General features: G+C 46.3%; 1 protein-coding gene and 1 long non-coding RNA gene across 5 annotated transcripts; one reads left to right on the top strand and one right to left on the bottom strand.

Moving 5' to 3' along the window:
- Positions 1-1,415: 1,415 nt before the first annotated feature.
- On the top strand, positions 1,416-39,575 carry LOC123376589 (coagulation factor XIII B chain-like). Of its 4 annotated transcripts, none has more exons than XM_045028710.1 (10): positions 1,416-1,597; positions 1,730-1,942; positions 23,233-23,409; positions 28,387-28,569; positions 29,739-29,939; positions 31,627-31,809; positions 32,978-33,178; positions 34,866-35,048; positions 36,217-36,405; positions 38,702-39,575. In XM_045028710.1, exons 1-10 carry the CDS (start codon positions 1,534-1,536, stop codon positions 38,713-38,715), a joined length of 1,608 nt encoding a protein of 535 aa, XP_044884645.1. In that variant the 5' UTR covers positions 1,416-1,533; the 3' UTR covers positions 38,716-39,575. The 4 variants fall into 4 exon arrangements, with proteins under 4 accessions (XP_044884645.1, XP_044884644.1, XP_044884643.1 ...); XM_045028709.1 differs by having other exon boundaries at positions 36,217-36,417; XM_045028708.1 differs by having other exon boundaries at positions 36,217-36,417; positions 38,681-39,575.
- A 10,963-nt stretch (positions 39,576-50,538) lies between these two features.
- LOC123375521 lies at positions 50,539-60,120 on the bottom strand. Its single transcript, XR_006581499.1, has 3 exons — positions 59,960-60,120; positions 52,147-52,300; positions 50,539-50,709 (listed from the first exon to the last, which is right to left on the bottom strand). It is a non-coding gene; the product is annotated as an uncharacterized LOC123375521 (long non-coding RNA).
- Between the last annotated feature and the right edge of the window lie 1,787 nt (positions 60,121-61,907).

Raw genomic sequence — 61,907 nt, 5'->3', positions numbered from 1 at the left:
GTGAAAAGATGGCATATCTTATACTAACGTGCCAATTTTCATAAATTCAAGGTTAGATCTGTGGGAAGAACGTTCCCTACAGAAGAGACTGACACAATAAGAACAGAGATCCTTTGTTCAATTTGCAACTTTGCATACGACACAATTATTTAGTTCTTAGCTCCAACGCCTGGCAATTTGCTGACCAGGCCTATTTTAGCAAAACAAGATTATCTGTTTACCCAGCTTTCTCTTAGCTAATCACTATTTGCTAGGCCTCTGGTCTCTTGACCAAACTCTGGACTTTGGGTCTGAAAAAAAGCTGGCACAATCCATATATCAGATTGTTATATAAAATGCACATGGATTTTAACCCTTCAATTTGATTTCTTGTGTGCAGTCAAGTAGGTGCATGTAGTGTTCTGGACTGTGACACCTGCCCTTTCCATTAGACATAATCACTCATGAGGCACTGCACCACCCTCTGTAGGCATCACTTACATGATGGCATTATGTATTTTCCACAGGGCTCCTGCCTCATTCAGGGTGAATTAATTGCTGTTCAGAGGGCCAGCACAAGGTAGGGCATAAATGGTGTATAGACCTTGTGCTGCTCTTCTGTGCAGGGATGAATTTCTCCTTCAGTAAGCAGATTAGATGGTAAATGAGAAGGTTTTTTGACAGCATGCGCTGCCATTTGCCCACTTACCCATCTCCCTGGGTCTGCTTCTATCAACTGAAAACACCGTGCAGCTTCACATTTAGCATCACTTGTTTGGGATGGCCTTCCTCCTGCCTTTGGCATTTGTGAGTAATGTGGCCAATAAGGCAATGGGCTGTACGTAGAAAGATGAGGATGAAAAGTAATATTGAATAGTTATCTCATTCAGTGAGCACTGGCCAGCCTGTGCACTGAATGAGGCAGAGGTCCTGCAGGAAAAATAGGGTGTGATCAGGTGACTAAAGACTTCAGTGTAATCCATATGCATATTTTGAATGCTTCACTTTGCAATCTTAATAATCTTTTAACATAGATTTTGATGGTGTTTTGTATGTAATACAAATATATATAATCGAGAGTGTGAAAGAGAAAGCTACATACAAAATACAAGATATACAATTAAATACATTGCTTGTAAAAATTAGTATCTGAATTAAGTGAATAAAACCCAAGAAATTCAGAGCCCCATCCTCAGCTGGTGTAAACTGACATAGCCCCATTGTGTTCAGGCGAAGTAACACTAATCTACACCAGCTGAGGATGAGGCCCGTAGTATTTTGGTCATTGTGCCTACCTCAGCCACATGAGGTTTTTACAAGTGGTTTCCCTAACATTGGACAAGGAGCCATTTTACACGTGCAGTATGAAAGCCAAAAAATTACATCATAACCATTTTTGCATAAGATTATTATAATTGTCATTTTTTCCCTTTAGAAACAGGAAAAAACTGTAGCCGTCCACCTACTATTGAGAATGGAGACATAACTACTTTCTTGGAAAAAGGATACACATCTGGCTCCTTTGTAGAATTCAAATGCCAACAATTTTATGCAATGGAAGGACAGAACAGATCTTTTTGTGACAATGGGAATTGGACAAAAGCACCACTTTGTTTAGGTAAAAAAAAATACTGCTTTCTTAGGCTTTGAGGTTTATGTAGAAATTCACTGAATCAGACTCATCACTTGTGTAAGCATAAGTGGTTACTTGGGGGGTTACCAAGACAACCACACCTTTTTCTTGTTTTAGAACCATGTGCTATCTCAGTGGAAGAAATGGAAAACCAGATGGTAGAGCTGAATGGGAGACCAAATGAGAACATATCGCAATGGGTGTACCTAAAACGTGGTGATTTTCTTGAGCTTTGCTGCAAACCAGGATATGTACTTGCAACTAATTTATCTCAATCTACTTTTATGGTGCAATGCAATGGAAATCCAATTGTCTATCCGAAATGCAAAGGTAGGTGAAGATGGGCTCTAGTGGGTATCTCAAATATCCTGCTTTCTGTAGAGGGCACTCTGCAATGATAGGAATAAGTGAACGGGAAAGAGCTGCTTCTTTGATCTTATCACTACAGTGCAGCGGGGAAAGCCTTCCAGACTGGACTTGTGTTAAGCTAATTACTTTTCAGGGGCTAATAGACACCGTGAGGCAGATTCTCCCTGGTCCACTCTGGCCCCTCAAGTTAATTTAATAACCAAGTGGCATTTATTTGTCATACAACCATTGTAAAAATGTAAATGAATTACTGTCTGTTACTAGGCGTATCTAAGGCTATTTCAGAAGTTACTGAATCTATTCACGGAGTATTTAATGGCGGTACTCAGAGGCCTTCTCAGAAACACAGTGTTGGGAGCAGCTCAGCCTTCTTTTGATAACAGAACTGAGGTCCATAATGGGAAAACTGAGTTTGTGCCTGGAGCTTGGTTTGTCACTATCGGGTATGAAAGTGCTGGGAGTGGGAGCAGTATACAGATGGTTTGCAGTGGGCCAATGGGGCCCATGCCCAGGGGCCCTGGCCAATTGGGGGGCCCTGGAAAAATGGGCACCCCTGTAGCCCATCCCGCTCTGTCCACCCAGCGCTCCTGCCTGAGGGGGGATCCCCCATGCTCCACCCCTGGTCCCTGGCAGGAGCACTGGATGGGCAGAGCTGGGCAAGCCCCTGCGTCCTGACCTTGCTCCCCGGCAGGAGCACCTGGTTGGATGGGGGTGACTGCAGGTGGAAGGGGTAGGGCCCACTTGCTCTGGCCCAGGGCTCCACAAAAGGATAATCTGCCTCTGATGCTATGGTCAACTGCTGGGTGTAACAGTTTGTAACTACAGGATAACACAATGTCCTTTAAATTTGTAAGCTACCAGCCCTGAGACAGCATATTTACCAGAGCTGGATTGAAAAATGGAGAAACAATTTTGTGAAAAGTGTTGACATCTGATGGTTTTACCATTTTGCAAGGTTTGAAATAGAGCAATTTTCATTTTAATGTTTTCCCCACAAAATATATACATTTTAACTTTAGTATATTTAATGTTATTTTTTCCCATCAATCCTCCCCATTTTTTTTGCATTTTACTGTAAATAAATGAATAATGTCCAGGGTTCTTCTTCGAGTGATTGCTCATGTGTATTCCACAGTAGGTGTGCGTGCTCACCACGTGCACCGATGTTGGAAGTTTTTCCCTTAGCAGTACCCGTGCCGGGGGAGCAACGCTGCGACCCCTGGAGTGGCGCCTCTATATTGCGCTATAAGGGGAGCTGCTCAGTTCCTTCTTGCTGCCAGTGAAGGTAGTCAGAACTTCTGCTCCAGCTTTGCTGCAGCCTTTCTAGTTGACCCTAGTGGTACCATTAGTTTAGTTTTGTTAATAGTTTCAGTTGTTAAAGTGGGATCAGAGCATTCCCCATGCCCCAGGTTTCAAGTCCTGCGACTTCTGTCGCCGTTCTATGCCAAGAAGTGATCCGCATGCTGAGTGTCTCCACTGTTTGGGAGAGACTCACATGAGTGAATGCTGCAAGATCTGCAGGTCATTCAAGCCACGGACTAAGAAGGAGAGGGACATCAGGCTTCACGCTCTCCTGATGGAATCGGCGCTGGTCCCAACTCCGGCACGCTGACCGGACTCGGGGCGCCCGGCACCACGTCCCTCAGTGCGTAGCGAGGTCCTCTCCACTAGCTGGCACCGCTCCCCTTCCAAGAAGCAGGGGAAGACATCCACGTCGCAGTCGCACCGAGAGAAAGAGAGGGGTGAGGCTGGTCCCATGCTGGGCAGCCCTCGATTTCCCCAAGCCCCTTCCCCCCCGGGCCCAAGGTCACTGGCTCGTGTTGAGTGGAGCAGCCTGGTACCGTCCGCGTGTGCCTCTCCTGCCATCAGGATGCCGTCGAAGCCAGAGGCCCTGCAGGCCACGTGAGACATCATGAGCTTACTGGTACCTGGGGTGCCTCAATGATGAGGTTAACTGTAAAGAAATAAGAAGTGATGGAATGGATAAGAAAGAGTCTGTCTGGGCAAAAATCACATTGGAAAAGAAAGCTACTAGAGCCTCCCCTGAGATAGTGTTTGGGGTGTGCTACAGACCGCCGGGATCTGATTTGGATATGGATAGAGACCTCTTTAATGTTTTTAATGAAGTAAACACTAATGGGAATTGTGTGATTATGGGAGACTTTAACTTCCCAGATATAGACTGGAGGACAAGTGCTAGTAATAATAATAAGGCTCAGATTTTTCTGGATGCTATAGCTGATGGATTTCTTCACCAAGTAGTTGAAGAACCAACAAGAGGGGATGCCATTTTAGATTTGATTTTGGTGAGTAGTGAGGACCTCACAGAAGAAATTATTGTAGGGGACAACCTTGGTTTGAGTGATCATGAGCTAATTCAGTTCAAATTAGATGAAAGGATAAACAAAAATAGATCTGGAACTAGGGTTTTTGATTTCTAAAGGGCTAACTTTAAAGAATTAAGGAAATTAGTTAGGGAAGTGGATTGGACTGAAGAACTTGTGGATCTAAAGGCGGAGGAGGCCTGGAATTACTTCAAGTCAAAGCTGCAGAAACTATCAGAAGCCTGCGTCCCAAGAAAGGGGAAAAAATCATAGGCAGAAGTTGTAGACTAAGCTGGATGAGTGAGCATCTCAGAGAGGTGATTAAGAAAAAGGAGAAAGCCTACAAGGAGTGGAAGATGGGAGGGATTAGCAAGTAAAGCTACCTTATTGAGGTCAGAACATGTAGGGATAATGTGAGAAAGGCCAAAAGCCATGTAGAGAGATGGACCTTGCAAAGGGAATTAAAACTAATAGAAAAAGGTTCTATAGCCATATAAATTAGTAGAAAACAAAGAAAGAAGAAGGGGGACCGCTAAACACTGAGGATGGAATGGAGGTTAAGGATAATCTAGGCATGGCCCAATATCTAAACAAATACTTTGCCTCAGTCTTTAATGAGGCTAATGAGGTGCTTAGGGATAATGGTAGGATGACAAATGGGAAAGAGGATATGGAGGTAGATATTACCACATCTGAGTAGAAGCCAAACTCGAACAGCTTACTGGGACTAAATCGAAGGGCCCAGATAATCTTCATCCAAGAATATTAAAGGAACTGGCACATGAAATTGGAAGCCCATTAGCAAGAACTTTTAATGAATCAGTAAACTCAGGGGTTGTACCGTATGACTGGAGAATTGCTAACATAGTTCCTATTTTTAAGAAAGGGAAAAAAGGTGATCCGAGTAACTGTAGGCCTGTTAGTTTGACATCTGTAGTATGTAAGGTCTTGGAAAATTTTTTGAAGGAGAAAGTAGTTAAGGACATTGAGGTCAATGGTAATTGGGACAAAATACAACATGGTTTTACAAAAGGTAGATCATGCCAAACCAACCTGATCTCCTTCTTTGAGAAGGTAACAGATTTTTTAGACAAAGGAAACGTAGTGGATCTAATTTACCTTGATTTCAGTAAGGCATTTGATACGGTTCCACATGGAGAATTATTAGTTAAATTGGAAAAGATGGGGATCAATATGAAAATTGAAAGGTGGATAAGGAACTGGTTAAAGGGGAGACTACAACGGGTCATACTGAAAGGTAAACTGTCAGGCTGGAAGGAGGTTACTAGTGGAGTTCCTCAGGGATCAGTTTTGGGACCAATCTTATTTAATCTTTTTACTACTGACCTTGGGACAAAAAGTAGGAATGTGCTAATAAAGTTTGTGGATGACACAAAGCTGGGAGGTATTGCTAACACAGAGAAGGACCGGGATATCCTATAGGAAGATCTGGATGACCTTGTAAACTGGAATAATAGTAATAGGATGAAATTTAATAGTGAAAAGTGCAAGGTCATGCATTTAGGGATTAATAACAAGAATTTTCGTTATAAATTGGGGACACATCAGTTGGAAGTAACAGAGGAGGAGAAGGACCTTGGAGTATTGGTTGATCACAGGATGACTATGAGCTGCCAATGTGATATGGCTGTTAAAAAAGCTAATGTGGTTTTAGGATGCATCAGGCGAGGTATTTCCAGCAAAGATAAGGAGGTGTTAGTACCGTTATACAAGGCACTGTATAATTAATCCCCATCTGGAATACTGTGTGCAGTTCTGGTCTCCCATGTTTAAGAAGGATTAATTCAAACAGGAACAGGTACAAAGAAGGGCTACTAGGATGATCCAAGGAATGGAAAATCTATCTTATGAAAGGAGACTCAAAGAGCTTGGCTTGTTTAGCCTAACCAAAAGAAGGCTGAGGGGAGATATGATTGCTCTTTATAAATATATCAGAGGGATAAATATTAGGGAGGGAAAGGAATTATTTAAGCTTAGTACCAATGTGGACACAAGAACAAATGGATATAAACTGGACACTAGGAAGTTTAGACTTGAAATTAGACAAAAATTTCTAACCATTAGAGGAGTGAAGTTCTGGAACAGCCTTCCAAGGGGAGTAGTGGGGGCAAAAGACATATCTGGCTTTAAGACTAAGCTTGATAAGTTTATGGAGGGGATGGTATGATGGGATAGCCTAATTTTGGCAATTAATTTGGCAATTGATCTTTGATTATCAGCAGGTAAGTATGCCCCGTGGTCTGTGATGGGATGTTAGATGGGGTGGGATCTGAGTTACTACAGAGAATTCTTTCCTGGGTGCTGGCTGGTGAGTCTTGTCCACAGGGCTCAGGGTTTAACTGATTGACATATTTGGGGTTGGGAAGGAATTTTCCTCCAGGGAAGACTGGCAGAGGCCCTGGAGGTTTTTCTCCTTCCTCTGCAGCATGGGGCACAGGTTAATTGCTGGAGGATTCTCTGCAGCTTGAGGTCTTCAAACCACAATTTGAGGACTTCAATAACTCAGACATAGGTTAGGAGTTTGTTACAGGAGTGGGTGGGTGAGATTCTGTGGTCTGCATTGTGCAGGAGGTCAGACTAGATGATCATAATGGTCCCTTCTGACCTTAAAGTCTATGAGTCCCGCGACAAGCCATCGCTGGGTGCTCATCAGGCATCCCCGGAACAGCACAGCCCTCACTCTGAGACCTGCTCCTTGCCTCGTTTGGTGCGGTCATCTCACAGCTTGCATCAACCGTCCACACCTTCAGGCCAACAGGCTCGCCACCAGAACGGGAGTCTCGAAGCCCCTCCATGCCACGTAGTGATGGGCACAGGCATTGGGATAGGCGCCGTAGTTGCTCCTCTTCACGTTGCAGCTACTGCAGCTGGTCCCGCCATCATTGACGTCGATGCTCACGTTCCAGTTCCTGCTCGGCCGGACGTTGCACGTGGGGCTCCCCTCGCCATTCACCGGCACCAGATCGCCATAGCTGCAGACAGCGGGCCGAGTACCAGAGCAGCAAGTCTGCAGGGTACTTCTCCTCGACGTCAAGCAGCCACCATCGTTCTCTCTACTCCTATGGGACCGTGGCTAGACGGTGACCTCAGCATCGGCAACCAGCCGCCCAACTCTGGGTTGTGCAGCTCAGCCAAAATAGCTGCTGCCACAAGGCCCCCAACTTGGTCAGTGGTAAGGAGCACTGTGGCAGGGACAGTGGTGTCAATGGGCACAGTGGCCACAGATGCCCGCCCAGACGGGATCCCGTTCAGTGGTCGGGGAATCTCAGGCTCTGTCGGCTTTCCCTTCCCAACAGAGGGACAGGTCAGCAGGCCCTGGGTCGGCAGCTCCGTGCCCAGACTGTGACCTGGGACTTGACCCCCAGGTACCGCCCGAGGCCTTGGCTCCATGCCGGCCCTTTCCCCAGTACCAGACGACACCATAGCGGCACCACAGCCCGCTATTCCACAGGAAGATTTCAAGGTGAATCAAGACCTCCTGAAAAGAGTGGCATCCAACCTCCAACTCCAAGCTGAGGAGATGGAAGGTCCGTATGACTCACTTTTTAATGTGCTGTCATCCTTGGCACTGGGCTGCCTGGCCCTATCCTTGCACCAGGGAGTGGCCAACATCTCTAATACCTTGTGGCAGACTCCTGCTTCCTTGGCGCCTATTTCCAAAAAGGTGGAGAGGAGGTACTTTGTGCCGGCTAAGGACCATGAGTACCTATATTCCCACCTGGCACCTAACTCACTTGTGGTGAAATCTGTAAACCATTGGGAGGATACGGATGCCAGGAGACTAGACGCATTTGGAAGGAAGGTTTATTCTTTGGCAAGCTTCCAGCTCAGGGTGGCCAACCATCAGTCCCCGCTGAGCCAGTATGATTTTCACTTATGGGGGTCCCTACCCAAGTTTGAACCTCTCCTCCCAGAGTGGGACAAAAAGGACTTCAAGGCTCTGGTAGAGGAAGGGGTGGCGATGGTGAAAATGACCCTTCAGGCAGCATTGGACGCTGCAGATACAGCAGCCCATTCGATGGCTTCCATGATTTCCATGCGCAGAGCGTTGTGGCTCCTCCTGTCCGGGCTGTCGGCGAAGGTCCAGTCCCTTATGCGGGACCTGCTCTTTGATGGGAAAGCGCTGTTTGCCATCCAGATGGATGTCCATCTGCACGGGATGAAGGATTCCCATACCTCCCTGCAAACCTTGGGCCTCTATGTTCCTCTGGCTATGGAATAGCCCAGGCCGCAAGCATTGGCTCCGCCTGCGCGAAGCACATACGAGCCCCCATCTAAGAGACCGAGAGACCAGAGGCATCAGCCTCACTATCAGTCCCGCAGCCCGGACCCTCCAAGGGCAAGAGGCAGGGAAAGAGGCGGTGTTGATTATCTGCAGGGGGGCACCAGCCCTGTTGCCAGGAAGACCCCCCGATTAATAAAGTTTGTGTTCTGCAACTGATTGTCTACCTTCCGAGTGGCATGGTCCCAGGTCACGTTGGACCAATGGGTCCTCAACACCGTTTCAAAGGGCTACATGTTGCAGTTCAGTTCATTCCCACCTCCCCATCCCAGATGGTCCCGGGGGACCTGGAGCAGGCCCACCTCCTAGGGCAGGAGGTGGCGCATCTGATGCACCTGGGGGCGGTCGAAAGAATACCAGTAGAACTCCAGGGCAGAGGCTTCTACTCCAGATATTTTCTGATCCCCAAGGCGAAGGGCAATCTCAGGCCCATCCTGGACCTGTGGGCCCTCAACAGGTTTCTGGTCCGCTCCAAGTTCCGCATGGTGTCACGAGCCTCTATTATTCCCTCTCTGGACCTGCGGGATTGGTACGTAGCCTTGGACCTCCAAGATGCGTATTTCCACATCCATATATTTGAGGGGCACAGATGCTTCCTCCGATTCCTGGTGGGGTTGGACCACTACCAGTTTACGGTCCTCTCATTTGGCCTGTCCACAGTGCCGAAGCTCTTTGCCAAATGTATGGCGATTGTAGCGGCCTATCTCCGATGGGAAGGTGTGCAGATCTTCCCATACCTGGACAATTGGCTTCTCAAGGGCAATTCTCGGTCCCAGGTACAGGCCTATGTGGAACTGCTCCTGTCTGCATGTGCAGATCTCGGCCTAGTGGTAAACGAAAACAAATCAATGTTAGTTCCAGTGCAGCACATAGAATTCATTGGGGCACTGCTGGACTCCCTAAGGGCCACAGCCTCCCTCCCTCTGGGCAGGTCTCAGCGCCTTGGTCACAGCTGTCCCGGTGACAACAGCAAGAGCATGCCTTCAGATCCTGGGGCATGTATGTGGTCTGCCATGCCAGGCTCCGAATGAGGCCCCTCCAGCTCTGGCTAACCTCCCAGTTCTCCTAGGCCTGGGACGGGCTGGACAAAGTCCTCACAGTACCGTCCCCAGTAGTTGCCTCCCTACAATTGTGGTCACACCCGAACAACATGCTGTGAGGGGTCCCCTTCCAGGAGGTGTCCCCGTCATTAGATCTGGTGTTTAATGCATCGGACTTGAGCTGGGGAGCCCAGATAGGGAACATGCAAACCCAGGGAAGATGGTCGGTCTCAGATTTGTCCCTCCACATAAAGGTCAGAGAGCTCAGGGTGATATGCTTGGTGTGCATAGTTTTCTGCACGCACCTTCGCGGGAAGGTGGTCGGAGTCCTCACGGACAACACTGCCACGATGTACTATATCAACAGGCAAGGCGGGACTTGTTCCTTCGTCCTCTGCCTGGAAGCCCTGAGCCTATGGAAGTTCTGTATAACCCAAGAGATCTCCCTTTGGGCTTTTCACCTGCCCAGTGTCCGCAATGTGTGAGCCGATCACCTCAGCAGGATTTTCTTCCACCAGTACAAGTGGTCGCTCCACTCGGAGGTCACTCTCCAGCTCTTCCAAGGCTGCGGAGTTCCCCATGTCAACCTCTTTGCAACCCGTCAGAACTGGTGTTGTCCCATAGTCGTACCTGTCGAGGTGGTACATGCACTTTTGCTGCACATTCATGCTTGTAGCTAAGGGCATAATTGGGCAGAGCTGCAATAACCCTCTCAGTTCCTCCTTGCCACCCATAGATGGACAGTTTGAGCATCTCACACCTTTCCCATCAGAAATCTTTTTAGCATTCTTTTATTGTAAATGGTTTAGTATAGCTGTAATTTAGATAGTGGTACTCATTTTCAAATATTTTCTTGTTTTTATCTTGTTCTTCTTCAAGTTTTATTTTCAATACCAGGGCATGTCTTAATCCTTGGGATTTAAGTGCTGTTTGACTGTAGCAAATCTATGACGGTCACCAAGTCTCACTCCTACTACTTGAAGTGGGAAGGACACATTAGGCATAAATACCCTATTTGTAGGAGGTTTAAAACCAGATCAAAGAAGCTGAAGGCAGTTTTACTTTGAGATGTCCCGGTGGAAACAGCTTTGTGTCCCCATTTGGAACGCAGCCACTTGGCCATACAGGGATTCAGATTCGAATCTCTAAGCATACTGCCAGACTTTGTGGCCTCCCCATGTCAAAAAGAGCCAGGACGAAGACATCATTCTTTGTCATGCAATCAGCAGAAGTCATCCAGCACCTCAGCCTCTTCAACCAGAAAAAGTCGTTGTTATATCCTGGGGGCAGCCGGTTTAGGAAGAAATCACTTGAGGCCAGACAGCAGACAGCTAACAAAACCACCATTTTATTTACAGACTCAGAGAACTCACCCAGCCGGCTGAAGCTGGCTGAGCTATCCCCTAGTAATCTAACTCAGTTACCATAGGAACCAAAAACCATGACAACCAAATACACAACATATTCCTCCCCCGCCCAATAAGAACATCCCCTAAATAAAACACACACTAGACTAGAGAAGGAGGGTAGACTGCCTCCATTCCCGGCTAAACCCTGGGGATTATTTTGCCCCATAACCATGGGTTCGCCCTAGCTAAAGATCCAGCCGATGAGGAGGCCTTCTGTCTCTAGGTGGATTACGGCGAACTTCTGGTGTTGTTGCACCCGAAAGTACCATGGGCTCAGGGTCCGCAGCACGAACGGGTGAGGAGGTGGTATCAGCTCGTGCTGGGCAAAGGGGCATCTCAGCCGCCGGCAGTAATGGAGGAGGACAGTCTGGAATAGGTGATTCGTGATTCGGTGTCTCACCAGAAGAGGTGAAGTCAGACCCCTCAATTGCAGATGTGTCCTGAGGACTGGCATGACCTGGCAACAGCTGATCTACATGTTGCCGCCAGGTAAGATTCTCTGCAGTCCGGACTGTGTAGGAAATAGGTCCTGTTTGAGTGATGACTGTGGCCGGGACCCATTTAGCTCTGGAAGTATAATTCCGAGCCAAAACTGGCTGTCCCGGGCTAAAGGTTCGGTCTTTTGCTCTGGGTGCCCGTCTGATGTCTTGATATTGCTGCTGATGTTGCACAGTTTGTCGGGGTTCAGAAGGTTTCAGCAGATCAAAGCAAGTGCGCAGCTGTCGTCCCAACATTAGAAAGGCTGGGGATGCCTGGGTCATAGCATGAGGTGTGTTTCGGTAGGAAAGTAAGAAGGTATCCAGACGCTTTTGAATGGAGTGTTGTCCCCTTGCTGATTTCAAAGCGTTTTTCATTCTTTGCACAAATCTTTCAGCTAATCCATTGGTGGATGGGTGATATGGTGCTGACGTGATGTGGTGTATCCCATTTGCCTTCATAAAATTTTGAAACTCCTGAGAGACAAACTGCGGTCCGTTGTCGCTCACAAGTTGTTCTGGCAGACCAAAATGACTAAAGAGTCCTCGTAGTTTTTGAATAGTACTCTCTGCAGTAGTGGACTGCATTATAGAGACTTCTGGCCATTTAGAATGGGCATCTATTGCCACCAAGAACATGCTTCCTTCAAGGGGGCCAGCAAAGTCAACATGAATACGTTGCCACGGGTTTTCAGGCCAGTCCCATGGGTGTAGGGGTGCCCACTGGGGTGCATTCTTCACACCCTGGCATGACATACAAGCTTTTGCCTTCTCTTCAATAGCACTGTCCAATCCAGGCCACCAAAAATAGCTTCGTGCAATTTCCTTCATGCGCACTATTCCACAGTGACCAGAATGTAGCTGTTCTAACAGCTGTGATCTCAGTGGTGGTGGTGGAATAATGACACGTCTCCCCCACAACAAACAACCAGATTGGACCGATAACTCCGTCCTTCTGGACATGTAGGGAAGAAGGTCAGATGAGACCGGAGAGGTTTGTCGAGATTTTCCATGCATCACCAGGTCCATAACTTGGGACAATACTGGGTCAACGCGGGTTGCCTTCTTTATCTGAGTAGCAGTGATGGGTGTATTCTCTACCTGTTCAAAGTAGAAGATTTCCTTTTGGGCACTATCTTGATGTTTGACCGGCAAAGGCAACCTTGAGAGGCCATCTGCATTGCCGTGCAGAGTGGATTTCCGATATTTGATTTCATATGTGTGTGCTGAAAGTAACAATGCCCAACGTTGCATACGACTAGCAGCTAATGGGGTAATGCCTGTGTAGGGTCCAAAAATTGACATCAGAGGTCGATGGTCTGTGAGAAGAGTAAACTTTTGCCCAAACAGGTACTGATGAAACTTCCGAATTCCAAAAACAATTCCTAATGCCTCACGTTCGATTTGGGCGTAGTTAGTTTCTGCTTTGCTTAGAGTGCGTGAAGCAAAAGCAATAGGTCTCTCTTCTCCCGAAGGCATAATGTGTGACACGACTGCTCCCACTCCATAAGGGGAGGCATCGCAGGCCAATTGTAGGGGTAAGGATGGATCAAAGTGCGTTAGAACTTCAGAATTTAGCAATGCATCCTTAGCTTTGTTAAATGCAACATCACAGGGTTCAGTCGACTTCCAGGCCTTGTTCTGCCCAAGAAGCTCATGAAGTGGTTTTAGCAGTGTGGCTAACTGTGAGATGAACTTTCCATAGTAGTTCAGTAGTCCTAGAAACGAGCGCAGCTGGCTTACATTTCGAGGTGGGGGAGCCTCCACAATAGCTTTACCTTTTTCAGGGGCCTTATGAAGACCTGTAGAATCAATGATGTGTCCCAAATATTCAACAGAGGGCTTGAAGAATTCACACTTGTCTTTGCGAACTCGTAGGCCATACTCTTCCAGTCTTTGTAGGGTAGCCTCTAAATTCTTTAAGTGATCTTCTTCATTTCTTCCAGTGACCAGGATATCATCCTGATAGCACTGAACTCCTGACAAGCCACACAAGATCTGGTCCATAGTCCTCTGGAACAGGGCGGGAGCAGATGTTATTCCGAAGGGTAGGCGGCAGTATCGATAAAGCCCCTTATGAGTCACAATAGTCAACAGCTCTTGGGACTTTTCATCGACGTGCATCTGTAAATATGCTTGACTCAGATCAATCTTACTGAACTTTTGTCCCCCAGCCAGGCCTGCGAAGAGGTCATAGATGCGGGGAAGCGGGTATTGCTCTGCACACAACACTGGGTTGACAGTGACTTTAAAATCACCGCAAATCCGGAGAGAGCCATCTTTCTTTTGGTCTCTTTTGTGGAACCTATATCTTTCAGCAATTACCAGTGGTTTTGGGGAGAAATGGGACCCCAGGATTTCCACAATGTGTCTGTAAGATTTAGTCTCAGGCTTAACAGGGTTTAGTAAGCTGCGTAGCAGGGAGTAGGTTTTAGCCCCTACAACACTTAAGAATATTGGCACCTTCTTTGTTTCTGTAATGTCATTTGCAATACCAAAAAGCTCAAAACGCTCAGTATACACATGCCACTGCTCTATATTCTCATCAAAAGGCTCCAGTGGCCTGGTCAGAGTAGCCATGATTTTAGTTTCACTTTCACAGTCAGTGCAAACAAGTAGTATTTTTATTTGTTTGTTTTTGTACCTTGACTTCTACTTCCTTCTGTTACTTGAGCAGCATCAGGATCACATCCTCGTTGCCACTTGTTATATCCTTGGGGGCAGCCGGTTTAGGAAGAAATTACTTGAGGCCAGACAGCAGACAGCTAACAAAACCACCATTTTATTTACAGACTCAAAGAACTCACCCAGCCGGCTGAAGCTGGCTGAGCTATCCCCTAATAATCTAACTCAGTTACCATAGGAACCAAAAACCATGACAACCAAATACACAACAGTCGTCATCGTCTTCATTGTCGTCGTCTTCAAAGAAGACCACTAGTGAGGTTAGAGCTAAACCAGCTCCTGTGAGGCTCTTCCCCATAGTCCCACATTCAGTCAATTCAGAGTTGTTGACTCCAACACCTCATGGCCAGTCAAGACCTTCAACAGCATAGACTTCTGCTGCAATGCATGTTACTGTTTTGGTATCTACAACACCTGATGTGTATGCATCAGCCACTGATATTTTATGCCTGTTGGTGCTGGATTACCAGTGCAGAACAATGTCCAGGATCTGCCTATTCCCCTAACTATGGTACTGGCATCCTCCTTGGCACTGACATATTCAGTGCCATTGGGAACTGAGCCTTTGTAAGTAGTGCCAGAGTGCTGAAGCTCTATTGTCCAGCAGATCTTTTCATTAGGAAAGCCCCAGATGCTCTCTATCTTATGTTGGTTCAGGTCCCACAACCCATCTGCTCCACCCAGTACCTTGCCAGCTTGGCATTCCAATGCTGTCTCTTCTTCAGACTAGAAGTGGGATCCTAAATATTGGGATCTCATTACAGGAGATCTTACGCATCTCCTTATTCCTGATTGTGCAGGTCAAGGCCCTGTCACCATAACTTTTACAGGAGCAGACTGAGACATAGCTTCCTTTGGAGTTGAGCATGGTATTGCATGAAATACAGCGGTGGACTTTCTGGAATCTGAGGGGTTTCTCCAGACTCCAGATCATCTTCTCATAGTCAGCCTTCTGCTAGGGCTCAAACAAAGTGCCATTCTCTAACTGTTACCATTCTGTGTACCAGCACTGGTACCCAGCAACTGAAGGAAATTATCTCTCCAGTTTCTGGTCCTCCGGTTATAGATGTTCAGCAGACAGTAGAGCAGATTGACACTATTCCTTTCACTCAACACTTCTTCATTATTTACAGATGAGGTTCCTGTTTTAGAATCATCTTCCCCTGACCTAGACGATTATAAAATGTACCAGGAATTTATGAAAAGGGTAACCACCTCTCTAGGGGTACGTCTACACTACAAGACTATTTTGAATCTACTTAATTCGAATTTGTGGAATCGACCTTATGAAGTCGAATTTGTGTATCCACACTAAATACACTAATTCGACTGTCTGAGTCCACAGTAACGGGGCCAGTGTCGACTTTGGAAGCGGTGCACTGTGGGAAGCTATCCCACAGTTCCCGCAGTCCCCGCTGCCCATTGGAATTCTGAGTAGAGCCCCCAATGCCTGCTGGGGGAAAAAATGTGTCGAGGGTGGTTTTGGGTAACTGTCATCATTCAACTGTCACTCCCGCCCTCTCTCCTTGAAAGCGGCGGCGGGAAATCTGTTCGCGCCCTTCTCTGGTCGGTTACAGCTCGGACGCCACAGCACTGCAAGCATGGAGCCCGCTGCGATCATCGCTGCACTTATGGCTGTTGTCAACTCCTCGCACCTTATCGTCCACCTCTTCCACAGTCAGCTGCTGAGAAATCGGGCGAGGAGGCTCCGTCAGCGCGGTGAGGACAGGAAGTCACAGAGTGGCGCAGACCTCTCACAAATCAGGGTACGCCGCGCAGTGGAGATCATGGTGGCAATGGGTCAAGTTCATGGTGTGGAACGGCGATTCTGGGCCCGGGAAACAAGCACAGACTGGTGGGACTGCATAGTGCTGCAGGTCTGGGATGAATCACAGTGGCTGCGAAACTTCAGGATGCATAAGGGCACTTTCCTTGAACTCTGTGACTTGCTGTCCCCTGCCCTGAAGCGCCAGGACACCCGGATGAGAGCAGCCCTGACTGTGCAGAAGCGAGTGGCCATAGCCCTCTGGAAACTTGCAACGCCAGACAGCTACCGGTCAGTAGCGAACCACTTTGGCGTGGGCAAATCTACCGTAGGGCTTGCTGTGATTCAAGTAGCCCATGCAATCGTTGAGCAACTGCTCTCAAAGGTAGTGACCCTGGGAAACGTCCAGGTCATCAGAGATGGCTTCGGCGTGATGGGATTCCCAAACTGCGGTGGGGCTATAGATGGGACTCACATCCCTATCCTGGGACCGGCCCACCAGGCCAGCGAGTACATTAACCGAAAGGGCTACTTTTCTATGGTGCTGCAAGCACTGGTGGACCATAGGGGACGTTTTACCAACATCTACGTCGGGTGGCCAGGCAAGGTTCATGACGCGCGTGTGTTCAGGAACTCTGGTCTGTTTAAACGCCTCCAGGCAGGTACTTTCTTCCCGGACCACAAAATAACGGTTGGGGATGTGCAGATGCCTACAGTGATCCTCGGGGACCCAGCCTACCCGCTAATGCCCTGGCTCATGAAGCCCTATACAGGCGCCTTGGACAGTGAGAAGGAACTCTTCAACTACCGGCTGAGCAAGTGCAGAATGGTGGTGGAGTGTGCTTTCGGACGTCTCAAGGGGAGATGGCGGAGCTTACTGACTCGCTCGGACCTCAGCGAAAAAAATATCCCCGTTGTTATTGCCGCTTGCTGTGTGCTCCACAATCTCTGTGAGAGCAAGGGGGAGACCTTTATGGCGGGATGGGAGGTTGAGGCAAATCGCCTGGCTGCTGATTACGCTCAGCCAGACAGCCGTGCCGATAGAAGATCCCAGCGGGAAGCGCTGTGCATCCGGGCGGCTTTGAAAGCTAGGTTCCTCGGAGAGCAGGGTAACCTATGACTCTCCAGTTGATTTACAGAGAAGCTGAACCTGAGCCTGTTTCAGTGACTGTTGACTTTGATCTGCAGTTACATACCCCGTTCTCCAGGTTTCCCCCCTTCCAACACACGTTTTAAAATAAATTTAATGGAACACTGATTATTAACAAAGTTTTCTTTAATTATGAATTCCTGTTCAAGGGTTGAAACATGGACGCAGACTGTGGTGGGTACGGTGTGCACTGATGTAGAGACCGCTTCTACACTAGAGGAATGACAGGCTCCTGCTCCTACAGTGGTCTCTGGGGGGAGGACGGTTGCAGGTGGGTGTGCAGGAAGGGGTGGGTTTGCAGGAAGGGGTGAGGGGTGCCGTCTTTGGGACGGAGTTTGGATGCAGTCTCTGGGCTGGGGGTTGGGGCGTAGGAAGGGGTGAGGGGTGTGTGGGAAGGGTGAGTATGTGTCCGTGGATGAGGGCTCTTGCTGGGGCTCAGGGCATCGGAGAGGCTCGTGGCTAGGGTGGAAGGGCATGGTAAGGGCAGCCTGCCTTGCCATTTGTGGATGGCAGGCGCTAGGACCCTGGGGCAGCATACACCTCACAGACTGACCCGGGGCAGCATACACCTCACAGACTGACCCTGGTGCCTAGTGACTGCAGTCTGTGTGTGTCCTGCTGTTGATCCTGCCCCCAAGTCTGTACCCTGGTAATGGAGGCTGTCCTATGCAATTAAAAAACCCCTCCCCCCCTTCACACAAAGTCTTCTGACAAGGAAAACGTGACGGAAACAGTGAATAACAACAAACTACTCTTAATACTCAACTACACAGTGGGGGGATGAAACTTGAGAGCTGTTTGGTACATGAGCGCTCTGCTGGGTGGAGTGACAGTTTTCACGGCCCCTAGCGCCACTCCTTCTTGTGATTTTGGGTGAGGGGGGGACAGGACTTTGTGGCGGGGGAGGGCGGTTGCAGATACAGTTCAGGGGGGCTCTCTGCTCCTGCCTGCGGTCCTGCAGAACATCTACAAGGCGCTGGAGCGTGTCCGTTTGCTCCCTCATTAGCCCAAGCAGCGTTTGAGTCGCCTGCTGGTCTTCCTGCCGCCACCTGTCCTCCCGTTTGCTGTGTGAGCGCTGGTGCTGACATAGGGTCTCCCTCCACTGTCTCTGCTCGGCCGCATCGGCTCTGGAGCAGGCCATCAGTTCCGAGAACATGTCATCCCTAGTCTTTTTCTTTCGCCGCCTAATCTGCGCCAGCCTCTGTGAGGGGGAAGCCGGGGCAGTTCGTGAAAGAGCCGCAGCTGTGTGATGGGAAAAAGGAAGTGATTTCCTTGAAAAGATACATGTTTGTGAACACTGAATACAGTCTACTCAGTTTCTGTGAACAAGACCATACAGGGCACCTAGTCTCACGAGCTCTCAGGACAAGTTCGAGATTTCGGAATACGCTTTCATTGGCTGCGGTCGTGCACAGGAGATCGGACAAGCGGGGCGGTACAGCTGAATCCGTGTAGCAGCCAGGCCTGGTAAGCACTACACTATAGGCTGCTTAACAGTTAATGGATAGCTGTGCCCTCCCGCTGAAGGCAATCTGGAAAGCATAAAGTCTGACCCTGTTCCAGCCCCTCGCGGCTGTGCCCGGGAAAGATCACTGAATGCTTTTCCTCTGCGGCCTCCAACACGTGGCTGTTAAACGAAGGTCATTGCTATGCAAAGTAAAAGTCAAGCTTTCACAATAGTAACAGTACACTAATTGCCCTAATTAGATGCAGCAGTCTCTGAACGAGATTACCCTGAGGCGGGTCACTCGGGGAGAGAGAGAGAGGATGCTGCGAGAATCCCTGCACAGACCAGGACCGTATGCTGCCATGCTGGTGGAGGCAATGATTCCGCTGTACATTAGGATGGCCTGGCGCGGAAGAGTGTGCTTCCACGGAGCACCAAATAAGGCACCTCTCCCCAGGAACCTCCTGCGGAGACATTTCGAGCTGCTCTACGAGAGCTTCGTGGAAGTGTCCCAGGAGGATTTCTGTTCCATCCCTATATGTGTGGACCTTCTTTTTATATAGTTTTATATGGAAAAGTTTTTATATAGTTTTTATATATTTTTTTATTCCTGTTTTTTAAAAAATAAATGTTTCCATGTTTATAGCACTTACCAACTGATCCTTCCCCTGATTCTGAGTCCGGGTTAACGGCCGGGGAGGGTTGGTAGGAGATCTCTGTGAGGGTGATGAAGAGATCTTGGCTGTCGGGGAAAGCGGTATTGTAAGCGCTGTCGCCAGCGTCGTCCTCCACAAACCCTTCCTCATCTTCCCCATCGGCGAACATCGCCGAGGAACTGCCCGTCGACACTATGCCATCCTCAGAGTCCACGGTCACTGGTGGGGCAGTGGTGGCAGACCCACCGAGAATGGCATGCAGTGCCTCGTAGAAGCGGCATGTCTGGGGCTGGGCTCCGGAACGTCCGTTTGCCGCTCTGACTTTTTGGTAGCCTTGTCTCAGGTCCTTGATTTTCATGCGGCACTGCGTTGTATCCCGGCTGTATCCTCTGAGTGCCATGGCTTTGGAGACCTTCTCGTAGGTCTTTGCATTCCGTTTTTTGGAGCGCAGCTCCGAAAGTACAGACTCATCGCCCCACACAGCGATCAGATCCAGGACTTCCCGGTCTGTCCATGCAGGGGACCTCTTTCTATTCTGGGATTGCATGGACTCCTCTGCTGGAGAGCTCTGCATCGTTGCAGGTGCTGCTGAGCTCGCCCCGATGTCCAACCAGGACATCAGATTCAAAGTGCCCAGACAGGAAAAGGAATTCAAATTTTTCCGGGTCGTTTCCTGTGTGGCTGGTCAGAGAATCCAAGCTTGGACTGCTGTCCAGAGCGTCAACAGAGTGGTGCACTGTGGGATAGCTCCCGGAGCTACTAAGTTCGATTTGCATCCACACATAGCCTAATTCGACATAGCCATGTCGAATTTAGCGCTACTCCCCTCGTCGGGGTGGAGTACAGAATTCGAACTAAAGAGCCCTCTAGGTCGAATTAAACGGCTTCCTGGTGTGGACGGTTGAGCGGTTAATTCGAATTAACTCTGCTAAATTCGATTTAAAGTCCTAGTGTAGACCAGGCCTAGGTATACAAACTGAGTTGGTTCAGGATAATCCACACAAACTGGTGGTGGTTCTTTGAATAGTGTCCCTATAGGTGCTCCACTGTAGGTGCATCTGTGCCCCTGCACCTGTAATGGGAGATTGTTGGTAACAGTGTCTGTTGAGCCCACACATGGGCTCTTCCTCCCTCATGGTCTGTCTCAAGGCTATCTAGCACTGCAGGAGTGAAGCCCCCTCAGTTCCTTCTCAACCTCCTTTCTCCTTGAATGGAGCAAACAGTTGTCCCTTCCTTCTCTGCGTCATTAGCATAAGTAGTAGTTGCTTTTGTTTATTTTGTTCTCCTTAATAGTTAGTGTTTCCTTTTTACCCCATTGGGATTAAAAAAAGAAAAGAAAAAGAAAGAATTTGTTTCCTGCCCTGTCTGGGGTGATTTTCCCCTCCCACGGAGCTTTTAGAAGACACTCTTTTAAAAAAAAAATGGGGAGCAAAGAAAGAAGACAATTTCTTTTGCGTCCCTCACTGTAATAATAGCCCCCCGTAGAGGCATGCCTGGCTCTTCCGGCTTCAAGAGGTGCCTCTCCTTCAAGGAATTGATTCCTGTAATGGACAGACACTCTCACTGTGTCTGGTGCCAGGGAGAGTCCCATATCCCTTGGAAGTGATCCCCCTGCCACTTCCTAGCATCCTTGCCTGCAGCGGGCTGTGCCTGTGTGGGGTAAGCCAGGGGCTCTTCCCAACCACAGTACAGTACTGTACAGTATACAGTATAATGCCTTTTGTCTGCCCTCCAAAAATTTCCTTGGAACCTAACCCCCACTGCTTTTACATTAAATCTTATGGGACAATTGGATTCATTTAACATTGTTTCACTTAAAGTTGCATTTTTCAGGAACATAACTACAACGTTAAGTGGGGAGTTGCTGTATGTTGGCAGCCATTTTACTAGCTGAACCAAACTATTAGTAGCTGTAGTGAGCCGATTCAGATAAATGTTGCTCTTTGTATTTTACATTTTTATCCCCTTCTGGGAGTTTTATGCAGGAGCCAGTCCCACCCTTTCACCATGGGTCAAGTTGAGGGTTGGAGAGTTGGTGATACTCTCTTAATCTCTACTCTCTTGGTATACTAAGGTGAGATGTTACTCTCAGGAGATTCTGCAGATGCTCAAAATATGATTGCCTCATAGAGTGGTTTTCATAACCCTTTGGGCAGGGCTGGGTCCTATGTTGCCCTCAGAATCTCAACCTTCATTAAAACATATTGGTTCTAGTCTGCATGGTCTTGAAAACATTCAAATGAGCATAACTGATTTTGTGAGTCTGCATGAGTCGGAAGCAAGAGGCAGGGAAGAATCCTCATGACCCCACAATTAGAGGTTGGAGGTTGATGAGGTAGAAAGTGGTGGCTATCTCCCAAATGCCATCCATTCTCTGTTGACTGTTATTCTCTTTCGGTTATTTTACCTGTTTTGATGACCAGTGAAATCACCTGCTTTAATCACCAGCTGGGCATCTGAGCCAACCCCATTTAGATTCACAAGATATTCACCTCACTTAGAAATATTCTTTCAAGCTAAGCACAGAACAAGGCAGGCATCTTGGCATCAATTACACTCATTCAGTTATTTTTTATGGTTTTCCTCATGATCTTTACTTTAGTTTTCCACATGAAAGCTCAGAGTATGACGCATATAAAATAACCACCCCGCATCCCACCCAAAAAGTGCTGACAAGCCCAATTTGAGTGCTGCTTCCCATCAATTGTTTTCTGCCAGCTGGCCAGATGATACGGTGCATTTAACTAAATGGTAATATTCCCCCCATCCAGTTGCTGGAATTGCTGTCTGTACCTCCTTCCCATTATTGCAACCCAGATTGAAACAGGAACTAAACAGCTAAAGGCTGCAGCTCCAAAAGAAAGACTCTTCTCACCTATGCAAATAGAGTTGTGCTGTACCCTCAGCTGCTTGTCCTTTCAAAGAATGCACCTTCTTTGAAAGGACATATAAGTGTACCTTGTCCTTCTTTGAATGCACCTTCTTTGAAAGTGTATAAGCATATGCTTATACACTTCTCCACGAACCTAGCTCTGCCCAGATTGGACTGCCTAGCTTTTGGAGAGCTGCCAATTTTGTGAAGCCCTTGCACTCAGTGCAGCTGCAGCTCCAGGGCCATAACTAGTTCCAGTGCCAATATCTCTTGGGAAAGAAGGTGGTCTGTCAAGCAGGTAGGTCATTCACTGATCATTAGGCTGTAAATATATAAACAGTATCTTATTATAGTAACTAGCAGTGCTACTGACACAGACCAGTCAAAAGAGGAGGAGGATTTGATGCTCCAAGGGAGAAACCCAGCTCCCTTTTCTCTTTTTACAATGATCTTTTAAGCAGAGCTGACACTGGCCACTAGCACTCTGTGAAGTCTGCTCATGGATTTGAGAACCATTAGTTGGACACATGTTGGAGCTGTGTGGTCGGGGCCAGAATGAAAACTGGAAAGACAAGTGGCTCCTGCAAAGACACTCCTTTCCTCTGGCTAGTCACCTGAGAGCTACAGATTTGGAGTCCTGAAGGCCCTACCACCTTTACATGGAAGGGAAACAGAAGAAGTTATTGCAGAAGCTTACATGGCTTTGCCCTTGTTATTTCTGGGGGAGATCTTGCCAGAGTCTAGTTGGCATAGTCACCTCAGCCATAGAGCATAAACTGTGAGTGGGTTAGGGAGGAAGAGCACAATATGACGTGTAGAGAGCTCGTCAGAAAGTTTCCAACAGAATAAAGATTGATTTGTCACGCATGAAGTGTTTTCCAGAAACTCGATGATTTTGTTTAACTTGCATCTTAACACATCCATGCATCTTAACCCAAAAGAATTCACTATTGGATAGCCTTTTTGTCACCTCCCTGCAATTTAAAGTGTTCTGTTAAACAGGACTAGTTAATCCCTAGAGGATTTGAATAGAATTTGTACACAACTAATGGAATACTGTAAGTGCTAACCTGATGGCCTTCATGGGAATGTGTCAGTGACTGTGTTTTCATGTGTCTTTTCAGATATGAGATGTGGACCTGCACCAGAGATTTCTCATGGTAGGAGTGTAGGTGCTAAGCAGCAAAGGTATTTCCCTGGTGATAGAGTGCGTTATCGATGTACACAAGGTCTGAGCCTTATTGGGTCTCCGATGGTAACATGTAAACAAGGGAAGTGGTCCCAACCACCAGAATGCAGAGGTATTTTACTTTCCTATTTCTAAAATAGCCCACTAGTGATGATAATGTTAGAATCAAAAACTTCACTCTCATTCAGAAGAGTTTGCTTCCCTGTGTCTCTTCTTTTAATGCACAACTTTATGCTCACTTGAAAGCCAGAAAGCAAATCTATTTCTAGTCTGTGATGTTCTTGGCAATGGTCATGTGGAGCGTTAATGAGAAAATTCTCACATTGGGCCAGACCCTCAGCTCCTTATTCCAGCAAACCCTCAGTGGATTTTAGTGGGATTTTGGCCTGAGTAACTTCTGAGTAAAGGTTGAGGGCCAAATTTTGCCACCTCTGCTCATGTTGAGTAGTTAACATTGACTTCAGTGTACCTAGTGTAACCCACACACCTCCTGGGTTTGGTGGTTTGTCCCATCTAGTGGCACTGAGACCACTTAGCCCTGGTCTACACACAGCCCCGGGGTCGAACTAGGGTACGCGAATTCAGCTACGTGAATAACGTAGCTGAATTCGAACTACCCTAGTTCGAATGACTTACCCGTCCAGACGCCGCGGAAGCGAACTCCGCGGCTCCAAGGTCGACTCCGGCAACTCCTCCTGCCGCGGTGGAGTACCGGAGTCGACCGCGGCGCTTCCGGAGTTCGAACTATCGCGTCTAGATCAGACGCGATAGTTCGAACTCCGAGAAGTCGAACTCGCCGCGTCGACCCGGCGGGTAAGTATAGACGTGGCCTTAGAGATTAATGAGTCTGCTACAGCCTTAGCTAAGGGGCATAAAGCTTTTAGCTCATGCCATAGAGGCTCATGGATTTAGCTTCAGAGGTCCCAGGTTCAATTGTGCCCGGCAATGACTGGGGTCTCTCAGAGTTTCACTAGTCTGATGTGAGATTTCAGGATTTGACCCACAATATAATGTGAATAAGGTTGCATGATAGTGCTCTTTTTTGCATTTTTTAGGACCACAGTTTCACTACTACTTCCAAATGAGCTAGATAATACACAAGAGACAATTAGTGAAATGTTCACTCCATTGAAGTCAGTGGAAGAAACTTTGTTTGACTTCTATAGGACCAAGATTTCACCATGTATCGTTAAGCTTCCAGAAAAAAGTGGTCACTCTACTGGTTCATTTTAATTTTTTTTTACATACCAGGATTTCATTGGCTGTCTGGGTGAATATGAATATATATATATAAAAAAATCTGCAGTGTTACAGCACCTTTTTCTGAAAGCCAAAATTGTGATTCTAAAAACTAACTAGATAGTAATCTGCAACTATTGTTTACATTGAGTGCTACCATGACTAAAGCTAAGATTATGTCACGAGGTCACGGAAGTCATGGAATCCATGACTTTCAGAAATGTAGTAATGGCAAAACAAATTGTGAAATACATAGATGTTAACATGCATTATTTCTAGAGCTGTCAAACAGTTGAAAAATTAATCACAAAATTAAAAACATCACAATTAATCCCAGTTTTAATAGCAGTCCTCTAGATTGGTGGTTGAAGCATGAAGGGGCATATGAATGTTTAGCATTTCTGGCATGTAAATAAATTGCACTGCCAGCTAACAGTGCCATATGAACACCTTTTCTCACTTTCAGATGGCATTCTAAATAAGAAGTGGGCAGCGTTATCTCCCGTAAATGCAAACAAATTTGTTTGTCTTAGTTATTGGCTGAACAAGAAGTAGAACTGAGTGGACTCGTAGGTTCTAAAGTTTTACATTGTTTTGTTTTTGAGTGCAGTTTATGTAACAAAAAACAAATCTCAGTTTGTAAGTTACACTTTCATGATAAAGAGATTGCACGACAGTACTTGTATGAGGTGAATTGAAAAATACGGTTTCTTTTGTTTATCTCTTTTTTACAGTGCAAATATTGTAATACAAATAATATAAAGTGAGCACTGTACGTTTCGTATTCTGTGTTGTAATTGAAATCAATATATTTGAAAATGTAGAAAAAACATCCAAAATATTTATAATAAATTTAAATTAGTATTCTATTATTGCTTAACAGGGCAATTGAAACTGTGATTAATCACGATTAATGTTGTTAATTGAGTTAATCTGTTTTGAGTTAGTTGTGTGAGTTAACTGCGATTGACAGCCCTAATTATTTCATTTTATTCAGCTAGTACATTTCTAAATAAAGCCTTAAGGTCACAGCAATAAAGAAGAAATGTTAATATATATAAAATCAGAGGTTTAGTTGAAAATATTCTTACACATTTACTGTATATTTAAGTAGTCATTAAATAATTATACAATGTCTTAATGATAGAGGCATGAGGGAGAAGTGTTAATACATATATAGAATGCTGTGCTTTTAGTAGAATATATGCTTTTTATGCAACTAGTGCATTTCTAAATAGTCATTAAATAATTTAATCATTCATCAATAATTCTTTGTGGAATTGTTTAATCAACTTTTTATTTAGAATTGTACTAACTGCATACATTTTTTTCTAAAAATAATTCAATATATTCTCCTATAAAAATGTTCTATTAAAATATTTTCCTCTGAAAATGAGGAATATTCATGTTCATCTGAGTCTTAACACTTCTTTATTCAGCCATTTCTAAGATTTCTGTAAACTATTAATGTACTAACTCATTTTTCGCTAAAGATGCATGTTAGCCTCTCTTATTTTTTTGTTAAAACTTTACACTTCTTTACTAGATTTTATTTGGATTTGCATTAAATATATACAAATGTTCTTGCTAAAATGAGGAAAGGTCAAGAAACATATTTCTTTAATTCTAATGCATCTAATAAGAATAAATTAAATAGAAAGGCAAAACTTTTTTTCAAAATGGCCATCAGTGCCAGAAATTCACATTTCTAAAAATGAGACCTAGGGACATGGGTGAAAGTAACTTAAAGGACTTACCGGTACTCTGGAGTCTTTAGGAGGGGGCGAGGCCTCTAGCAGAAGAGGCCTTTAAGTACCTGGGTGCTTTAAATCAGGATTTAAAGGGCCCAGGGCTGGGGCTGTGGTAGCAGCATCTGGGAGCCCTGGGCCCTTTAAATCACCCCTGGAGCTACCAGCTGCAGAGGTGGCTAGAAGCCCTGGGGGTGATTTAAAGGGCCCGGGGCTTCAGGTGCTACTACCGCAGTGGAGCCCCAGGCACGTTAAATCACCATCAAAGGAGGTCCTGGCCTCTGGCGGAGCTTTAAAGGGCCCAGGGCTCCGCTGCAGTAGTGGCAGCCGGGAGCCCCTAGCCCTTTAAATCACCGCCAGAGCCCCGCTGCCGCTACCCCAGGGCTCCAGCAGCGGGGTTCGGGTGACGATTTAAAGGCCCCAGAAGGTAGCAGCAGTGGGAGCCATGAGCCCTTTAAATTGCCACCTGAGCCGCGCTGCCGGAGCCCCGGGGTAGCAGCAGCAGCCAGGGGCTCGGGAAGTGATTTAAAGGGCCCAGGGCTCCCGCTGCCACTACCACCCTTGACCCTTTAAATCGTCCCCAGAGCCCTGCTGCCGGAGCCCTGGGTTAGTGGCGACGGTGCTCTGGTGGAAATTTTAAGAGCCAGGGCTGTAGCGGCTGCTGCTGCACCGGATCCCTTAAATAGCCACTGGAGCCCCACTGCCACTACCCCATGGCTCTGGGGACGATTTAAAGGGCCCGAGGCGATAGCTGCGGCAGGCACCCTGGGCCCTTTGTATCACTGACCAAGTCCTGCTGCTTCCCCAGGGCTCCAGCAGCAGGGCTCTGGCGGCAATTTAAAGGGCCCAAGGCTCCAGCCGCTGCTGGGAGCCCCAGGCCCTTTAAATTGCTGCCAGGGGAAGCCGATCCGCCCAGGTATGGCGCACCAGCTCTTGCTGGTACACCATACCGGGGCATATTGTCTTACTGTCACCTCTGTCTAGGGATGAGACATAAGGCAAAAGAACTGGGTCATAAAGCAAAAAGGGCTCAAAGAAACCTCTCAAATTATATGATCAGTACAAGTAAAGCTTTTTTACTACTCATGTTAATTTAGCCTTGGCGTTTTCAAAATTTTACCTTGTTTACCCTAATCCCACATCCCTTTCCATGAGAAGAGAAGCAGAGAGAGGAAATGGGAGCTGGAATTTGAAAGTAAATTTCAAATTATGAGTTTGGCTTCTCTATTAATTATTTTTAAAATCCACCTTCCTGAGGGCCCTTTCCAAAGGGCAAAGCTTAGCTACATTTATGAGTTTATCAATTATAGGGACAACAAGAGGCTTCCCTGTCCTCAGATTTATACTTTCCTTTCTCCCCTCATTTTTATGGTATTCATGCCAATTTATTTCTCTAGGGTTATTCTGAGTTTCATATTCCACTCCTTTGGCCTGTATTATTCCAACTTCTATTTAGCCAGTGTCCTTTTATCACTATTTTACCCTCAGTCTTGCTCTTCTCTCAATATTCAGATACCATGGTAATGTTATAATTCACAATACTCGGAGACAAGTGCTGGGTGCATCAAACACCCTACATGGTAATATGGTCCTGGAGAGAATAGGTACTGCACATGGTTGCACTCATCAGTGACAAAAAGCAGACTGATTGGTCCACATGAGCCTGAGGAGGGGAGAAATTGGGCCAAAGCCTCTCACTTTCCATTTCCCCACTAGTCAGTGGTTAAGGCAGAATGGTGGGATTAGTAGGGCAGAGATGATTGACCTAAAAGATCACAAACTAACCTAATTCTCTGCTTGAAAAGCAACCTGAAATCAGGTCTTGACAAAGCTAGAGTAGCTAGTTACCTATTTTGCCATCAGTTCCGTAATGTCGGTTGTTAATAAACAAATATCATGCTGCTTCAACTATAAAGATAAAACTTTTAGTCTTTTGTGTTCAGTTCCAATATCAGGCTGATTCTTTTTCACTTTTCCCTTGGGATTTTTCTGACTCTGGCAGAGCATATTGATAATGCTATTGTGTAATATTTGTGATCTTACAGCATTTACTGTAAATAATCGCTGATGCAAATATTCTCTATTTCTATACTTACTTTTAGAGGCTGCTGGAAAGTGTGGGCCCCCACCTACTACTGATAATGGAGACACCATTGTCTTTGCACAGCCAGAATATGAATCAGGTTCAAGAGTGGAATATAGATGCAAAAGTTTACATGTAATGAGCGGATCTCAATATGTTCACTGCGAGTCTGGCCAATGGACAAACCCACCAGTTTGCTTAGGTAGGTACAAAAATATATAAAAAAGAACTGTAGTGAGTATATATTTTCCATATTATGAGCCCAATTCTGATGTCACTTGTACTGGTGTAACACCACATTAATTCCATCAGTCTGAATGGAGTTACTCCTGATTTAGGCAGGAATATGTTAGGGGACAACTCTCCTTCTTTTTAGGGATATCACTGCAGATTTTTTTTTAAAAAAAGATCAGGAAATGGCAAACAGCCATGCCATTATAAGTATTTAGAATGTACTCCCAAAATAATATCTCAATTAAAACCTGTAAAAACCCACTACAATGAAACCAATGTTTACTGTAAGTGAAAAGATGTATTCAAATATATTTTTAGTTGAAAATCTTTCAATTAGAGTAAATGCTATGAACTAAAATTCAGTAACTTATGGAATGGCATGAGGAATATTGGTCATTGCTCTTTAGTGCTAGGAGTAGACAGATGCTGTCATGAGCAGCAGCAGATTCTGCTTTTGCCTAGGGGGAGCTTTAATGGCAAAAACGAATGCAGTCTGCTCTACACGAGTGTCTTTCTAACCTCCGTATGCTCAGAGTGAGAGGAGGGAATGGCTGGAGTACATTGTGGTGCAGTGTTCCAAAGCTGTGTGGTTCTTAAATTATGGTGAACTTATCTTGTGGGCTGGTTTGTCCTCCACCTGACTTCCCATCTCAGGAATAACCTGACATGTCCCCTTTCTCTTCTGCCATGCCACCTATACAAAAGGGGTGGGGGACGACAATGGGGAGCCCAATTTGCTAGCTTTATACCAGCAAAGAGCATCCTTCCACATGGAGAGTATTCTGTTGGCCAGGTATGGTTAGGTTCTGGCCCATTTGCATCAGCTGAGTGGCACAAAGGGGCCACATAGTAAAATGGAATCACATCCTCTCTGTTCATCTACCCCAGTCTCCTCTCTGTCCCTTCCCACAATATCACACCGGTTGGTGTGAAAGCCTCCGTCTCTAGAGTTCCTTTTTGTTCTCTCAACTGTACAATCTCTCCTTTACTTTTCAATTCTTGTCAGAAAATATTTCCCTGTTTTATTTAACTATGTAAAGCATTTGGGGACAGGGTCAGTGTCAATATAGTTAGTGAATGAAATTTCCAAAAATAGATCCACATGTACATAATAACATTACATTTTTCTTTTTCCAGAGCCATGTACAGCATCCCCAGAAGAGATGGAGAAAAATCATATTGAGCTGAAATGGAGGGAGACCTCTACATTTCATGCAGAAAGTGGAGATTTTATTGAATTTAACTGTAAACGGGGATATGAAAGGGAACCAACATCTTCTTTATTTAGAGTACAGTGTATGGAGGGGAAATTTGCATATCCTAAATGTAAGAGAAGGGGTAAGTAATCTCTATTTACACTACAGTACTGGTGAATATTCTGACTAAAGATTTCTTAATGTTTACTGAGGAATTCTAGGGTTTAAAAAAATACAAAAATGCATGGCAGAATGGCACTATTGTGATGGGTACCATATAAATTCATGGGAAAACATGGATCCCAACCCAGACCTCTTGCAATCTAAATAGATGCACCTTCTCGGTGCTCTGGTGGAAATTTTAAGAGCCAGGGCTGTAGCGGCTGCTGCTGCACCGGATCCTTTAAATAGCCACTGGAGCCCCACTGCCACTACCCCATGGCTCTGGGGACGATTTAAAGGGCCCGAGGCGATAGCTGCGGCAGGCACCCTGGGCCCTTTGTATCACTGACCAAGTCCTGCTGCTTCCCCAGGGCTCCAGCAGCAGGGCTCTGGTGGCAATTTAAAGGGCCCAAGGCTCCAGCCGCTGCTGGGAGCCCCAGGCCCTTTAAATTGCTGCCAGGGGAAGCCGATCCGCCCAGGTATGGCACACCAGCTCTTGCCGGTACACCATACCGGGGCATATTGTCTTACTGTCACCTCTGTCTAGGGATGAGACATAAGGCAAAAGAACCGGGTCATAAAGCAAAAAGGGCTCAAGGAAACCTCTCAAATTATATGATCAGTACAAGTAAAGCTTTTTTACTACTCGTGTTAATTTGTAGCCTTAGCGTTTTCAAAATTTTACCTTGTTTACCCTAAACCCACATCCCTTTCCATGAGAAGAGAAGCAGAGAGAGGAAATGGGAGCTGGAATTTGAAAGTAAATTTCAAATTATGAGTTTGGCTTCTCTATTAATTATTTTTAAAATCCACCTTCCTGAGGGCCCTTTCCAAAGGGCAAAGCTTAGCTACATTTATGAGTTTATCAATTATAGGGACATCAAGAGGCTTCCCTGTCCTCAGATTCATACTTTCCTTTCTCCCCTCATTTTTATGGTATTCATGCCAATTTATTTCTCTAGGGTTATTCTGAGTTTCATATTCCACTCCTTTGGCCTGTATTATTCCAACTTCTATTTAGCCGGTGTCCTTTTATCACTATTTTACCCTCAGTCTTGCTCTTCTCTCAATATTCAGATACCATGGTAATGTTATAATTCACAATACTCTGAGACAAGTGCTGGGTGCATCAAACACCCTACATGGTAATATGGTCATGGAGTGAGTAGGTACTGCACATGGTTGCACTCCTCAGTGACAAAAAGCAGGTTGATTGGTCCACATGAGCCTGAGGAGGGGAGAAATTGGGCCAAAGCCTCTCACTTTCCATTTCCCCACTAGTCAGTGGTTAAGGCAGAATGGTGGGATTAGTAGGGCAGAGATGATTGACCTAAAAGATCACAAACTAACCTAATTCTCTGCTTGAAAAGCAACCTGAAATCAGGTCTTGACAAAGCTAGAGTAGCTAGTTACCTATTTTGCCATCAGTTCCGTAATGTCGGTTGTTAATAAACAAATATCATGCTGCTTCAACTATAAAGATAAAACTTTTAGTCTTTTGTGTTCAGTTCCAATATCAGGCTGATTCTTTTTCACTTTTCCCTTGGGATTTTTCTGACTCTGGCAGAGCATATTGATAGTGCTATTGTGTAATATTTGTGATCTTACAGCATTTACTGTAAATAATCGCTGATGCAAATATTCTCTATTTCTATACTTACTTTTAGAGGCTGCTGGAAAGTGTGGGCCCCCACCTACTACTGATAATGGAGACACCATTGTCTTTGCACAGCCAGAATATGAATCAGGTTCAAGAGTGGAATATAGATGCAAAAGTTTACATGTAATGAGCGGATCTCAATATGTTCACTGCGAGTCTGGCCAATGGACAAACCCACCAGTTTGCTTAGGTAGGTACAAAAATATATAAAAAAGAACTGTAGTGAGTATATATTTTCCATATTATGAGCCCAATTCTGATGTCACTTGTACTGGTGTAACACCACATTAATTCCATCAGTCTGAATGGAGTTACTCCTGATTTAGGCAGGAATATGTTAGGGGACAACTCTCCTTCTTTTTAGGGATATCACTGCAGATTTTTTTTAAAAAAAGATCAGGAAATGGCAAACAGCCATGCCATTATAAGTATTTAGAATGTACTCCCAAAATAATATCTCAATTAAAACCTGTAAAAACCCACTACAATGAAACCAATGTTTACTGTAAGTGAAAAGATGTATTCAAATATATTTTTAGTTGAAAATCTTTCAATTAGAGTAAATGCTATGAACTAAAATTCAGTAACTTATGGAATGGCATGAGGAATATTGGTCATTGCTCTTTAGTGCTAGGAGTAGACAGATGCTGTCATGAGCAGCAGCAGATTCTGCTTTTGCCTAGGGGGAGCTTTAATGGCAAAAACGAATGCAGTCTGCTCTATACGAGTGTCTTTCTAACCTCCGTATGCTCAGAGTGAGAGGAGGGAATGGCTGGAGTACATTGTGGTGCAGTGTTCCAAAGCTGTGTGGTTCTTAAATTATGGTGAACTTATCTTGTGGGCTGGTTTGTCCTCCACCTGACTTCCCATCTCAGGAATAACCTGACATGTCCCCTTTCTCTTCTGCCATGCCACCTATACAAAAGGGGTGGGGGACGACAATGGGGAGCCCAATTTGCTAGCTTTATACCAGCAAAGAGCATCCTTCCACATGGAGAGTATTCTGTTGGCCAGGTATGGTTAGGTTCTGGCCCATTTGCATCAGCTGAGTGGCACAAAGGGGCCACATAGTAAAATGGAATCACATCCTCTCTGTTCATCTACCCCAGTCTCCTCTCTGTCCCTTCCCACAATATCACACCGGTTGGTGTGAAAGCCTCCGTCTCTAGAGTTCCTTTTTGTTCTCTCAACTGTACAATCTCTCCTTTACTTTTCAATTCTTGTCAGAAAATATTTCCCTGTTTTATTTAACTATGTAAAGCATTTGGGGACAGGGTCAGTGTCAATATAGTTAGTGAATGAAATTTCCAAAAATAGATCCACATGTACATAATAACATTACATTTTTCTTTTTCCAGAGCCATGTACAGCATCCCCAGAAGAGATGGAGAAAAATCATATTGAGCTGAAATGGAGGGAGACCTCTACATTTCATGCAGAAAGTGGAGATTTTATTGAATTTAACTGTAAACGGGGATATGAAAGGGAACCAACATCTTCTTTATTTAGAGTACAGTGTATGGAGGGGAAATTTGCATATCCTAAATGTAAGAGAAGGGGTAAGTAATCTCTATTTACACTACAGTACTGGTGAATATTCTGACTAAAGATTTCTTAATGTTTACTGAGGAATTCTAGGGTTTAAAAAAATACAAAAATGCATGGCAGAATGGCACTATTGTGATGGGTACCATATAAACTCATGGGAAAACATGGATCCCAACCCAGACCTCTTGCAATCTAAATAGATGCACCTTCTCGGTGCTCTGGTGGAAATTTTAAGAGCCAGGGCTGTAGCGGCTGCTGCTGCACCGGATCCTTTAAATAGCCACTGGAGCCCCACTGCCACTACCCCATGGCTCTGGGGACGATTTAAAGGGCCCGAGGCGATAGCTGCGGCAGGCACCCTGGGCCCTTTGTATCACTGACCAAGTCCTGCTGCTTCCCCAGGGCTCCAACAGCAGGGCTCTGGTGGCAATTTAAAGGGCCCAAGGCTCCAGCCGCTGCTGGGAGCCCCAGGCCCTTTAAATTGCTGCCAGGGGAAGCCGATCCGCCCAGGTATGGCACACCAGCTCTTGCCGGTACACCATACCGGGGCATATTGTCTTACTGTCACCTCTGTCTAGGGATGAGACATAAGGCAAAAGAACCAGGTCATAAAGCAAAAAGGGCTCAAGGAAACCTCTCAAATTATATGATCAGTACAAGTAAAGCTTTTTTACTACTCGTGTTAATTTGTAGCCTTAGCGTTTTCAAAATTTTACCTTGTTTACCCTAAACCCACATCCCTTTCCATGAGAAGAGAAGCAGAGAGAGGAAATGGGAGCTGGAATTTGAAAGTAAATTTCAAATTATGAGTTTGGCTTCTCTATTAATTATTTTTTAAATCCACCTTCCTGAGGGCCTTTTCCAAAGGGCAAAGCTTAGCTACATTTATGAGTTTATCAATTATAGGGACATCAAGAGGCTTCCCTGTCCTCAGATTCATACTTTCCTTTCTCCCCTCATTTTTATGGTATTCATGCCAATTTATTTCTCTAGGGTTATTCTGAGTTTCATATTCCACTCCTTTGACCTGTATTATTCCAACTTCTATTTAGCCGGTGTCCTTTTATCCTTATTTTACCCTCAGTCTTGCTCTTCTCTCAATATTCAGATACCATGGTAATGTTATAATTCACAATACTCTGAGACAAGTGCTGGGTGCATCAAACACCCTACATGGTAATATGGTCATGGAGTGAGTAGGTACTGCACATGGTTGCACTCCTCAGTGACAAAAAGCAGGTTGATTGGTCCACATGAGCCTGAGGAGGGGAGAAATTGGGCCAAAGCCTCTCACTTTCCATTTCCCCACTAGTCAGTGGTTAAGGCAGAATGGTGGGATTAGTAGGGCAGAGATGATTGACCTAAAAGATCACAAACTAACCTAATTCTCTGCTTGAAAAGCAACCTGAAATCAGGTCTTGACAAAGCTAGAGTAGCTAGTTACCTATTTTGCCATCAGTTCCGTAATGTCGGTTGTTAATAAACAAATATCATGCTGCTTCAACTATAAAGATAAAACTTTTAGTCTTTTGTGTTCAGTTCCAATATCAGGCTGATTCTTTTTCACTTTTCCCTTGGGATTTTTCTGACTCTGGCAGAGCATATTGATAATGCTATTGTGTAATATTTGTGATCTTACAGCATTTACTGTAAATAATCGCTGATGCAAATATTCTCTATTTCTATACTTACTTTTAGAGGCTGCTGGAAAGTGTGGGCCCCCACCTACTACTGATAATGGAGACACCATTGTCTTTGCACAGCCAGAATATGAATCAGGTTCAAGAGTGGAATATAGATGCAAAAGTTTACATGTAATGAGCGGATCTCAATATGTTCACTGCGAGTCTGGCCAATGGACAAACCCACCAGTTTGCTTAGGTAGGTACAAAAATATATAAAAAAGAACTGTAGTGAGTATATATTTTCCATATTATGAGCCCAATTCTGATGTCACTTGTACTGGTGTAACACCACATTAATTCCATCAGTCTGAATGGAGTTACTCCTGATTTAGGCAGGAATATGTTAGGGGACAACTCTCCTTCTTTTTAGGGATATCACTGCAGATTTTTTTTAAAAAAAGATCAGGAAATGGCAAACAGCCATGCCATTATAAGTATTTAGAATGTATTCCCAAAATAATATCTCAATTAAAACCTGTAAAAACCCACTACAATAAAACCAATGTTTACTGTAAGTGAAACGATGTATTCAAATATATTTTTAGTTGAAAATCTTTCAATTAGAGTAAATGTTATGAACTAAAATTCAGTAACTTATGGAATGGCATGAGGAATATTGGTCATTGCTCTTTAGTGCTAGGAGTAGACAGATGCTGTCATGAGCAGCAGCAGATTCTGCTTTTGCCTAGGGGGAGCTTTAATGGCAAAAACGAATGCAGTCTGCTCTACACGAGTGTCTTTCTAACCTCCGTATGCTCAGAGTGAGAGGAGGGAATGGCTGGAGTACATTGTGGTGCAGTGTTCCAAAGCTGTGTGGTTCTTAAATTATGGTGAACTTATCTTGTGGGCTGGTTTGTCCTCCACCTGACTTCCCATCTCAGGAATAACCTGACATGTCCCCTTTCTCTTCTGCCATGCCATCTATACAAAAGGGGTGGGGGATGACAATGGGGAGCCCAATTTGCTAGCTTTATACCAGCAAAGAGCATCCTTCCACATGGAGAGTATTCTGTTGGCCAGGTATGGTTAGGTTCTGGCCCATTTGCATCAGCTGAGTGGCACAAAGGGGCCACAGAGTAAAATGGAATAAAATCCTCTCTGTTCATCTACCCCAGTCTCCTCTATGTCCCTTCCCACAATATCACACTGGTTGGTGTGAAAGCCTCCTTCTCTAGAGTTCCTTTTTGTTCTCTCAACTGTACAATCTCTCCTTTACTTTTCAAATCTTGTCAGAAAATATTTCCCTGTTTTATTTAACTGTGTAAAGCATCTGGGGACAGGGTCAGTGTCAATATAGTTAGTGAATAAAATTTCCAAAAATAGATCCACATGTACATAATGACATTACATTTTTCTTTTTCCAGAGCCATGTACAGCATCCCCAGAAGAGATGGAGAAAAATAATATTGAGCTGAAATGGAGGGAGACCGCTAAATTGTATACAGAAAGTGGAGATGTTATTGAATTTATCTGTAAAAGGGGATATGAAAGGGATCCAACATCTTCTGCCTTTAGAGTACAGTGTATGGAGGGGAAATTAGCATATCCTAAATGTAAGAGAAGAGGTAAGTGATCTCTAATTACACTACAGTACTGGTGAATATTCTGACTAAAGATTTCTTAATGTTTACTGAGGAATTCTAGAGTTTAGAAAAATACAAAAATGCATGGGAGAGTGGCACTATTGTGATGGGTACTATATAAACTCATGGGAAAACATGGATCCCGACCCAGACCTCTTGCAATCTAAATAGATAAGACAAATGGGAGTAAAGAGATGAAGCTCGCAAGCAAAGTGACCACACTACTACTTGAGTTGGGACAATCACCCTCTGACATCTAGGCTTCTGTGAGTTACAGACAGGATAGAAACATTTTGCAAGTGTCTTGTCTTACCCAACTTCTCTGGCTGGCCCAGTTCCTCATCCAGAAAGCTGACTTCCATTGTGGTCTGCAGTCCTTTGATAACCCTCTGACACTGATTTTTAGCTCCTAAATCCTTGCTTCAGCAAGCACTGTTAACAGGTTACATGTTAGGCAAAACTATCTGGTCTCCTCTTCCTGGGAAACCTTCTGATCCATGGGAATCAGTTTGCTTGTCACCTCATTTATCTGCCTTGCCATTCCAGAGTGGGAGTGTTGCAGCTGGGCTTCTCAGTCTGCCCAGATACTTAGTAGCTGCTGCCTGAAGAAAGATTTAGGCCAGGTCTATACTTACAAGCTGACAGCAGCACAGTTGTACCAATACAGCTGTGCGCTGTCACAGTGCTCACCTAGCCTCGTTATGCCGATGAGAGCTCTCCTGTCGACATAATCAAACCAGCTCAGTGAGATCTCTCATTGACATCGCTCTGTGCATGTGTGTGCTTATGATGGCAAAAATTACATTGCTCAGGGGGTATTTTTTCACACCCCGGGGCAACAAAATTTTACCAACATAACTACTAGTGTAGACATGGCCTTAGACTGCATGGCATCTCTCAGTCCTTTCTGGTAAACCTCCCACTGTCGCTTCAATACCTTTTGCAAAGTCTCCTGCTCCTGTTTTAGCTGCTGTTTTAATTCCTTTTGGCCATCTTTGACTTTGTGCTTTTTAGCCTAAGCCTTTAGCCAATATTCAGGGTCTTCCACCATTTTTTAAGTTGGGAGGAAAAAATTGGTGTAGTATCAGGTATTTCCATGACACAGCCCTTGTTATTTACTAAGAATGGACACAAAGTCCTGTTTCTCTGAACAGTTGGCTCAGACAACAGGAGGCAGTTTCCTTGCTCACAATTCCCAGCCTACCTTTACGTTCACCAGTCTGACCAAAAAGATCTTTTCTGTCAGGGCCATGCTACCAATATGTCTATTGCTGTCTCTCCATAGCTTTCTGGCATGCTCACACATTCACACGTTTATGCACACACACTCCATCCCTCCCTCATTTAATCCCCAGCCCTCCCATTGTCAATCCCTAGAGAAACCACTCAACCAGAATTGCTCTAGCCTTTGCCCACACCTTGCATACGGTCTAGTCCATGGGCAGTGGTTTCCATTGTGTCAGCTATCACTAGACAAAGGGGCATGTAACTGCTTCCTCATTTAGCCTGAATGAAAGATGAGTATCATGCCCATCAGTTTCACTGAGGTCTGTGACTGCCCATCGATCAGACCTGCTTACGGCGAGCTACTCTATCTCCAGTACAACAATACTATCAAATGTATTGATGGAAAAATCTATTTTGTCTTACATCATTTTAGTTCTCCTGTCTTCTGATAAAGAATATTCATAATTGCTGATCTTCCAATATTAGGATGACTATATCATTGTTGCAATTCCCACATCACCTTTTGTAAACTGGTGTGAGAAATGACACCTCCTTTCTAGCATTATGGGATCAGAAGCAAATAATTCATGCATACATATGAAGAAGGCTGACTGGAACCAGCTGATAAGAAGTCATGGAACGAAACAGGTTCAAGATCCCTGTTCCAAAAATTCCATCACTTTCAAGTGCTAATAACTACACCATGGATACTTATTTAAAAAAACCAGTAGTATGTAGTAAATCAATGTATGGTTTTCTGTGCTACTTTCAAGTTCCACTTCAAAATAAGTAATCATTTTTAATATGAAAAGTAGTTGAACCATCGCAGTTCAAGGGTAACTGAAATTATGTTTGATGGAGTTTGTTCCCATTTACTTTCCAAAAAAGGTTAAAACCATGCAGTATGAGTTTCATGCCATCCTGTTGAAATCAATATTCTGTTCCTGTGCAGTCCATAGGGGATTTGTATGTAATATTTGTTTAAAAAAATTGACATGTACTAAACTGATTTTGCTAGTGTTTGTTCTCTCCCTGTCAGGTACTTCAGGATGAATAAAAAGAAGAATCAAGCAGATAATTTTAACTCTGATCTGAGGATCAAAATCCATTGACCAGTTATTTGTAATGTTCACACATTGTCCTTTGTCAGTATTTTAGCTTAAATTGATTATATGTATCAGTTCAATACCTTTTTTATCATTGTTAACAATGGTTTAAAATATACAATCATAAAATAGTAGCAACAGATGGGCAAATAAATTCAAATTCAGATCAAACTACAGCTTTTTATGATATTTGGAAAAAGAAACTTTAAGGGGAATTGTACATATCTGCACATCCTGAATTACACACTTCTTGCTCGCTGAAACAGAAAGCAGCAGTATTTCTCTCTGGCCCAAATCAGGAACTCCAGGAAGTCTCATTAGAAACATTAATCTTGAGAGATTTTTAGCCTAATCACCACATCAGAAAGTTTGGGATATGCATGGAGGCTTTTTTGAGTTCTGCCCATCACTATTAGCTGTTGGTGATCATTCTTCCAAATGTTTTAGGCCATGCAACCAAAAAATGATCCTGTCATTTAACACAGTTGTACTGAAAACATTGACTTCTCTGGTTAAAGTTGAAATTCATAGCATCTTTAATTTTAAAAGGGAAAAATAATTAAGATTTGTATGATTAATTTACCACTCTTCTTAAAAAGTCTATTATTTGGACTTTTCATGTTTTTGATTAACACCATCATCTGAAGTGAAGAGGGAAGGAATCTTAGGATTTGTAAAAAAAATGGAGACAAAGATGAAAGCCTGCAGCTAATTTGAATATCAACATGATACTATGCATTTGGCATTGTGTGAATAAATTGTCTATTCCTATTTTCCACTGTATGTAATAAACTAGAAATTAGACTAGTGCTGTGACAGAGATGAATCATTACCAAAATCCACACAGACAGACAAATCCCACATATTGAGGGGATGCTATATGTAGGGAATGGATCAAATTCTGGACCTGTGGTACACACAAATAAGCACACTTACAAAAAAGCACACTTATAAAAGCTGAAAAAAACTGCATTTATCTTCCTCAAAATTATGTGAATGTTGGAGTTTTTCACATTATTGCAAAACTGCCTGTAGCACTTATGTTACATATTCTCCTAGTGGAATCCATAGTCCAAATTTAGTCACCCAGGCTCCCTATTCAATGCAGGGGGAGAGTCAGTGACCCAAGGGTACATCTATATTTGAGCTTGGAGGTGTGATTCCCTGCTTGCATAGACATACTTGCCCTAGCTGTGCTCAAGCTAGCACTGCATAGGCACCAGCTCAGCCTAGTTTCCATGAGTACAACACTCATGCTACCTACTTGGGTGGCGAACCCAAGCTATTGCCGGTGCTGCAGCACCACTGGCTACTTTTAGGTGCCAGGTTAGGCTGAGTTAATGTGGGTACATACATGGGAGCTGGGCACCACATGTACCCTTAGTCTGGAATTCACAAAAGCCAGTAGGTTGAGCAAGAAGGCACTTCAGCCAGACTGTAGGGAATTCCAAGGACAAGATTGTGGCCTAAGCCTTACCCCTCAGGCACAGTTGAGCGCTTTTATCAAACTCAGGATACATAGTTGTGAACTCTTTCCTGGAGTTAAGCACCTAAGTCAGGTCAGCCCTTTCTCATAAAATACACAGCACTAGGTGGTTTTACCATTATACCCTACAGCACACATGTTGTACTTAACATACTGCACAGGATCTTTTCGGGGGAATAAGGCAAAATGCCACATTTATTAGTAATACATGTAATTAACACTGTATCATATGCATATAATATATATATTACACTCATGCACACTCACACACACACAAGCACATTCCGTCTTGTTATTGTTACCAATTATTTGCTCCCCCTAACTGCACTGGCCAGGTGAGTTAGATAGGGGAGGGGTGGAGTCGGGCTTCTGCCAATCCAGATCGATGCTCCCATGTTGACAAGATGAGACCCGGGGTCCTGTGCAAGACACCTTATATTTATAGCAGCTTTCCTCTTATGCAAATCTGTACCAGATTCAAAATCTGTGTCTGTGTTCGTTGGTCCTTTGTCCTGCTTCCTTCTGGGTATTGTTCCAAGGCTGCAAAGAGGGTGTTTTCAAAAGAAGGTGCTTGCGTCTAACCCCTGAGGCCATCAGTATGTCTGCTCATCTTTAATGAGCCCACTTGACAAGTTTCATTGCCCTTGGGTCTGGCTTCCATCCCCACTGCAAGGGTTGCAGCTGTCTGGGGGTGCTGCCTTCCCACCTTCCTCATTCACACCTCGTTCATTCAACAGGGCAATTAAGGGAGTGTGTGTGTGTGTGGGGGGGAAGATCTTATTCTACTTCTAGTGAAAATACATGTTTCTTCTACTTTAACTATCCTTAGGGGCTATGACATTATACCAAGGCTTAACACAAAGTTTCTACATAAGGCTCTGATACAAAGTTTCCATAGACCAAGGCTCATCAGTGCAAGGTTTCTATGAGGCTTTGATACAAAGTCTCATGAAAACAGAGGTCACACGTGGGTAGACCCACTACAAGATTATAAGAAAAGGCACAATGTAAAGTCATATGAAAATTATCAGAGATTTATCCACACGTGCACACACATGCATAAGTAGAAACCTAAGTCCAAAGCCTGATGCAGAGCGGGGACATGAAGTCAGGTCACCCAGGTAATTCACTGATTACTAGGCAATAGGTTATTCTGGCATATGTCTTTCTCACCTCTCCAATTGTAACTGTTCCACTTTCTGCCTAACTAATTAAAAAATTAATTAGACTTGAACTTGGGACTCCCACATCTGAGAGAGTCTCAGAAAACTGGGTAACTGGGCAACAAAATGGCAGATGGAATTCAATGCTGATAAATGCAAAGTAATGCACATTGGAAAGCATAATCCCACCTACACATAAAATGATGGGGTCTAAATTAGCTGTTACCACTCAAGAAAGATGTATAGTTCTCAACATCCACTCAAAGTGCAGTGGCAGTCAATAAAGCTAATGGAACATGGGGAATCATTAGGAAAGGGATAGAGAAGACAGAAAATATCATATTGCCTCTATATAAATCTATGGTACACCCTATCTCAAAAAAAAAAAAAGAATTGGAAAAGGTACAGAAAGGGGCAACAAAAATGATTAGGGATATGGAACAGCTTCTATATGAGAAGAGATTAATAAAACTGGGACTTTTCAGCTTGGAAAAGAAATGACTAAGGGGGGATATGATAGAGGTCTATGCAATCATGACTGGTGTAGAGTAAGTAAATAAGGAAATGTTCTTTACTCCTCCTCATAACACCAGAACTAGGGGTCACCAAATTAATTTAATAGGTAGCAGGTTTAAAACAAACAAAAGGAAGTATTTCTTCACACAACACACAGTCAACCTGTGGAACTCCTGCCAGAGGGTGGTGTGAAGACTAAGATTATAACAGGGTTCAAAATGGAACTAAATAAATTCATGGAGGATAAGGCCATCAAGGCTATTAGCCAGGATGGGCACAGATGCAAAACCATGCTCTGAAGTGTCCCTAGTCGCTGTTTGCCAGAAGCTGGGAATAGCCTACAAGGGATGGGTTACTAGATGATTACCTGTTCTCTTCATTCCCTCTGAAGAATCTGGTATTGGCCATTGTTGGAAGACAGGAAACTGGGCTAGATGGACCATTGGTCTGACCCAGTATGGCCGTTCTTATGTTCCCCTAACCACTGGGCCATAGAGACATTTTCAATGTCTCAGTGCAATGACTGTTTAATTATTTAATATAAAAGTGGAATGGGATCAACAGGCAAGGTTGAAAGAGAGCGAGAGAGAAATTATCGTAGAGGTCAGGGGCATGCTTATGAGAGGTAAAAGATTTGGGTTCAACTCCCTCTGCCATATCAGATGGGGGTTGTAGCGGGGTGGTTACTGACTCCAGTCCTGACAGGGTTATAACCAGCCCTGGGAGAATAGCCCAGGCTGAGTGGGAGGGAGGGGGGAGAAGCAGAGTGGCAGCACGCTCAGGGGAGGAAGAGGAGGTGAGCTGGGGGGGGAAGTTCCTGTGGCCCCCCAGGGTTACTTCCTGTGGCCCTCCCCGCATCCCCCCACTGCCACAGCTCACCTACCTGCTCCCCTGAGCACGTCACCGCTCCTCTGCTTCTCCCCCTCCCTCCCAGACTTGCCGCAAAACAGCTGATTTGTGCAGCAAGCCTGGGAGAGATGGGGGAGAAGCGGAGTGGCGGCGCGCATTGGGGGAAGCAGGTGGCAGCGGAGCGGAGGTGAGCTGGGGGGGGGAGTGGTTCTTCTCCCTGCCCCCAGGGTTACTTCCTGAGGCCCTCCCTCCACCCCAGTTCACCTCTGCTCAGGGCCAGCTCCAGGCTTTTTGCGCCCCAAGCCAAAAAAAAGGGAGACAGAATGCCACCCCCTGGAAAGTGCTTCCCCAAGCACATGCTTGGAGCACTGGTGCCTAGAGCTGGCTCTGGTGAGTACTTGGCCAACAGGGCAAAAAGTGACAAGGTAGGGCAGCAGCAGCTCCTCCTCAGTTTTGTGTGAGAAACAGTTTCAGCAACTAATTACAGGACAAGAGTCACAGCTGTGAATTCACAAGTGGCAAGAGATGCCTAATTTCCTTTGAGGGGTGGTCTTAGGCCACACCCCACTACTTGGCATTACTATTGTTCATTGTGCTGCCTTTTGCAAAGCCTATTCTTAGGCACCTAGTTCTCCCCATGCCTTGTTTTGGAAGCCTGGATGTCTAACTCAGGCCTGTGGATTATGCTTGGTGTTGAAACTCTAAATCCCAATTATTGCTCTAAATCTGATGTGCTGCAATCAGACTGGAGTCCTCAGGCAGCCGAAAGAACAAGGTCATCTTGTGCCCTACAATAAACCATAGGGCTTGTCTTATCTTTCCCAGACCCGTTGTATTGATTTAGATGGAATATATAGGCTAAAAGTATTAACATAACCCAGTCACTGTTTTTACATTAAATAATGTAAAACAATATTTGCAGTTTGGTATAAGTGTATGTGTGAGAGGGGAGTCTCAGCTTGTTTAGTACTATGGCAAACACATTATTACAATTCTTTTAACCTTTCATTAAAGACACAGAAAAGGAAAGTGATTCAAGCATTAGAAATGTAAAGTGTTAAACCAGGTTTTCTGGTATTAAATGAGATGGACTGGAGCTGTTGTGTTGCTGTTGTTACAGTTCAATCCCATTTTGTCTCAGATTTTGGTTGAGATTCAGCTGGCACTAGTAGAGGGTTCTACTTCGAGTGGTTGTTCATGTCCATTCAAAGTAGGTGTGCGCGCGCCGCGTGCACGCCAGCTGGAAGATTTTCCCTAGCAGTGTCCGTAGGGTCGGCCCGGGCTCCCCCTAGAGTGGCGTCACCGCGACGCCCTATAAAGGGGCCTGCGGAAACCTCCACCCCCTCAGTTCCTTCTTACTGCCGGTGATGGCTAGCTGGAACTTCTCTTGCGGTAGCAAGTCGGCAGTGTCCTATCCTTACCGTCTAGCATATAAAGTTGTATGATAGTTAGTCTGTATATAGTTCTTAGTTGTTGCGGGGTCTGCAGCCACCCTCGGACCCGGAGCCGGCCGAGGCAGTGCCCAGCACGTCATCTTCGGTGTGGAGCACCCTGGCACCGACATCAGGACTTAGGGCTCAGCCCAAGTCGTCAAAGACCCGGCACCGGACAGAGTCGGGTCTAAGGAAGTCGGCCTCAGTGCGGCACCGCTCGCCTTCGCCGGTGCCCGCCAAGAGAAGGAAGCCGGTGAGGGATAAGTCACCCCACCAGGATCCGAGGCTGACGCCGTCCGCGACCACGAGCAGACAGGCTGGGCTACAGCCCTTGGCGGTTCCGTCGACGCCCGCACCGCAGACAGGGCGGTCGAGTCCGGACCAGCCTAATTCTCCGGACCTCAGCAGAGACCTATGCCCACCTTCGACGCCGGAGGCGTTCGAGGCAGCTTCAGGTCTGATGGGACTCGCGGTGCCGGTCCCTCCGCCCCACAGGGAGTTGCCCACGGTGGTCTGTCCCCCAGTGCAGTTTAGGGGCAAACTGGCTATGCTGTCGCCTCCCTCCCCGCACCGTGCCATGAGGTCGGCACCGGACCAGTTGAGAGGCCCGCCGCTGCCTCCGCACTGCTCTCCATCGGCACCGGGTGCCACTCCCCCCAGATCCTCATACTCAGAGACCTCATACTCAGAGGCAGACTCCTATCGCTCCAGCCGGTCATGGAGCAGGAGATCGGAGTCGGGGGCGAGCCGCCACCGTTACCCACAGTGGCAGCAACAATGGCAGCCACCATCGCAGTGGCTGTTTTGGACTCCCTGGGCCTACCACCAGTGGGTAGGCCAGGCGTTCGGCCCGCGATCAAGATCGGCTTCGGTTTCCTCTACTTCGGTAGCCCCGGCGCAGCTGCCTCCTCCACCAGCACCGTCGCCGAGCAGGGGTGTGCCTTTCTCAAACACAGCACCCCCTAGCAGGGCAGTGGCACCGGCGACGGCTTCAGAGCCGGCTCTGCAGGCACCGCATGATACGCCAAGCCGTTCGCTGGTGACCCTGGGACCGGTCGCGGTACGGCGTTTAGAGGAACCGGCACCGCAACCATGGTACCGTGTGCCGCAGGACCCTGAGGGACTGCACGCAATGCACGAAGGACCGCTCCAGGTGCTCTCTTCGTCGTCCTCCCCGGATGAAGCGGTTTCGGGCACGGCCGCGGCACCGGCCCTCGAGGACACGTGTATCCTCCAGCAACTGCTCCACAGAGTGGCACAGAGTCTCGTGATCCAGGCGGAGGAAATCGAGGTGGACGTGGACCCTGTGGTGGACATCCTGGGTCCCACGGGGCCATCCAGGGTGGCCCTCCTGCTAATAAAGTCTATAGCGGATACGTCCCGCACCCTATGGCAGACACCAGCCTCGTTGGCCCCTACCGCCAAGAGGTCCGAGCGGCGCTATTTCGTCCCCTCGAAGGGGCACGAGCACCTGTACACCCACCCCTCTCTGGAATCCCTAGTAGTGGATGTGGCCAACCAGCGGGAGCATCAGGGGTTTCAGGGGGTCAACGCCAAAGAGCAGGGATGCAAAGAAACACGAGCTCTTTGGGCGAAAGGTGTACTCCACGGGGGGCCTCCAACTCCGCATTGCCAACAAACAGGCAGTTGTAAGCCGATATGGTCACAACACGTGTTCGGCCACGTCGAAGTTTGCGGAGCTCCTTCCCCAGGACTCGAGGCAGGAGTTTTCGGCCCTAGTGGAGGAGGGCAAACTGATTTCCCGAGCCTCCCTCCAGGCCGCCTTAGACGTGGCGGACTCAGCCTCACGCACCCTGGCCACGGGCTTGGTCATGCGGCGGGGAGCCTGGCTCCAGGTCTCGGGCCTGCCCTATGAGGTCCCGCAAACAATTCAAGACCTCCCCTTTCGAGGGGCAGATGTTATTTTCTGAAAAGACAGATAAACACCTGCATAGCCTAAAGGACTCGAGGGCCACGCTTCGCTCGCTAGGCCTGCATACCCCTGCGACCCAGTTTAGGCCGCAGGCGGCCCCCCGTCCATACCAGCTACAGACTTACCAGAAGCCGAGTCACAGGCGGAGCAGAAATGACAGGAGGCACCCCCAACGCCACCCATCTGGCCAGGCGTCAAACCAGTCGAGGCCATCATCGGGGCCTAGACCCCCTATTTGATGGTACGGTCGAGGGAGACCTACCAACCGAGACTCTGGATCCTTCCACCTCTACCTTTGGGTCACGTCTGTCCCCCTTCTACTATGCCTGGTCCCGCATCACATCGGATGAATGGGTGCTCTGCACAGTAGAGAGGGGATACTCTATCCAGTTCTCCACCCACCCGCCCCACCCAACCCCCCCCCCCGTCCCTTTTCAGGGACCCATCTCACGAGCAACTTCTAACTCAAGAGGTGAAGTACCTCATGGAGGCAGGGGCGGTGGAGGAAGTCCCACGGGAGCTCAGGGGAACAGGCTTCTACTCCCAGTATTTCCTCATACCAAAGGCGAAAGGGGGCCTAAGGCCCATTTTAGACCTGCGGCAGCTGAACAAGTTCATACGAAAACTCAAGTTCCGCATGGTTTCCCTGTCCTCGATCATTCCCTCCCTGGATCCAGGGGATTGGTATGCCGCCCTCGACTTAAAGGACGCCTATTTCCACATTGCCATAATTCCTCGACACCATCGATACCTCAGGTTCGTCGTGGCCGGTACCCATCTGCAGTTCACGGTGCTCCCGTTCGGCCTGTCAGCCGCTCCCAGGGTCTTCACGAAGTGCATTGCAGTCATGGCCGCCTTTCTCCACAGACAGGGCATCTAGGTGTTTCCCTACCTGGACGACTGGCTCATAAAAGGTCGTTCCAGGGGGCAGGTAGAGACACAACAGATAGAGTTCATAGGCGCTGTTCTGGACTCCATTCACGCCAGAGCGTATCTGCCGGAATCCAGGTTCCGTGCGATTTCCGAGCTCATCCTAGATCTGCGCCGTGCCCCGGTAACCACGGCGCAAGTGTGCCTTTGGCTGTTGGGCCACATGGCGGCATGCACCTATGTGGTGGCCCACACCAGACTCTGGCTTCGCCCGCTACAGTCCTGGTTGGCGACAGTTTACTGCCCGGCCAGGGACCCTCTGGACTTGGTGGTGTCCATTCCCATTTTGGTGCTCAGCTCGCTGTGGTGGTGGCTTGACCTGTGGGAAGTGTGCAAGGGTGTCCCCTTCGCTGCCCTGCAATCCTCCCTCTCCCTGGTGATGGACACCTCGGATTGAGGTTGGGGAGCGCACCTGGGTCACCTCAGGACGCAGGGCTTGTGGTCGCTGGAGGACCTCGAGTTGCATATCAATGTCAGGGAGCTGAGGGCGGTCCGCCTGGCTTGTCTGACCTTCCGGTCCCACCTGGCTGGCAGATGTGTTTCAGTCCTTTCGGACAACATGGCGACAGTCTTCTATATCAACAAACAGGGGGGTGCACACTCCTCTCCCCTGTGCAGGGAAGCCCTCGCGCTGTGGGATTTCTGCGTTCTCAATGCCACCCACCTGACGGCGTTCTACCTCCCGGGGGAGCAGAACGGTCTAGCAGACACCCTCAGCCACTTGTTCCGGGGTCACGAGTGGTCCCTTTGAGTGGATGTGGTGTGCTCAATTTTCCAGCTCTGGGGTTTTCCCCGGTTAGAACTGTTTGCTTCAAGGGAGAACAGGAAGTGCCGATGGTTCTGCTCCCTCCTGGGGCACAGCCGGGGGTCTGTGTCGGATGCCTTCCTGCAGTCCTGGGCGGTCGGTCTCCTCTACGCCTTCCCTCCGTTTCCCCTGATACACAGGGTGCTCCTGAAAATTCGCAGGGACCACGTGAGGGTAATCCTGATAGCCCCGGCGTGGCCGCACCAGCATTGATACACATCTCTCCTGCACATGTCAGTTCAGGCGCCCCTGTCGTTGCCCCTGCTACCGGACCTGATCACACAGGACCGGGGCTCCCTCCGCCATCCGAACCTCGAATTCCTTCACCTCACAGCATGGATGCTCCATGGCTGAACCAGGCGGAGTTACAATGCTCCCAGCAAGTTAGGCAGGTGCTGCTGGGTAGCAGGAAACCATCCACTAGGGCTACCTACTTGGCAAAATGGAAGCGCTTCTCCATATGGTCGGGCCAGCGAGGTCACAACCCGCTGGTGGTCCCAATCTCAATTGTCCTAGACTATTTGCTTCACCTAAGACATCTGGGCCTCTCCCTTTCCTCCATTCACGTTCACTTGGCGGCCATATCCACCTTCCACCCGGGGGAAAGGGGTGCCTCGGTGTTTGCGAACCCGCTGGTTGGGTGTTTCCTTAAGGGTATGGACAGGCTCTTCCCACATGTGCGTCCACCGACCCCTGCTTGGGACCTGAATCTGGTTCTCTCCATCCTCTCAGGGCCTCCCTTTGAGCCTCTGACTTCATGCTCCCTGCTATACCTGTCATACATGACCGCCTTCCTGGTGGTGATCACCTCGGCCAGACGGGTGTCGGAGCTTCGGGCGCTAACATCTGAGCCCCCGTACACTGTCTTCTACAAAGACAAAGTCCAACTTAGACCTCACCTGGCCTTTCTACCTAAGGTCGTATCCCAGTTCCACATGGGCCAAGATATATTTCTCCCGGTGTTTTACCCGAAACCACACTCCTCCATGAGGAGCGGAGGCTCCACTCCCTGGATGTCCGCCGGGCCTTGGCTTTTTACATAGAGCGTACCAAGCCCTTCAGATGCTCAGCTCAGCTCTTCGTCGCAGTGGCAGAGAGGATGAAGGGTCTCCCGGGCTCCTCTCAGCGTATCTCTTCGTGGATTGCAACCTGCATCTGGGAATGCTACCATATAGCTAAGACCCTGGTCCCTCCGGTCACGGCCCACTCCACCAGGGCGCAGGACTCCTCTGCGGCGTTCCTGGCTCAGGTCCCGACTCAGGAGATTTGTAGGGCGGCCACGTGGTCCTCCATTCACACATTCTCGGCTCACTACGCCATCACGCAACAGGCGAGGGATGATGCAGCCTTCGGTCATGCAGTCCTCCAGTCAGCAGTGATCTCTGACCCCTCCTCCTAAGGTTAGGCTTGTGAGTCACCTACTTTGAATGGACATGAGCAATCACTCGAAGAAGAAAAAATGGTTACCCACATTTTAGTAACTGTTGTTCTTCGAGATGTGTTGTTCATGTCCATTCCAATACCCACCCTCCTACCCCTCTGTCGGAGAGCCGGCAAGAAGGAACTGAGGGGGTGGAGCATTGGCGGGCCCGTATATAGGGCGCCGTGGTGGCGCCACTCCAGGGGGCGCCTGGGCCGACCCTACGGACGCTGCTAGGGAAAATCTTCCGGCTGGCGTGCACGCGGCGCGCACACACCTACTTTGAATGGACATGAACAACACATCTCGAAGAGCAACAGTTACTAAAAGGTGGGTAACCGTTTTTTAGCTAATCATGTTACAGTATGTTAGGATTGGTTAGGTAAATTTTAGTAGAATAATTGGTTAAGGTATAGCTAAGAATATTACTATATAACAGTGGTCCCCAACCTTTTTGTCACCAGTAGCACAGTCATGTTTTCAGAAGAGTGTGGCGGGCGCCAACAATTTTTCAAGGCTTATTTTTTATTTGTACATTAAATAATACAAAAAAACATATTTAATATTACATAATATATAAATCCAGAGAGAAGAGAGAAGCTGTGAGGACAGAGAACACTGGCGCCCGCAGCCCCGGAGTACCTCTGTCCCCAGCAGGTGCGGGGGCCTGGATTCTCTCCCCTGCTGGGCACTAGGCGGGTCCCGTGCCTGCCGGGGACCGAGAACACTGGCACCCTCAGCCTGCAGCCCCGGAGCTCTCTGTCCCTGGCAGACACGGGGACGCAGCTTCTCTCCCCTGTGGGGCACTAGGCAGGCCCCGCACCTGCCGGGAACAGAGAACACTGCGCCCGCAGCCTGAGTTCTCTGTCCCCGGCAGGCGCAGGGCCGCTGCTTCTCTCCCCTGCTGGGCACCAGGCGGGCACAAGTAAATGCCCCAGAGGGTGCCATTGTGCCCGTGGGCACCACATTGGGGACCACTGCTATATAAATTAGGGGCAAACAGGAAGTAAGTTGGGATTTGAAAATAAGGAAAAAGGAACTTGGATTTAAGCTTGCTGGAAGTTCACTCCAATAAACATCGAATTGTTTGCAACTTCGGACTTCGGGTATTGTTGCTCTCTGTTCATGTGAGAAGGACCAGGGAAGTATGAGAGTGAAGGAATAAGCTCGCTAACATTATGCCCCACCTACTTTAGTCCAACGAATTAAGAACCAAAACATTATCCTACCCAAGCACTTTGGTGGAGGTGTCCATTTTTCTCCATTGCATGTTATCCTTTCAGATCCTGCCAGAGTACATCCTGGGTAGCACCTGTACTGAACAACATCACCCTCCTGATATTCTGCTTTCTCCCCACTGACAATTTCTGCCAAATCGATGTCAGGTGGATGTGGACACTCTTGAACTGCAACACACACATGTGTTAACCTATTACTGATGGGGGTCGAGGGGGAACAGAATTGAAGAAGCAACAGTGTTACATCAATTTTATGTGTTAAGTTCTTTGGGGTAAAAATTGTGTCTTATGTTAGATGCTGTAGAAACACAATGAGGCCCTGATCTTGACTGGGGTCTTTGTGGCTAGAACAAAACAAATAATAATTAATGGGGGATAGTTCCATCATCAAAATTGATTAAAATAAAAGTCTGACGTGTGAGAGCTTCATGAATGTTCAATGGGTAACTTGAAGAAACACTGCTCCTCGCATTTCCTGTGTTAAAACATTATTTTCACTGATGTACATCATAAGAAGCTCCAGTTAATTGACATAAGAAAAGAAGTAATATTGTTTCTGTTTGCAATTAATGTCTTGACCTTAAAGTTGATACATTATTAAGTGATGAGAATAGGTGTAAGGGGATCTAAATACAAGTTTAAGCTAGGATATGGTGATCTAATTTACACCACCGTACAACATTATCTTTGAATATTCCTAATAAAGGGTCATGTTCTTTATAAGCTTTCCACATCACCACACTTTCTTATATTTCTAAGGCCCAGATCCGGCACCATTAGAGTCAGTGAGAGCTTTGACACTGACTTCAGTGAGTACAGGATCAGGCTCTGAATGAATATCAGCTATATTTTAAGGTAGGAAGAATGCCTTCTTGCCTCTCAGTTTGGGGTAATTGCTTAGAGAGGTAAGTCCTCCTCAACACTTGTGTTGATGCAGAACACCAGTCTAACCCTTTTCTTGGGGGAGGCAGAATAGCATTCCAGTATTTCTGATAATTGTAAAGAAACCAATGATTATCCATGCTAAAATATGGGAATTTTCATTAGAGTGCTAATTCCAGCTTTTTGCCAGCGTCAGTTTATCAAAAAGACACATGATAAATTGTCTAATTCATAAATATATAATGCTGTCAGAAAAAGGGTGTCAAAGTGTGTGATGGCCAGGCTTGTCCATATGTGAAGAAGTGGCTTGCAAAGCATCGATCAACAGAAGACACAAAATCATGGAAAAAGATACCCGAAGAGACAGCACAAACAGCAAACTGATATCGTATTTGGGTAGACAATGAAGAATATCTTTCAGGTGTGCAATAAAAACGTACATTACTATTATAAGATATTCTTGCTGTTGAAATTGTGTGTTCTGGCACTTTTTTTTTTTAGGATTCGAGCTCTGGTTCTCCTTCATTTTAGGTACTGTGAGAAATTTTACCTGGTTTTGTATTACCAACCTGGAGAGTTTGGTATCTGTTTTAAGAACACATTACATTCCACATTATTTATACAACTGACTGATTGATTATTAAAACATAGTTTTTCAAATAAACACAGTGTCTGGGGGAAAAAGAACTAGCAGAAGTTAATCTTAAATGAAAGCTTTCTTACCAATACATATAGGTACTGGAGACCAGCCTTCAGAGGTACAGGTAGTTTCATTAATTCCATTTTCAGATTTATATCCATGATTACATCGAAAGGTTTTTTTTTTTTTCAAGTTTGTCCACTATTTTCCCATTTTCTACCCTTCCACATTGTATTGCTGAACAAAAACAGAACAACATAATCAAAAAGACTATTGCAGATAATACACAGGAATACATGGTATATTGTACACAACATATTGTACTACCATAATAGCACTGCATCATTAGTAGAGGTGGTCGATCTAGAAAAATAAGTGTTTGACATCTGTTTTCTCAAAAAGCACAAAATATTTTGTGAAAAAAACTTGTGATTTTATGACAAGTTTAAATGAAATTTTTTGAAGTGTCACCCAATTTTTTTTTTTAAACTTTAAGCATTTTTTGAACACGGTTAAAACTTTTTAAAGCACCTGGACTTTCTACAGTGACTTACACACTCAGGACCCAGAGTCCCATTGGCTTTCAGTGGTAGTTAGGATCTGAGGTGTCAAAGTCACTTTGAAATTGGGCCTTAGGCTTTAACTCATCTGGGTGTTTCTGAAAACATGACCCCAGATACTCTAGATCTAATTAAGTCACTGACAGAAAATCAAAGTTAATTATAGTTCATATGAAAGTACTGGAAACATGAGCTGAAAAAAATTCTGTTAACTCTTAAAATTGTCAGGGTCCTTGATTAAAACATGGTTGCTCTCTAAACTGAATACGACCATGGTTGCAATTTATAGCATAAACTGGATGTTATCTGTGTCTTGTAACTTTGGCTTGACTAAGGGTATGTCTACACTACAGGAGTAGTTCGATTTAACTTAGGTCGAATTTGTGGATTCGACCTGATGAATTCGAATTTGTGTATCCACACTAAGGACACTAATTCGACTTTGTGAGTCCACACTAACGGGGCAAGCGTCGACATTGGAAGCGGTGCATTCTGGGCAGCTATCCCACAGTTCCCGCAGTCCCCGCTTCCCATTGGAATGCTGGGTAGAGCCCCCAATGCCTTCTGGGGGAAAAAATGTGTCGAGGGTGGTTTTGGGTAACTGTCATCATTCAACCGTCACTCCCGCCCTCTCTCCTTGAAAGCGCCGGCGGGAACTCTGTTCGCGCACTTTTCTGGTCAGTGACAGCGCGGACACCACAGCACTGCGAGCATGGAGCCCGCTGCGATCATCGCTGCACTTATGGCCGTTGTCAACTCCTTGCACCTTATCGAACACCTCTTTCTCAGTCAGCTGCTGAGAAATCGGGCGAGGAGGCTCCGGCAGCGCGGTGAGGACGTGAAGTGTGAGAGTGGCACAGACCTCTCACAAAGCACGGTACGCCGCGCCGTGGAGATTATGGTGGCAATGGGTCACGTTCATGCTATGGGACGGCGATTCTGGGCCCGGGAAACAAGCACGGACTGGTGGGACCGCATAGTGCTGCAGGTCTGGGATGAATCACAGTGGCTGCGAAACTTCAGGATGCGTAAGGGCACTTTCCTTGAACTCTGTGACTTGCTGGCCCCTGCCCTGAAGCGCCAGGACACCCAGATGCGAGCAGCCCTGAGTGTGCAGAAGCGAGTGGCCATAGCCCTCTGGAAACTTGCAACGCCAGACAGCTACCGGTCAGTAGCGAACCACTTTGGCGTGGGCAAAGCTACCGTGGGGGTTGCTGTGATGCAAGTAGCCCACGCAATCGTTGACCTACTGCTCTCAAAGGTGGTGACCCTGGGAAACGTCCAGGTCGTCATAGATGGCTTCGCCACTATGGGATTCCCAAACTGCGGTGGGGCTATAGATGGCACTCACATCCCTATCCTGGAACCAGCCCACCAGGCCAGCCAGTATATTAACCGAAAGGGCTACTTTTCAATGGTGCTGCAAGCACTGGTGGACCATAAGGGACGTTTTACCAACATCTACGTCGGGTGGCCGGGCAAGATTCATGACGCGCGTGTGTTCAGGAATTCTGGTCTGTTTAGACGTCTGCAGGAAGGTAGTTTCTTCCCGGAACACAAAGTAAGTGTTGGGGATGTGGAGATGCCTACAGTGATCCTCGGGGACCCAGCCTACCCGCTAATGCCCTGGCTCATGAAGCCCTATACAGTCGCCCTGGACAGTGACAAGGAGCTCTTCAACTACCGGCTGAGCAAGTGCAGAATGGTGGTGGAGTGTGCTTTCGGACGTCTCAAGGGGAGATGGAGGAGCTTACTCACTCGCTCGGATCTCAGCGAAATCAATATCCCCATTGTTATTGCAGCTTGCTGTGTGCTCCACAATCTCTGTGAGAGCAAGGGGGAGACCTTTATGGCGGGATGGGAGGTTGAGGCAAATCGGCTGGCTGCTGATTACGCTCAGCCAGACACCCGTGCGATTAGAAGAGCCCAGCGGGAAGCGCTGTGCATCCGGGAGGCTTTGAAAGCTAGGTTCCTCAGAGAGCAGGGTAACCTATGACTGTCCAGTCTCTTTACAGAGAAGCTGAACCTGCCCCTGTTTCAGTTACTATTGTCTTTTTTCAGCGGTTACATACCCCGTTCACCAGGTTTCCCCCCTTCCAACAGACGTTTAAAAATAAAGTTATTGGAACATTTTTAATTAACAAAGTTTTCTTTACTAACGAATTCTCGTTCAAGGGTTACAACAGGGACGCAAACTGTGGTGGGTACGGTGTGCAGTGATGTACATACCGCTTCTACACTCGAGGACTGACAGGCTCCTGCTCCTACAGCGGTCTCTGGGGGGAGGACGGTTACCGGAGGGTGTGCAGGAAGGGGTGGGTTTGCAGGAAGGGGTGAGGGGTGTGTGGGAAGGGTGAGTAGGTGTGGGTGGATGATGGCTCTGGCTGGGGCTCAGGGCATCGGAGAGGTTCATGGCTAGGGTGGAAGGGCATGGTAAGGGCAGCCTGCCTTGCCATTTGTGGATGCCAGGCGCTCGGACCCTGGGGCAACATACACCTCCCAGACTGACCTGGGGCAGCAGACACCTCGCAGAGTGACCCAGGTTCCTAGTGACTGCACTCTGTGTGTGACCTGCTGTTGATCCTGCCCCCATGTCTGTACCCTGTTAATGGTGGCTGTCCTATGCAATTAACAAACCCCTCCCCCACCCTTCACACAAAGTCTTCTGCAAAGAAACATGACGGAAACAGTAATGAACAGCAAACTATTTTTAATACTCAACTACACAGTTGGGGGATGAAACTGGGATTTGGGATCGGGTGAGCCAGGAAGGCAAGCAATTCTCATACTTTAGGGAATGAGAGCTGTTTGGTACATGAGCGCTTGAGTCACCTGCTGGTCTTCCTGCCGCCACCTGTCCTCCCGTTCGCTGTGTGAGCGCTGCTGCTGAGAGAGGGTCTCCCTCCACTGGCTCTGCTGGGCCGCCTCGGCTCTGGAGCTGGCCATCAGTTCAGAGAACATCTCGTCCCGAGTCTTTTTCTTTCGCCGCCTAATCTGCGCCAGCCTCTGTGAGGGGGATGCCAGGGCAGTTCGGGAAAGAGCCGCAGCTGTGTGATGGGAAAAAGGAAGTGATTTCCTTCCAAAGATACATGTTTGCGAACACTGAACACAGTCTACTCAGTTTCTGTGAACAAGACCATACAGGGCACCTAATCTCATGTGCTCTCAGGACAAGTTCGAATTTTCGGCATTCGCTTTCATTGCCTGGGGTCTTGCACTGGAGTTCGGACAAGCGGGGCAGGACAGCAGAATCCGTGTAGCAGCCAGGCCTGGTAAGCCGGAAACTTTAGGCTGCTTAACAGTTAATGGATAGCAGGGCCCTCCTGCTGCAGGCAATCTGGAAAGCATAAAGTCTGACCCTGTTCCAGCCCCTCGCGGCTGTCCCCGGGAAAGATCCCTGTATGCTTTTCCTCTGCAGCCTACAACACGTGGCTGTTAAACGACGGTCATTTTTATGCAAAGGAAAAGTCAAGCATTCACAATAGTAACATTAAAGTAATTCCCCTAATTAGATGCAGCAGTCGCCGAGCGAGATCACCCTGAGGCGGGTCTCCAGGAGAAACAGAGAGCGAATGCTGCGTGAATCCCTGCACAGACCAGGGCCCTATGCTGCCATGCTGGTCGAAGCGATGCTCCCATTATACCTCCTGATGGCCTGGCGCGGAAGAGTGTGCTTCCACGGAGCACCCAACAAGGCACCTCTCCCCAGGAACCTCCTGCGGAGGCTTTTCGAGTACCTCTCAGAGAGCTTCGTTGAACTGTCCCAAGAGGATTTTTGTTCGATACCTATATGCATTGACCTTCTTTTTATATAGTTTTTATTCCTGTTTTGTTAAGAAATACATGTTTACATGTTTATAGCACTTACCGACTGATCCTTCCCCTAATTCGGAGTCCGGGTTAACGGCCGGGGAGGGTTGGTAGGGGATCTCTGTGAGGGTGATGAAGAGATCCTGGCTGTCGGGGAAAGCAGTATTGTAACCGCTGTCGCCTGCCTCGTCCTCCACAAACCCTTCCTCATCTTCCCCATCGGCGAACATCGCCAAGAAACTGCCCCTCGACACTATCCCATCCTCAGAGTCCACCGTCACTGGTGGGGCAGTGGTGGCAGACCCACCGAGAATGGCATGCAGTGCCTCGTAGAAGCGGCATGTCTGGGGCTGGGCTCCGGAGCGTCCGTTTGCCGCTTTGATTTTTTGGTAGCCTTGTCTCAGGTCCTTGATTTTCACGCGGCACTGCGTTGCATCCCGGCTGTATCCTCTGAGTGCCATGGCTTTGGAGACCTTCTCGTAGGTCTTTGCATTCCGTTTTTTGGAGCGCAGCTCCGAAAGCACAGACTCATCGCCCCACACAGCGATCAGATCCAAGACTTCCCGGTCAGTCCATGCTGGGGCCCTCTTTCTACTCTGAGATTGCATGGACTCCTCTGCTGGAGAGCTCTGCATCGCTGCCAGTGCTGCTGAGCTCGCCACGACGTCCACACAGGAAATGAGATTCAAACTGGCCAGACAGGAAAAGGAATTCAAATTTTCCCGGTGCTTTTCCTGTATGGCTGATCAGAACATCTGAGCTCGGACTGCTGTCCAGAGCGTCAACAGAGTGGTGCAGTATGGGATAGCTCCCGGAGCTAGTAAGTTCGATTTGCATCCACACCTAGCCTAATTCAACATAGCCATGTCGAATTTAGCGCTACTCCCCTCGTCGGGGTGGAGTACCGAATTCGAACTAAAGAGCCCTCTAGGTCGAATTAAATGGCTTCCTGGTGTGGACGGGTGCACGGTTAATTCGAATTAACGCTGCTAAATTCGAATTAAAGTCCTAGTGTGGACCAGGCCTAAGTGAAGGCAAAGTGAAAACTCTCACTAATGAGCAAATTCCCTTTTAAAACAGGAAGAGCATCCAAATGTAACTACCAAGTACATTAAATTATTCGAGTTTGTTATCCTTCTACAAGTTTCTACAGTGCCTAGCATAAAACAGCCCCGATTCTGAGTGGGGCTATTGCAATACAAATAATAAACAATAATACTGATAAAGTGAAGAGAAGGAGCTCTCTCCTCTAAAATTGTTGCTTGATTTATTCAAGTTTTTTTGACCGATTAGGATTGAATGTGTTCAATAATGCTAGATGAGGTAATGCTGCACATTACCTGTAGTACTTAAAGTTAAATGCAATGACAACAGCATTCTAAAGTATGTTGTTTTTTCATTTAAAATCTATGGTTGAGATTTTTCAAATCTAGACAGATTTTAGCCATATAAACGTCCCATAAATTAATGGGAATGATGTGGCTAAATCCCCTCACTGGCTTTGAAAATTTCATTCAATATTTTATTTTGTTTAATCCATTCTACAATATCTTGCTATCAACCTAATCACCAAAATGTAGGTGCTATATTAGTTTTATTTTTATAATAGCACTATTTTGTCTAATTTTGTACATTGTTGGCTAATTTTTGTGTAGTCCTAATTTTCCTTTAAGATTGTGTTTGTGATATTATTAGTGTACACATATATTGCATTATCCCTAAAAGGCATCAAAACCGGTTAATGTAAAGTCATACAAAATGAAGTGTAATGATATTCAAAGAATCACATATGTACTGAGTGCATATAATTTTCTGCTATCATTACTGTATCAGTTTTGGTCACTCTGTAACAGGTATTGTGACAATTTGGAGAAGTGGGTTGGATAATTTATGAGTTTTGGCTGATGTTATGAAATTATGAAATTGCCGTATTGGGGAATGCTTCCATATGGATGTGGAATCCACCATTTGCTGATAAGGCTGTAAGCGAGGGCTGGGCAAACTTTTTGGCCCGAGGGCCACATCTGGGTGGGGAAATTGCATGCAGGGACATAAATGTAGGACTGGGGCAGAGGGTTGGGGTGTGGGAGGAGGTGCGGTGTGCAGGAAGGGGTTCATGGAAAGGGGTTGGGGCAGAGAAGGGGTGCGGGGTGCATGAGGGGTCTCAGGAAAGGGGGTTGGGATGCAGGAGGGGGCTCAAGATAGAGGTGCAGGGAGGAGTGTGGGAGGGGACTCAGAGCAGGGGGTTGGGGTGCAGGGGGTGTGGGGTGTTGGAGGGGGCTTAGAACAGGGGTTTGGGGTGTAGGAGGAGTGTGGCAGAGGGCTCAGAGCAGGGGGTTGGGGTGCAGGAGGGGTGTGGAGTGTTGGAGGGGGCTCAACAGGGGTTTGGGGTGCAGGAGAGTGCTCAGGGCACGGGATTGGGGTGCAGGAGGGGGCTCAGGATAGGGGTACAGGGAGGAGTGTGGCAGAGGGCTCAGGGCAGGAGGTTGGGGTGCAGGAGAGGGTTGGGGTGTGGGCTCCGGCCTGGCACTGCTTACCTGGAGTGGCGCCGGGGTGGCACTGGCACCCACAGGGGCCAGTGCAGGCTCCCTGTCTGCCTTGGCCCCATGTTGCTCCCGAAAGCAGCCAGTGCCATGTCCCTGAGGCCCCTGAGGGGGGGGGGGGAGCAGAAGGCTCTGCGTGCTGCCCTCGCCTGTGGGTACCTCCCCTGATGCTCCCATTGGCTGCGGTTCCCCATTCCTGGACAATTATTCAAAAAAGCAGCTTCCAGGGTGTGTCAAATGGTAATTACAGATTCAACGCAATCTCCTACACCTTCTGTATCTACAGTGATAATTGATGTTGATAATGATAACTCTGAGGCACTGCAAGATCCTGAAGTGCCTTCTGAATCATCAAAGATTAAATTATGTTCAGTAGAGTTTTAGTATTAAGTGTATTTTTAGTGATCTGGGTGTACACCATGCGCTGCCCATAGTGATATATAGTGTCATAAGATAACCTACTGTATAGAAAACTTTTACCTGTATACCTAAGTGCTTCAAGAAGCCACGCTCTCTGCAGTTCAGTACTACTACTACTATACTTTATCCATTTTATTGTATTCTAATTCTTTGAAAATTGGTATTCCATTGGTAAGTATAGCGCTTAATTACCAGAATTTTTTATTAACTGGCACCCCCCATTCTCTCAACAGATGATTTGGTGGGGGAGCTGTGGAAAACAGTAAGAGAATTTGCCCTCTACCTTCATCTCTGTAATTACAGCTGATCTGTGTTGCAGAGTTGCTTCCTGGGAACTTGGCATTGGTGGTTTGCTGAGAATTCTGGAAAAGGGGGTTGACTGAGTGTCCTTTGTGACTGCTCTGTTCCAAGACTGGTGTATATAATGAAAGTAAATAAGCAGCATACGGCCCATGTACAGTGGGTAAGTAGATCAGTACATCTTGTACTATAAAAACTGCAATGTATCTCTCTCTTTTGAAGGACAATATAGAGGAAATTAACCTTTTTTAAAGCTCACTTACGAATGCATCTGGGTATAGGAGACCATCCTGAAGAAGTACACTCAATTCTGTTGTTGTCATTTTCTGCTATATACCCGGCATTACATTCAAATGTTCTTTTTCTTCTCTGGAAGAAGAAACTTGGCTTTACCCTCCCATTTTCTATGTTACCACATGAAATAGCTGAAAGCAAAGTAAATACATAAACTCAGACATACTGCGTGTAATCTGAAATCTCTGGTTGTATATTCTGCTGATATTATTTAGCACCGCTTAATACATTTAAAGAGAATGAAAAAGGATTTAAACTTGGTTGGAGCCATTTAGAAAAGCTGAGGAACGTCTTCTGGGTGAAACGAAATGAAAACTCTCCTAGTAAAGGTTTAAAATTAAAACATTCTCATGGGTAACTAACACTGGAATTACTAATGAAAGTTAATTAAGACATTAAAATAGGCAAAGCAGTTTATATAACATGACTTTTTTTAAATTGAGCTGTCACCATTGCTAATGAATCCTGCTTGCTGCCCTGATTTTCCCAAAATGCACTAATGTAAATATGGTTAGGCAGCATGCAACATATGGACAAACACACACAGTTGTGGTAGCAGAGAAGTTGCTGTATGAACACTAGAGGTAAGGCAAATAATGGATTTTTCATCTTGGTGACAAAAAAATTTGAAGAAAAATGTTTTGGATTGAGCTAAAAATGTCCCCCCTCCCAAATTTGAAGCAAATAAAAATACCCCAATATTGTTTTGGGTTGAACAAATGGTTTCATTTCAATTTTGAGCATTTTGTAACACTTTTAATTTTTAAAGTAAAATGCAAGAAAAATTTGAAACAAGGTTTTCTTTTTTTAGAATAAAAAATTGTAACCAAAAAAAAAAAAAGTCCAGAGAAATGATTTAATTTTTTTGAGAATTTTTAAAGGTTTTTTTTATTGAAACAATTTGGCAAAATCAACACAAATTTATGAAATGTTGCAGAGTTGCTAAATCTGCATATTTCACTGAAAGCAGTTTTGGTTGAATGATTTCACCCAGCTCTAATTAATAGAACTCACCTGTGGTTGGTGGAACTGGGTGAGATGAGCATGTCAAGACCATGTCACAATAACTTAGTGATGCTTAATCTATGTGAAATATTATGGAAAGGGGGCAGCAGTGATGCAAAGAATTGTGCATTTCTGGCATAGTCAGCTGGTATAAACTAACTAACAGCTAAATTTGGAGAGGAAGAATTTTCTGTATAGCTGTTAGACATACAAAATGACAGTTACTCCGTTAGCATCTTCAAAAGAGGCTCTGCCCTTGAAGCAGTGTCACTGCTTTACCTTGCCCCTCAGTTGTACTACTAAGTCACCATCAGCTTTTTCTACCCCAATAGGCCTAGGTGGTGGTATGTGCTCAAAATCTTTTCCTTTCAGCTATCTCTATACCTTAACATGGTCTTTTTACAAGTCTATATTTTATTTGTATCTTAACATCTTATCTAATGCAGTGGAGCACACCCATAATACCAGAATGGCAGTATATCCAAGCTGCGTCATCTCTGTGCCTCAAAAGTTTGGCCTGCAATTTTAAAGTGCTGGTGTAGTGTAGTGCTGTGCCCTGGACTCTGTCCTTACCAATGTCTTTTAATGGCTGACCTCTTGTTTATAATCCCTTCACTGCTGTCCCCACACTCTGTCAATATTGCATCACAGATGTATGCAAATTTTAATTTAAAAGGCAGTCTTAGTGGTTCAAAAAGATCAATATTGTCCAGTAATTCCCCTCCCACATGTTTCCTTGAACAAGTGAGCCAACTGACTCCCATCCAGCTGTATGGGCTCCAGGTCAGTAAGGTTCCTAGGAGCTAGGACAGGTTTTAAATCTAAGTATTATGGTATCTGAACAAGACTGATCTAAGCTAGGGTGAATACAATGATAGATCCCACTGCCCTTGATCTAATGCCTTTTGAAGT

This window comes from Mauremys mutica, chromosome 8, assembly GCF_020497125.1.
Source record: "Mauremys mutica isolate MM-2020 ecotype Southern chromosome 8, ASM2049712v1, whole genome shotgun sequence".
Classification (NCBI taxonomy): Eukaryota; Metazoa; Chordata; order Testudines; family Geoemydidae; genus Mauremys; species Mauremys mutica.
The sequence above is the reverse complement of the archived record's forward strand: the minus strand, read 5'-3'. Positions and strand labels throughout refer to the sequence as shown.

Bases quoted from the DNA above. Each gene is read 5' to 3' on its own strand.
- LOC123376589 (XM_045028708.1), top strand. From the start codon at position 1,534: ATGGAAGGACAGAACAGATCTTTTTGTGACAATGGGAATTGGACAAAA. The intron at 29,940-31,626 runs GTAAGTAATCTC...ACTTACTTTTAG, and splicing joins TCCTAAATGTAAGAGAAGGG to AGGCTGCTGGAAAGTGTGGG. The intron at 35,049-36,216 runs GTAGGTACAAAA...TTCTTTTTCCAG, and splicing joins AAACCCACCAGTTTGCTTAG to AGCCATGTACAGCATCCCCA.